The 59219-nt window shown below is 45.7% G+C and overlaps 10 protein-coding genes across 13 annotated transcripts in view; 5 read left to right on the top strand and 5 right to left on the bottom strand.

Annotated features, from left to right (window-relative positions):
- The first annotated feature begins 1219 nt into the window (after positions 1-1219).
- LOC133896784 (NF-X1-type zinc finger protein NFXL2) lies at positions 1220-7078 on the top strand. The gene is made up of 13 exons (XM_062337420.1): positions 1220-2502; positions 2938-3051; positions 3133-3188; positions 3449-3515; positions 3837-3929; positions 4166-4251; positions 4371-4533; positions 4698-4898; positions 5037-5227; positions 5362-5443; positions 6115-6321; positions 6452-6538; positions 6607-7078. Exons 1-13 carry the CDS (start codon positions 1312-1314, stop codon positions 6772-6774), a joined length of 2706 nt encoding a protein of 901 aa, XP_062193404.1. The 5' UTR covers positions 1220-1311; the 3' UTR covers positions 6775-7078.
- A 1994-nt stretch (positions 7079-9072) lies between these two features.
- On the top strand, positions 9073-10126 carry LOC133896792 (protein THYLAKOID ASSEMBLY 8, chloroplastic-like). The gene has a single exon (XM_062337432.1). It carries the CDS (start codon positions 9224-9226, stop codon positions 9989-9991), a length of 768 nt encoding a protein of 255 aa, XP_062193416.1. The 5' UTR covers positions 9073-9223; the 3' UTR covers positions 9992-10126.
- A 421-nt stretch (positions 10127-10547) lies between these two features.
- On the bottom strand, positions 10548-18425 carry LOC133896768 (importin subunit alpha-2-like). The gene is made up of 11 exons (XM_062337387.1): positions 17817-18425; positions 16546-16768; positions 15922-16075; positions 15405-15507; positions 15064-15248; positions 14298-14377; positions 13644-13794; positions 11625-11706; positions 11456-11514; positions 11052-11357; positions 10548-10977 (listed from the first exon to the last, which is right to left on the bottom strand). Exons 1-11 carry the CDS (start codon positions 17899-17901, stop codon positions 10816-10818), a joined length of 1590 nt encoding a protein of 529 aa, XP_062193371.1. The 5' UTR covers positions 17902-18425; the 3' UTR covers positions 10548-10815.
- A 331-nt stretch (positions 18426-18756) lies between these two features.
- Positions 18757-21738, bottom strand: LOC133896775 (cell number regulator 8). 2 transcript variants are annotated; one of them, XM_062337407.1, is made up of 4 exons: positions 21504-21738; positions 21290-21464; positions 19514-19716; positions 18757-19255 (listed from the first exon to the last, which is right to left on the bottom strand). In XM_062337407.1, the coding sequence occupies exons 1-4, from the start codon at positions 21543-21545 to the stop codon at positions 19019-19021; spliced, it is 657 nt and encodes a 218-aa protein (XP_062193391.1). In that variant the 5' UTR covers positions 21546-21738; the 3' UTR covers positions 18757-19018. The 2 variants fall into 2 exon arrangements, with proteins under 2 accessions (XP_062193391.1, XP_062193383.1); XM_062337399.1 differs by having other exon boundaries at positions 21290-21738.
- A 1720-nt stretch (positions 21739-23458) lies between these two features.
- Positions 23459-27035, bottom strand: LOC133902149 (probable glucuronosyltransferase Os01g0157700). Its single transcript, XM_062343751.1, is given in 5 exon segments — positions 23459-23614; positions 24793-24971; positions 24974-25080; positions 25244-25772; positions 26957-27035. Coding segments are annotated over 5 exon segments (1050 nt in total).
- A 7935-nt stretch (positions 27036-34970) lies between these two features.
- LOC133909804 (protein REVEILLE 3-like) lies at positions 34971-37601 on the top strand. Its single transcript, XM_062352355.1, has 8 exons — positions 34971-35758; positions 35888-35945; positions 36031-36292; positions 36449-36544; positions 36631-36756; positions 36882-37003; positions 37092-37151; positions 37263-37601. The coding sequence occupies exons 1-8, from the start codon at positions 35475-35477 to the stop codon at positions 37314-37316; spliced, it is 1062 nt and encodes a 353-aa protein (XP_062208339.1). The 5' UTR covers positions 34971-35474; the 3' UTR covers positions 37317-37601.
- A 3068-nt stretch (positions 37602-40669) lies between these two features.
- On the bottom strand, positions 40670-41776 carry LOC133896759 (glycine-rich protein A3-like). The gene is made up of 3 exons (XM_062337376.1): positions 41625-41776; positions 41157-41417; positions 40670-41020 (listed from the first exon to the last, which is right to left on the bottom strand). The coding sequence occupies exons 2-3, from the start codon at positions 41386-41388 to the stop codon at positions 40911-40913; spliced, it is 342 nt and encodes a 113-aa protein (XP_062193360.1). The 5' UTR covers positions 41389-41417; positions 41625-41776; the 3' UTR covers positions 40670-40910.
- Positions 41777-42628: 852 nt separating this feature from the next.
- Positions 42629-46079, top strand: LOC133896747 (serine/arginine-rich splicing factor RS2Z33-like). Of its 2 annotated transcripts, XM_062337356.1 has the most exons (7): positions 42629-42706; positions 43265-43379; positions 44453-44492; positions 44615-44710; positions 44825-45018; positions 45099-45176; positions 45472-46079. In XM_062337356.1, exons 2-7 carry the CDS (start codon positions 43270-43272, stop codon positions 45872-45874), a joined length of 921 nt encoding a protein of 306 aa, XP_062193340.1. In that variant the 5' UTR covers positions 42629-42706; positions 43265-43269; the 3' UTR covers positions 45875-46079. The 2 variants fall into 2 exon arrangements, with proteins under 2 accessions (XP_062193340.1, XP_062193348.1); XM_062337364.1 differs by lacking the exon at positions 45099-45176 and having other exon boundaries at positions 42658-42706.
- A 334-nt stretch (positions 46080-46413) lies between these two features.
- LOC133896738 (receptor-like protein kinase HERK 1) lies at positions 46414-49876 on the bottom strand. The gene is made up of 2 exons (XM_062337345.1): positions 49610-49876; positions 46414-49287 (listed from the first exon to the last, which is right to left on the bottom strand). Exon 2 carries the CDS (start codon positions 49242-49244, stop codon positions 46644-46646), a length of 2601 nt encoding a protein of 866 aa, XP_062193329.1. The 5' UTR covers positions 49245-49287; positions 49610-49876; the 3' UTR covers positions 46414-46643.
- A 3580-nt stretch (positions 49877-53456) lies between these two features.
- LOC133896722 (uncharacterized) overlaps positions 53457-59219 on the top strand; it is a 7631-nt gene continuing 1868 nt past the window's right edge. The window contains exons 1-12 of one of the 2 annotated variants that reach the window (XM_062337325.1): positions 53457-53759; positions 53898-54107; positions 54253-54348; positions 54508-54560; positions 55283-55379; positions 55784-55857; positions 56204-56321; positions 56676-56786; positions 57335-57411; positions 58062-58128; positions 58474-58539; positions 59049-59156. In XM_062337325.1, coding sequence (XP_062193309.1) covers positions 53607-53759; positions 53898-54107; positions 54253-54348; positions 54508-54560; positions 55283-55379; positions 55784-55857; positions 56204-56321; positions 56676-56786; positions 57335-57411; positions 58062-58128; positions 58474-58539; positions 59049-59156 — 1230 coding nt within the window. In that variant the 5' untranslated portion in view covers positions 53457-53606. The remainder of the gene's footprint in view (positions 53760-53897; positions 54108-54252; positions 54349-54507; positions 54561-55282; positions 55380-55783; positions 55858-56203; positions 56322-56675; positions 56787-57334; positions 57412-58061; positions 58129-58473; positions 58540-59048; positions 59157-59219) is intronic. The other variant, XM_062337334.1, reaches the window with a different exon arrangement.

Below are 59219 nucleotides of genomic sequence, written 5' to 3'. Positions count from 1 at the left end.
GACTCCTATCACCTGTTGGAAGAGTGACAGACCACATGTTGACCTTCCAACAGGACACAGGTTTAAAAATATAATATTACGTTTCAATACTCTCAAAATTCAAAAAACTATTGAAATAGTCATAAAAAATTCTAAAAACATTATATAGCGTATAGGATGGTATCATTTAGCTTAAAAAAATTAGGTAAAAATATGATTTATGCAATTAGAAACAAAAAGTTAAATTTCAGGATATTTTTTGTTTCTTATTGCACAAATAATTGTTTGAGTTGATTTTTTTAGCTAGATAATAATATCTTCCACACTACATAATTTTTTTAGAATTTTTCATGACTATTTCGATAGTATTTTGAATTTTGAGAGTATTGGTATGTAATATTTTTTTTATTTTTAATCCCGTCACCCGTTGGAAGTACGATAGTAGTGTAGATTTGTAATTTTCAAAATGGACCCGTGTATTTGCAATTTTTTTATTTTAAATATATAAAAAATAAAAAAGTTCATCTTACCTCGGCCCAGAGCGCATTGAAATCCAACTGCGAATCACAGCAAACATTTTTGGGCTGTAGATCAGCTGTAGGTGGCTAAAGTTTAGCGAGTTTTTTTTTTTACATTTAATTTTTTAAGTTAGAAAATGTAAAAAAAAAAAACTCAAAGTTTAGCAAACCGGTAACTAAATATGGTCAAATGAGCCATTTAGACCGGCCCGGCATGGACCCGGTTCGGCACGGCCCGAACGGCCCATCTACTGTAACGGGTCGTGCCGTACCGGCCCACGTGTCTCCCCTCAGCTTACGGCACGGTTCGTCGGTGACCGTACCGGGCCGATCCAGACACGATTTCGATCCGATGGCCCGACGTGACGAAATAGATAAAAAATAAAAAAATAGCTACAAAATTAAATATATATATATATATATATAATAGAAAATAACCAGACATTTACGTGCCGACCTGGGCTGGGCCGTGCCCGTACCGGCCCGACTCAGCCGGGTCGTGCCGTGCCGACCCGTCGTGCCACGCGCTCAGCCGAAACACGACCCTTTAACCTCGTACCATACCGATCCGATCCGTCTCAACTCGAATCATACCTACAATACCATATCTCAAACCGAACTAATAGACATAACCCATTTAGACGTCTTCACCGGTAACCTGGCGAGCCCAAAGGCCAATAGTCCCAACAGAGCACGAAATATCCGGCCCAGTTTATAAATCCGAGAAATCTCGTGTATCTACCTGCAAAAGGCACCCTCACATATCTCGCGCGCACCACCACCGACGTCTCCGGCGACCACAGCGCCGCCGGCCATGCCGTCCTCCTACGCCGCCGCCGCTGCCGGAACCTCTTCCCGAAAGCCGAATCGCATTGTCACCGCCGCCGTAGGCGCCGCACGTCCGGCACCGGCGCCTGCGCCCACGGCGGCAAACCCTAGCGCCGTCTCCGACTCCGACCCCTCTTCCTACTCCTCCTCCTCCGCGGACGAGGCCGATCTCACCGCCTGCGACTCGGCGACCGCCTCCGTCGTCTCCTCCTACCTCTCCGTCGCCGGCGACGGGGCCGACCTCTCGAAGGTCGGCATTTTCCTCTCCTCCGCCGCTCGCCGCCGATCGCAGCCGTGCATGATCTGCTTCGACCCTATCCGCCCCTCGGACCCAGTCTGGTCCTGCCGCTCCTGCTTTGCCATACTCCACCTCCCCTGCATCCAGTCATGGGCCCATCAGTCATCCACCGCCGCGCCCTGCCCAACCTGGGGCTGCCCCAAGTGCCGCTTCACCTACCCCAAATCCCAGACCCCCACCTCCTACCTCTGCTTCTGCTCCAAGACTGTAGACCCGGCTCCAGACCCCTGGATCCTCCCCCACTCTTGTGGCGACGTCTGCGGTCGCCGCCTCAATGCAAATCCCGACTCTGGCTGTGAGCACGCCTGCCTCCTGCTGTGCCACCCAGGGCCATGCCCACCATGCCCGGCCGTTGTCCCTAATGCACGGTGCTTTTGTGGGGCGCTCCGGGAGCCCCGGCGCTGTGCACATCAGCGTTATTCTTGTGCGGGGAAATGTAATAAACGTCTTAGCTGTGGACTCCACCGGTGTCCGGTGGATTGCCATGACGGGCCCTGCCCGCCATGTGTAGTGCGGGGGAATCACAAATGTGAGTGTGGCGAGACAATGGAGGAGAGGTTGTGCTCAGAAAGAGTTTTCCAGTGCAAGAGGGAGTGTGGTGGGATGTTGGATTGCAGGAAGCATAGCTGTGAGAGAGGGTGCCATGGCGGGAAGTGTGGGGAATGCCCGCTCCGAGGTCGGCGCACTTGTCCATGTGGGAAGAAAGATTATCCAAGGTTGGAGTGTGATGCAGAGGCTGCCACATGTGGATCAACTTGCGAGAAGGTGCTTGGGTGTGGGCGACACAAGTGCCCTGAGCGGTGCCATCGTGGTCCTTGTGATGAGACTTGCCGGCTTGTGATCACAAAGTCCTGCCGTTGTGGGTGTCTGAAGAAAGAGGTACATATCTTGTACAGAATGTTTGCTATGTATCAAACCATCTAAGCAGATAAGTTGAATAAACGAATTGCCTGGTTGTCTAAAAGGCAAAAGTCAATTTAGACACTACATTGGATGTAATGATTGAATTCCGAAGCTTTGTAGATAATTTACACAGTTCTTTTTAGCTCACTTGACCTACATTAGATATTTGGAGGCCTCTGTGCTTCAGAGCTTTGAGTTATTGAGTTTTGAACCTTATATGCAAACAACCTAACAGAGTAATAATAAATAGTGAGTAATCATTTTCCATTCTTTTTAATTTGGATCAGTAGTAACTGTGCATCATCATTCTTTGTCTAATATTGAATAACTTGTTAGGTATATACTTCTTTGCTATTGATTAATAGGATGCAAATTCTTAAGTTTTCCTGTTCATGTGATGCACTGCATCAGGTGCCGTGCTACCAAGAATTGACATGTGAAAGAAAATGTCAGCGTTTGCGTAACTGTGGCCGCCATGCTTGTAAACGACGTTGCTGTGCTGGGGATTGTCCTCCCTGCTCAGAGGTACATCTTTTTTTTCCCCCTCTTTTTGCCATGATATTAGATGCCTATCAAACACTAAAAGAGAGATATATCCGTTTATAGATTTGTGATAGGAAGCTCAGATGTGGCAACCATAAATGCCATTCTCCATGCCACAGGTATTTTCTGAACTCCGAATCAAAGATACACCTTTGCTTACGTTGTATATGTTCCCATTTCAAACCATATGCTTGCAACACACGTGCCAAAATGTCGAATGTGCCGTGCATGATAGATCTCCAAATACGAAGGGTATTTTTCTTCCAGACAGTTGGGTTTGCTTTTGAATGTTTCTTAATTAAAAAAATGGATGCTTCTTAATGTCCAAGTGTCTTTGGTTTTTGTGGTAACGTCTTTCTTCTTTCTTGTTGTTTGGCAGAGGTGCCTGTTCACCTTGTCCTCTGATGAAGATCATTTCATGCGCTTGTGGGAAAACATTTTTTGAGGTGGAATTCGGTAGACTCTTAATTCTGTTGTTCATTTCCCGTTATGAGTTATGTTTTGTGCTGTATGCTTCATTAGACAGGATTTTTTTAAAAGATAATCACCATGTAGCATAAGTACTTCCTTTTCATTTCCTATGACTATGTGCGCCTTTGCTAAAATTTGTTTATTGATCATACACTATAAGCTACTCATTTTAAGAAAAAAGAAAAGGAAAGAAAAGTGTCTCCTAGCTCAACGTCTGTAAATTGCTTGTGTGTTAAATAGTTTTACCATTGTTACTAAGTTTATTTCCAAGATTAGTATTTATAACCCTATTACAGGTTCCTTGTGGGACTGAAAAGAATCAGAAACCACCCAAATGCTCAAAGAAATGCAATATAGCTCGCCTTTGCAGGCACAAGTTTGAATGCCGGGTAATTTGCTCTGTATCTTTCTTTTTACACTGTCATTGAGCATTAGTACTTAATAATTTTCTTGGTTTATAATCATTATATATGCACATCTATTTCATGTGATATAGTTTAATCCATCTTTCGGTTGTTTGTCACTGTCTTTGTAAGAAATTTATCTTGTTGACAGTAGGTTCAATAGCTTTTGTTGTTATAAACAGGTTCTCAGAATTTACATGATATTTAATTCCTTCTTTTAGCCCCACAAATGCCACTATGGAGCCTGTCCACCTTGCAAACTGACCTGTGGAGAAGAACTTTCTTGTGGCCACAGGTGTAAAGAAAGGTATGTGTTTCAACTATAATGAATATGCCATTGATTCGGTGTTGGTAATTTGTATTTTGTAGTCTACCTAGGAATACAAGTACCTCTGAATGTTTTAACTATCTTCACACGCAACCCAGGTGTCATGGCCCTATTCCTCCTCCAAACCCTGAGTTCACACTAAAACCAACAAAAAAGAAAATGGAAAAAAACATAGAATGTACTCCTGGAACACCGTGCCCACCATGCAAAGAGGTGGTTTTGGTGCCATGCTTTGGACAGCATCTTGGCCAAGAACGTTCTGTAAGTTTTCAGCAACATTGCAAATTGCAATCTTTTGGTCGATTTATCGTCCCCTCCCCTCTCCCTCTGGTGTTTGGCGCACAAGTGTGCATGCATGCATCACACCGCGTGTACTTGCAAACCAGATTACAGAAAACATACACTAAATTTCCTTTCTCTCGCAGATGCTTTGTTCCAAATGGAGGCCATTTCCCTGTCAAAATTTATGTGGAAATCCTCTCCGTTGTGGCAACCATTATTGTACAAAGTCCTGCCATGTGCTAGAGGTCCCATTGAATCAGCCTGAAGGAGATACTATAGTATCTCTCAGTAGAGAGAACGTACTCACTGAGCCTTGTGAAGAATGCGATCTTCCTTGTCAAAGGGTCAGTATTTGTTTTTCCTTTTTCCCTTACAAAAACCTCAGTTTAGTTCTTTTTACAAAGTTTAATATGAAGAAGCTACCGGGATTTCATAAACTTTTAAGCTTGGTGCAGGATATTTACTCTTAATATTTCTTTCAGGTTAGAGAGCCTCCTTGTTCACATCCTTGCCCTTTGCCCTGCCATTTGAGCGATTGTCCACCTTGCAAAGTCCTTGTTAAAAGACCATGCCATTGTGGTGCTATGGTACATGCTTTTGAGTGTGTGTATTTTAACAACTTAAATGCTAAGGAGCAGCTTAAAGTAAGGTCATGCGGTGGCCCATGTCATAGGTCAGTTACCGAATCTCTTGGCTCCTAGCTGTTTCTGTTCTGAATGTTGATGTACTTTTCTAGTGTTAATTATTACCCAAACTTCCGTAATTAATTTATATTGCATTGAGTATTTGAGCATGCCACTCAAACAGGAAATTACCAAATTGCCTCCATCTGTGCTCAGAAGTATGCCACCCTGGTCAGTGCCCGTCAGTTGATCAATGCATGAAAAAGGTATGCTCTGAGGCTCTCAACATAGATATTAACGTTGTTTAGTGTGAAATTACTCTTTAATGTATAGCACTACAATGTTTACCTGTTGAAATGGGTAACGTGTTGTTATGACTGGCAAGGTCTATAGCCGGCGCAACAAAGGTGGCTAGCGGCGCAAGCATAAATGCATTAGCTAGATATCAGGTTAAGATTTAATGTAATTTGGCTAGCAGTAAGAGATAGAGTTGATTAGTTTAAATTAGAGTTAAGGGTTAGAGATAGAATCAGTTTAAATTAGATGTTTAGATAGAGATAAGAGACATCTTGTGGGTCGGCTGGGATTATCTCCAGACGGCTATATATAGGAGAGGACTCTGGCCGAACAGAAGGCAATAAAGATTAATCTTCCTCCCTCTCTCTACCCTCTCGGCAGGCCTCTCTCCCTTCCCTCTGTTCTGATCTATTCCTGCCGAAACCCCCTGCTGCTCTCTGCTCCTCCGTGCCCCTCTCTACAGCGGGCTGCTGTGGTTATCCGGTAACCACAGCACCTCCTCGCAAGTCTCTCAAGCCCCTGGCGGCTGCAATGCATTCCTTAGTAGAAAGTTCAACTACAATTTGATTTTGTAATAACTGATTGTGTTTTGTTAATCGTATTTCTTCCACTACCTGTGCGATGTCTTATATCTATCAAGGTCAATGTCCGTTGTGCTTGCAACACTCTGAAAAAAGAGTGGATATGTCAAGATGTCCTCAAGGAATATCGTAAGTCTGGTCGTGATCCAAAAGAAGTACCTAAAAGTCAGTTTGGAGTTGGCTTAATTGCCTGTGGTGGAGATTGCATGAAAAAGGTAAAGGTGCCAGATTCAGAGTTGCATCTCCGGAAAAGTCAGGAAAGCAAGGTACTAGATCTTACCATCATAGCCAAACCTTTTGCGTTTTCATTCTGTTCTTAGCAAATGTTTTACTACCAAGCTATCGAGTTTATAATTATTGGTGGATTGATGCTCATTTCCTGTACTTTCCACGTAGAACCCTGCTGTGGAAGTGGCAAATGTGCCCAAACGCAGGAAGCGGCGTGACCGCGGACAAGAAGTTGTTCAGGCTTCCAAATTCCAGGTGTGTATAATAGAAATGTGCTGCTCCGTTGAAATATGTTATCCTTATAAGAAATTTGTATTTTGCAGGAAGTCAAGACTTATGTGTTGAGGGTGCTACTGATTATTTTGCTATTGATAATCGTTGCTGCTGGATTGTACCTGCTGTGGAAGGGTGTATTCCGGCTTTCTGATTGGATGAACGAAATGGAAGCGCAGAGGGCCAGACAAGGACATCCGAGGGTTGCGGTGTTGTAAAAATAGGATTATGAGTTCTTTTGCGCCCAATTATCTGTGTCGGAGATGTAGATCAATAAATAGCGCTTAGGGATTCAGTTTTGGGGGATTGGAATCATGATAGGGAAAGATGTTGTTTTATTTCTTGTATCATTATAAAGTAACTTTTTTTTTTTGCACGTGTATTGTTGTAAAGGAACATATGCTGTCTTGTAATATAGCCAACTGCATTTCTATACTTCCTATGCCAGCGCACTGCTGCCGGCAGATTGTAATAATCATTTCAAACACTTGAGAAATAGCAAAAGTGATAAGGATTTGCTGTGGCTGCTTTCTTTGGGCCTTTGGTCTACGACGGATATTTTTGACAAGAAAAATACACGCCGTGACAAACATACTGAATTCTAAATAAGGGTGGTAACAGGTTGGGTCGGAGTCCGGTGGAGTAAGAGTGTATTTGAATCGAAACTTGAAACTTGACTCGGATCAGAAAATTAAATCGGGTGCAAATTGACCTTTGGCCCCGGCAGGGATCTGAGACTCGACGGGGGCCGAGAGGCATGCGGCTAAGAGGCGGAGCGACGTCCAAGGCGTTGGCGTCCGGGCAGTCCTTCGACTTGTACTTTTTTGCGCTCGTCGGTGCTTGTGCGGGCGCCACCACATGTCACCAAGCTGCTGCTGCGCGCCATCGAGCAGATCTAGGAGAGGGAGTCACGTCGAGCCTAGGGGTTCCTTGGCAGCTAATACATTGGGAGCAATTTAGTAGAATGGTGCAGGATAGATTTTCTGTTATAGGGGTCCATGAGGCTGTAGCTAAGTTCCAACACCTCAAGCAAGAGGGGATTTTTGCTCAATATATAGACAAATTTGAAGAATGCATAGTATGTTTGAAGAGAGAGCACCCTTACGTACAGGAAACATTTTTTCTTGAGCAGTTTTGTGGGAGGGTTAAAGAATTACATACAACATCAAGTTACATGTCATCAACCAGGAAATCTTTTGAAGGCTTTTTGGTATGCAAAATATCTTGAGCAGGTAGATTATTATAAAAGGAACCCTCCTCTCAGTAAATCAGGCAGTGGCCCAAATTGGCAGAACACACCACACCATCTGGAGCTAGAGACAGGCCAAATTTTCAGGAAAAGAATCCAAGGAAAAATTGGAAGTGCTGGTACTGTCATGAGCCTTGGGACCCTCAGCATAAGTGCAGAGTCAAAGAGAGGTTACATGCTATTTTGTGTGTGGGTGATCAGGAGAATGCTTCTTTAGAGGGTAGTGAAGACAACAATGAGCGGGGGAAATATAAGACTGCTCCAAATAGTCCAATGGTAACTGAAGAGCCCAAGGTAACATAAGACATAGAGCATCTTATGTTGATATCTTCACATGTTATTGCTGGAACTCTGGGTCCAAATACATTTTCTGTGATTGCTTATGTTAATGGCATCAAGGCGGTGGCTCTGATTGATAGTGGGAGTCAACTTCTTTTCTGAATGCTGAGTTTGCTATTAACTTGAATTACCCCCTGTAAAATGTGCCATCCAAAAAGGTTAATGTATCAAGTGGAGAAGAGTTACATACTGACACTATAGTAGAAATGATACCGTATATGATTCATGATACTACTTTCAAGGGCTCTTTCAAATTATTGAACCTAGGTTGCTATGAAATGATCCTAGGGGCAGATTGGATTTTTGCACACAACCCTATTGTATTGGACTTGCAACAGAGATACATGACTACCACAAAAGATGGAACTTTGGTGAAATTTGAAGATTACACTATGCCTGGTAAGAATTTTCTAATTCATGCCAGTAAATTAGAACAGATGATCTGTAAAGGTGCTGTTGGGTGTATTATCCAAGTTAATCATATACATTCTGAAAGCAATGGTACTGAACAAGATGTTCCTGCTGGGACAGCGGCGGCCTCGATGAGCCAGTAGAAGAGGGCGCGCCCCGCGGCTGCGTCGACGGTGACGTAGCCGGAGTACATGGAGAAGTTGACCGGCGGCTGGCCCGGTAGGCTGGTGATGCGGAGCAGGACAGCGCGAGGATGGCGGCCAGGAGCACGGCGGCCGCCATTGGCGCTCACGAGGAGTCAGTGGGAGAAGCTGAATAGCTGATTGGTGAGCAAGTGTGGATGATTGTGCGAGTGGGAGTGAGCCAATGGAAGTGGAACGGAACAGCAGTGGAGGAATTGGGGAGACGTGCAAGGCATGGACTGGCTGTTGCAATTTCTAATTCTACGAGTAGTTGGATCGTGTGGCCCGGACCCTTGTTCGTCAGCTACTTCAGCTGTAAATGTGTAAATGACTCCTTTTTTTTTTTTTCCTGCTCGACGGCAGAACAAGATCACGTAGCGCGAGCCGCGAATTTGAGACTGATCAGACGGCTTCCAACCCGTCGTCAGAATCCGCAGCAGAAGCTATCCCCCAGCCGCCCTCCCCTTCGTCGCTTCCACTCCTCCCATGGCGTCTCTCCTCTTCGTCCCGCGCCCCACCCCAAGCCCACGCCCGACGCTCGGACCCGTCACCAGGCTTGGCTTCATCACCTGCGGCCCGCGCGACAACCGCGGCCCGCTCCAGCGCGGCCGCTCCCTCTCCACGGAGGCCATCCTCGCCATCCAGTCCCTGAAGCGCCTCACATCCGCAGACCGCTCCCCGGCCGCGGCTTCAGCCGCCGCCGCCTCCGCCCTCGGCCGCCTCCTCAAGGCCGATCTCGTCGCCGCCATGGCCGAGCTCCAGCGCCAGGGCCACTGGTCCCTCGCCCTCGCCGCGCTCCACGTGGCCCGCGCCGAGCCCTGGTACCGCCCCGACCCGGCGCTCTACGCCACCTTCGTCTCCTCCGCGCCGGCCTCCGACGACGCCGCCGGCGACGCCGTGGACGCGCTCGTGGAGGCGTTCCTGGAGGAGAAGGCGCGGGGCGGCGGGTTCAAGGAGGGGGAGGAGGACGTGTACAAGCTGACGCGGCTGGTGCGCGCGCTGGTGGCCAAGGGGAGGGGCCGCGCGGCGTGGAGGGTGTACGAGGCCGCGGTCAGGACGGGAGGCATCGAGGTGGATGAGTACGTGTACAGGGTGATGGCGAGGGGGATGAGGCGGCTGGGCCTCGACGAGGAGGCGGCGGAGGTGGAAGCGGACTTCGCCGAGTGGGAGGTCACGGTCTCACCGCCGGCCAGGGACGTGCTCGACGAAATGCGCGCGAGAGAAAAGAGCAAGACGGCTGCCTCCGCCTCTTAGCGTGTGATTAGTTTTAGCTCAGCTTAAGACTCAAGGTGACTGTTGCGATGGAAATTATAATCGCAACGAGTTGGAGCATCTAGATTACACGAAACGACTGGATTTTTAATAATAAAGCTTCTACTATCGAGCTAAGTTTAGACATGTGTTTGCCCTGGTTATTCACCGGGCAAAGCTAAGCTATTTCCCTCTCAATTCTCCTATAGATAGATCAGTTATTCCGCTTTGTTGCTTTTTTTTCCTTTGTTCTTTCCTTCCTTGGTTTTCTTTGTTTCTTGTTCTTTGTACCTTTTTTCCTATTAATTTTAAATCTGTAGGGGTGTAAACTCCTCCAGTTCTAAAAAAAAAGACTCAAGGTGACTAGTGATTTTTCCTAGTAAGTTAAGTGTTCTGCTACTGTAACTATGGTGGTAAGTCTTTCAGAATTCAGAAATCACATGAGCACTTACAGCGAAAGTTTGAGCAGTTGATAATTAGAATCGCAGCATATGTGCCCTTTCAACTAGCTATTGCAACAATTTGTTCAAATTTCAAATTACTTTGGCAAATGGCCGCAAGACAAGGGAAGCATCAGGTCTATTTATTCACCACTTCTCGTATCGTACAACATGTCAAAGCTTATCGACAGTTCCTTTGCACTATCCATAGCTCACAGTCAGTCCACACTTAACAATTTCACATATTGCAACTACTACATCCTTTGCATCAGTATCAAGGGCTAAATTACATGGCAACCATGCTGATTTACACATCCTTCAGTTCCATGATTGCGGGAATGCGTAGCCCCTGTGAGTTCACCCAGATGTATGACTGGCAGCAATAACTCAATCCAGGCCGTACTCTTCGCCGAAGTACTTGTCAACCAGCCCATTGGCCATGTTCCTCATCAGTTCGTTCTCATGGAACTGAAACCTCTCCATAGCCTCGATGCCATCCTCCCTCTCCACGAGCTTTGGGCCTTGTCCGTTGGGGTATCCCCTCATCACCTGCAAAATGTGTCAGGGTTCTTAATATAATATAAGAGCAACTTCAAAAAACAAAAGATTTATGATTTTCTCACCAGTTCCAGGAACTGAAGACCAAGTCTTGCACTCTCTATATCAACAGATCTCACCAAATTTATAAATCCTGGAAGGGCTCCACCATTTATGATAGCGACCAAGTGCTCGACAGTTATGTTTGGGGGTTCAGCACTTCCTGCTGGGACAACACACAAATTGCCCAGGGTGTATGCTGCTTCTCTACGAATGTCAAATTGTGCAGTCATGAGAAGCTGTATCAGCAAAGGTGTCGCCTCACTAGCAAAAATCAATTTCTTGTGCTCGAAACTGCCTGCTGCTATATTCGACATGGCCCATGATGCCTCCTATTTATGCAATCCACAAATTTGATAAGATATGAAGATAATCATATATGTTTTTGTAGACCAAATAAAGTAAATTCAACCATCAAATGAAAGCAGACCTTTTTGAGAACCCTATTGTCACTTTTCAAACACTTTATAAGACTTGTTACAGCTTGATCTGAGAACAATATGTAGTTAGTAAGACAAAACTGTTAACTGATGATAAGCATTATGACAAAAGAGCTATGGTGCTCGGATACAATTAGCTGAAAAGGATTATGAACTAACCTGTGATACTGTTTCCAACAGTTAGAACTGAATCAACCATGTATGCATCACCGGCTACAAGATTTCCCAGACCACGTAGTACCTAATTTGAAGTAGAAGTGTCAGTGCTATGAAATCACATATACTGGATACATCTTAACCACTAGCTGCGTAATTTTACAATAAGTTAAAAGGAAAAATTACCATTAACAAAACAATAAACATTAACTGCAATTACGTAAGTCTTAAAGTCATTATCGGCATAATTATTCAACACATCCTAACAAACAGATGCCACTCTCTCGAACATAGATTAGTTTGCTGGGCAATAGTAAACACCTACTTCGATGAAGGTGTTATGATCCTAGCAAGGATAAACATCCGTTAGGAGGATAGCCAGGTAACGTCGGCTACTAGGAGAGGGATTAGATCATAGATTGGGAAGACTTAGATTAATTCTTCTTTTGCTTGGATTTATTCTGAATATTGCTTCTCCTTATATAGGGTGGGTAATTACAATCCTAAACCAACTCCAAATCCGAACTTACCAAACTTATCTTCTACTAAATTGGAAACCAAATCAAACTTATCTCCTAACCAAATCAAATCCAACTCGTACCAAACTTATCTCCTAATTAAATAGGGAAAATTAGTTTTGCGACACCGAAAGATCACAAGTTTAGAAATATACCATTGAACAGTTCCGGTACACTTTAATACCACCGAAAGAGCGCACCGTTTAGAAATTTACCACTCCGGCCACTTATGTCACTGTTTTTCTAATTTTTCATTTTTTATTTTCCAAACTGGTAAGGAAACATAGACTCAAATACCCCTGCTGCTCTCCTCATTCCTCACATAGCCGCTGCCACAATGAAGCATGGCTCGCGGACCTCCACCGTCGCGACATGCTCTTCTCATCACTCGTCAGCCTCATTCCCCACCGCTCTTTGACCCCTCCCCTCCACTCACCTATCTTGTAGCTCGCAGACCTCCTCCCTCCGGCCGTCCCTTCTTGACCTCCACCGCCACTCACCATTGGATCCAAGCGCCAGGATATTGGACATTGCAGCCAGCGTCGTGCTCGTGAAGGTGCTAGAGCACGAGGTGGAGGGGGAGGGGGAGGGGGAGCTGGGAGTCGTGTGCGCTACGAAGCAAGGTGTCGAGCAAGGTGAGGAAGTCAAGCGTGTGGAGGTTGCCGTCGATGTATCCCTTGACAAGGTCAAATAGGACGGGGCTCCGCCACACGTCGCGCTTGCTTGGTAGCACAATGTGGACCACCTCCTGGTTCATGTCCAGGAGACAGCCGATGACCTCGTGGAGGGAGCCCATCGACAATGACAGCACCTCCACCCTCGACGCCACCACCAAGATGGCGCGGCTAACGTGCCACCGCAGCATCGCATCAAAGGTCCATAGCTCCATATGAACCCGACTCCACCTTCTATTTCTCCTCCAAGAACAACATTGGAGCAAACACTCAGTACAGGGAGCAACGACCAAGAGCAACAGCTTCTTAAAGAAGAATCAAGAACCGACGAACGGGAGTGAATAGGGCTGTCCCAAATCATGTTGCTGCACTATGGAGATGGACAACTGTCAAGGAACGAGGTGTGAAGTGAGGAAGGAGGGGCAAAAATGTCACTATTGACGCCGTTTGTGCTTAAAATGGATGGAATGGTAAATTTCTAAACGGTGCAATCTTTCAATGGTATTAAAGTGTACCGTAATGGTTCGGTGGTATATTTCTAAACTCATGATTCTTTAGGTGTCACATAACCAATTTTCCCAATTAAATAGCAAGCACGATACAACCATGGCTTTCCCGCCCATAACAGAAGGGGGTTGCTCCAAGAACTAGTAGGATTTAGTTCAGATTAAAACTAAATCCTAGGGATTTTGATCCAAATTCACCAATTTAGGCATGCCCAAAGGACTTGACGATAAACAATGTCCACATGGTAGGTACATTTCAGGAAAAGCGCCATAATTGTGTATAAACAAAAGGAACAATATGTGATACAGAAACGCAGATGATACCGGAATGAGCAACTGCAAGTTCTCAGATACTAGGAGGCGTCCAATTAGCAACTTTGGGACAGAACTTCTCACTATCAGACTGATAGCCTTTTCCGAAAGTGCTGAAAGATAGACCACTACCCATGCCACCTCAGTTGCTAGCTCTTCGTCCCTGAAGGATCCAAAACCAACTCATCGGTAGCAATAATGGGCAAAATCAAGCATGGCAATTTCATATATTTTAGTTAGTTCATGTTCACCATGCCATATATACATCTAAGAAAAACCTTGAGCATAATACAAGGGCCAAGATTATAAATGCACGGAGAACAATTGTGCCATTTGTCCAATAGATACAAGATGGCATATGGTTCTTACAATCGAAAAGATCAAGAGACTGAAAGCAAGAACCACCACTACAATATGGCCAAGTCAAAGGAAGATATAGATCACAAACCAGTGAATCTAAATGAAGAACCCCTAATCAAGCTAAAAAAATGTTCTGTTGAGAGTGAATAACAAGGAACAAATGACCAATCATTTTCAAAATGATTAAGCAACTAAAATCAGAACAATCATATCGCTACATGACTTTTAGAAGCTCAATAAATTGAAGAGTGGAACAATAAATAGAAGTAACACAAAATGAAAAGATGTCCATAAAGTGACACATACGCCTTCTCCAAGTTCTGTACAGTTGCATTTAGAACACCGTCAATGCTAATAAGTTCATTCGCAGCCTTGGGATCAGGCCCCTGGGTTATAAGAGAAACAAATGTTTTAGTAAACTGATGCTCAGTCAGTAGTTACATCTTACATGTATATATGCCAAGTCGATTAGGTGTGTATATGCCAAGATAATTGGGTGATGTTTGGCAGGGTTTCATTTCCAGATTCTGGACAAATCCTGGAACCCAAAGAAAACCACATGGTAATCCTGTGTTTTCCAAAAGGTAACTTTTTTCTTTTTTCTTTTATTTTCTCAACTTGTAATGATCACTCATCCTTTAAACAGCATTAGTTCTTGAATCATTTTGAAATAACATCTAAAATCACCCAAAAAAGACAGTATTACAAATCCTAGTACCCATGGGGAATTTCAATAACCAGGCAGTTACCATGAGGATTTGGAAACCTGCTGTCTGGGGGGATTTAGCTTCTAGGGACCACATAAGCTAGGCATTTCAATAAATGTCTTGGAAAGAGGCTTATTTTCTAAATAAAAATATAGATTGATATTTTGTTAAGGGAAAATATGGCTCCAACTTTTAAAAGAAACAACAACAATATGCACTCTTTGTGCAAGGGCTTGAGTTTATCTCAACTTTAAGCCTCTGCTTAAGCCCTCCTAATTCCAAAATATGCTCTTGATAAATGAACATTTGCAACATAAAAAATTTGAGATTCATAAAATAAGAGCAAAACAGTTCATCAATACAACCTTGATGAGATTTGACAATGCCCAAGCAGCGGTTCTTGTTGTAGAACCCTTGTTTGATAGCATTAAACGGGCAAGAGGCCACAAAGCACCTTGAGCGAGTAATTTGCTTCTCAGTTCTGCTCCTTCACCAGCAACATTACCAATGGCCCATGCACATTGCTCGGCGACAAGTGTGGAGCTCTTCTCTAACCAACATATGTAGATTATGATTTTTAATATAACAACGAACTGCAGAGGGAAGTCAACCTACTCATTGTACTTGAGAATTTTGCATTTTAAAGGACTAGAGACAAAAATGAAATCAAAATGAACATTATTAACTAACAAAACAGAAAACTAACCACCAAGGTGAGCAATGAGCAATGGGAGAGCAGGCAGTAAGGATTTAGTTTCCTCCGGGTCACCCGCTGCAATGTTTGTAAGGCACCAAGCTGCCTCTAGCAACTGCAATAAAAGCATGAATTATCTTGATAGGAGAAAAGATTAAATGAGGAAAGCAACACAAGTACCGTGTGAATGATCAACACATCCAACTCTATAACAGTAAACAGATAGCTTGGAAGTTATACAACAACAACAACAACAACAAAGCCTTTGTCCCAAGCAAGTTGGGGTAGGCTAGAAATGAAACCCACAAGATACAACTAAAAAGATGATGATAAAAACAATAATAAATAAAGACACTAGTAATAGTAAAAAAGTAAAAGTAATAATGGTACAAGGAGATTGGTGCATAAGTTATGGTTCTAGCACGTGGATTGCTATAGCATGGAAGTTATCGTGAAGATAAAATGGAAAGCTTTAATCAGTTTTATTGTACTATTAGAACTATGGAACGATAAGTGGAGCATGCTCAACCTGTTCATCTGATGATCCAAAGGACAGATACTGCACTAACAGAGGAACCGCTCCAGCTTTAATTGCTGCATCAACTGGAGGTACTTCAGACTGTGACAACAAATGCCTTAAAGCACGAAGCACCTCAGTCTTCCTCTTCTGAGCCCCTTTCCCCCTAAGAGCCGCCAAGCAATTACACTTCAGAATCTGAGTACTTTTATTAGGTGTTTTCATATTCCTATAGTCAAACTCAGGAGTGTTTCAACCAAGATTAGCCCTTACAATTTGCCAATGCCTATTTTCCAAGAGGAAAATTACTAAAAATCAAATAAAGAGAAGCAGGATCCCAAACAAAGTAAGGTGCCATTGGTTCAATTCATGTCTGTAGATCATAACAATGGCAGTGTAGGATTTTGGATAATAGAGTGAGATGTTTAAGAGATTCTGCAAATTCTTTTCCAATACACCATAACCAAACATTATATGATGAATTATCGCATAATAAACAGTAAGAATAACAGACGGCGCTGGCTTCCATTTGATTGTAAGATAGGAGACCAGTCTATAATATTCAGGCAATGAAAGAATGCACCGCAAACGAGGGCTTATATTAACAGAAAAGGAATTTCAACAGAGGGCACATACTGGCTTGACAAAGCAGATTTCAATTCTTCAACAGCTTGAGCCGTCTTTGCCTCAAGACCTGCTTTCTCCTCGTCAATAACCATATCACCCTCTTCCACTGCAGCATCATCGGTACCGGAAAGCGGAGCTCGGCATACACGCTTTGCACGCATCAAGGCTTCTCTTCTTTCCTTCCCTATCGCACCAGCTTGTTCACGCCGCCGGCTAGCTGCTGCACTGTGCACTGCAACCAGACACACAATCAATGAAAGGCTGATAGGAAATAATGACTAGCAGCATGCTCCAAAACAAGTATGACGCATCAAAGTACATGTTTTCTGCATATGCTGTGATGAGTCCTCTTTTCCCATAAATGTTTTGTTTAGGATATCACAGAGTTAACCTGTATACTACACCATGCTTTTCCTCGTCATCAAACAAACAGCTACAGTAGCTTGGTTAATCACATATGGACACCTTAAAGAAGTACAAAAGTGATGAGCGCTGAGCAATGTCAAGTGGCGATAGACATGATATTATTTTTTTAACAGGATAGGAAGGATTCTGCCGTTTTGATTAATACAGCAGAGCGTAAAAAACGTGTTTAGGGGTTTAGGCAAAAAGGCTGGATACATAAAAGAAGGCGGAGACATTGCCCATAAATAATAAGCTCTACTCTTTCGTAATGATGCTCACTAGACGTTTTACCCCAGCAAGACACCTTGCCCGGGCTCCCTCCTTCATCTTGGCTAAAAGAGTATGGACTGGCGACTCTTTGCGTTGGAAGGACATCATGTTAAAATAGAACTTAACTAACAGCTTACCCAAATAACTAGAAATATAAGGCGACAATCCTTTTAGCCAAGGCACTAAGCAGCTAGGTACCCAAAGCATAAGTGAATTTTAACTTACAGGAGGTAGGTATATGTACACCCTAATTTTCAGCCACACATGTCAAATTGTTGGTCATGTCAATTCTCCAGGTTTCGTCCACTAGAGAATAGCCCCTCAATTGGTTCCATACCAACTAACGTTGCTAGGCATAATAAGAGAAGTCCCAGTTCTAATCAGCACGGGCGAACACTTCTCGAAACTTGGTAGAGACGAGGTCCTTCGCGAAGAAGGCCATAGCACTTTGGGCAAGTCGCTCCTCGTCCCGAGAGCAAAAGAACCGCCACGCGCGCTGGAGGAGGGCGGTTAGGGCTTGTGCCACGGCCGTGCGCACCGAGTGTTCGACGGAATGACAAAGCCACGCCAGCGAGAGGAGACGCGACGGAAGCACGAGGGCGCACCTGAGGACTTTATGGCGTCTCGGTGGTGGCGGTGGTGGTGCGGGGAACCGGAGGACGGCGAGGCGGAGGCGCTGCCGTCGGCCATCTCTTAGCTCCGGCGGCGGAGCTGGACGGCTGCGTCTTCGAGTTTTCCTGCGAGGCTTTGGAATCAAACGGGCCGGGACCCGGGAGTAAACGGGAAGCACGATTTGGGTCGCGGACGGCGTGCACGATCCAGTCAGGCCCATTAAAACTTCGTACCGTCGGACGAGATTGACGATCCAGTTAGGCCCGTCGAAACCGCGGCAGCATTCTTCGGTTTCTTACGGCCGTAGCACGCTGCACACGGTTGCGCATCCTGTGGTGGCGATGTGAAAGCTAGTCTCGTCTTGCATGCTTGCTGCCTTCTGCAGTTCTACTGTGCCTTCATCCTCTCTCTTCTCTGGTCACCGTAGAAGCTCGTCTTGCATCTCCTCCAGTGGTCAGCGGCCCCCGGCGTCGGCAGGCAAACCAAACCATCCTGACAAGAAGGCAAGAAGCGATGCCTCTCGCTGCTGTGTTTCAAAACCAGTGGCGGGGCTATCAAGTATCATGGGTGCACAAGGTATACACCTAAAATTTTTGGCAAAAAAATTAGTATATATCTGTTGACAACAAGCCCAATAACCCAAGTGGTTAAGCCCAAGACATGGCGACAGCTCAAATGGTCCGAGCAGGCAGCCCAGCTAACATCCAGAGCTCCACCTGTCACCAGACCACAGCTCATACCGGATAAAGCATAGGGGTATGGGTGATGGGTATGCCGGGCTTCTAACCGAATGCTAGTCATTTCTGTTTGCAGGATTCAGTTCAGATTGCCCTTTTGTTTTCCAACTGATTCACAGTTGCGGTTAACCTGCTGGGATGTATGTCCCAGCTCAACAAATATTTTGCAATGGGGCCATAACAACGAAGGCAAATATACAATGAAAATAAACTTCACAAGTTCACATTGAGATCCGATGGTGGATTGCGAACAACAAACACACACAGGTGATACACTGTAATTAAGAATCCACACAGCAGTCGGGAAAAAGCACGTAAGACCCCACTGTCCCAACATGATCTCATTCGCAAACTCGTATTTACGGACGTACTGACAAGATAGCAAAGGACAACAGCAGCACACCGAGATATAGCACAGATCCAGCTAGGGGCTAGGGCAGGGCAGGAGCTGGAACGGTTCACATGCCACGTCCCATGGTCTGCTCCATGGGTGGCATCATGACGAGGACGGAGTTGTTGAAGCCGGGGTGAGGGACCCTGCGGCGCAGCTCTCGCCCCTCCTGGCAGAGGGCGCAAGGGTGACAGACATAATGAGTCGCAAGGTCGCAGGCAACCTCTAGGTGCTCGCGCCTCTCCTCATCCTCGACGAGACCACGGCAGCACCCACATTGCCTGGTGAATGCCTCAAAGCTACCCTGAACAGAGAAGCATTCAAAGAACCGTGTGAGCATATTGCTTGAAACGGCATTAGAAAAAAGTCTAAGTCCAAACATAAATAGAGAGCTGAAATGTCATACAAAGCCAAGATCCACACAGCCTGTTGTACAATATGCAAGTCTCAGTTCAGAATACTACTTCAGAACTTTCAAGGGTGACAAGTTACAGGGGGATATCGACACTGACTAACGGGAAATCATATAAAACCGTAAACACGGACAGCCAGAAAAACTTGCCTCAAGATTGTAACGTCGACGAATAGCTGTACGAGTGGGATGAGAGAACCATGGGGCTAGGCAGTTCCACCCAAAGAGAGAGTTCCCAAGCATATAAAGGCCAGTGTAAGGCAAGCAGCTGTTTGCAAAAGTGCCTTGTCCTGCTGCAAGCCTCTCAACATTACTACCATACAGCACACATGGTGCTATGCTTCCAATAAGACCTGATAACATCCAAATAATATTTAGTCAGTTCTTGATTGAAGTTCCATATTAACTAAAAGAGGTTAACTCAAAACATTCTCCATGAAAAATGTCGAAGTACAGGAATGCATAATCCCCACCCCCGGCATTTCAGAGGCTGTCATTATGTGAAGCGTATATACTATGAGCGAGTATAACATTCGACTGATCATTTCACTGAACAAGCCCAGAAGTCATCAATTCATGTTAAGTGTTGGCAATAATGCTGCTGCTACCATGTCGCCAGCTCCTTCTTATTCCCACGGCTTAGATCATGTAGGTTTAGGAAGTTAGTTATGAGCACGACGTGCTGTTGTACATGCATAAGTACACCTGTGATCATACAATTCATGTGTTCAATCTCACACTAATTCATGGTGTCAGAGCACAACCTTCAGTAAGACATAATATAAGACATAATACGTAAATCTGAAAGTGAATAGATTTAGTGGACAACCTTTTCATGAAATCATCTGCATACAAACATGACTAATATGCATCAAAGCTACAGCAAGAATCCAGTCATACAGTATCAAGCCAAGCTAGAAGAAACAGAGTAAAATCTAAATGGTAGGTGGTTGAAGGGGTAAAATGTCATGGATCTGACATGGATCAAACAAAGCAGACACAATCGATCAACTATTATAGGAGCAAATCAGCTATTGTTGGCTGGTTAGGATGGCACTCTCAAGAGACAATCTAGCTCGTCCCCTAATTGCACAAGTCAATTTGGACAGCACTGTCAATAGACAACTTAGCTCGTCCCTTAATTCACAAGCCAATTAGGACAGCACTGTCAATAGAAAATTTAGTTTGTCCCTTAATATTGCACAAGTCAATAATTGGAGCTAAGATGTGAAATTCGTCTAGAGCCATTTGGAACTGCCAAATTATGAGTATCAAATCAGAGGTAGTGCAAAGTTATTTGCAGGCTCCTAAAAAATTGCACAAGGCACAACTAAGTCACGGGAAGTCAGCTTAGTCCTGAAACGAATCATACAATACTCATGGCAACTTTACAGGAACAATTTGCCAGCTAGAAAGTATCATTTCAACAAGAAGAGGCGTCACATTGCTAAGAGCTATATGATATCATGAATTCATGATTCATGAAAAAGATATATATATAAATCCTCTTCTTTTTTTTTCTTTTTTTTTTGCCCTTGTTGTGTCATGCATGATTCCACAATTGCATTGATAAGCAAAGCATTTAAAATTGGTAGTTGTTCACAGCAACACAATTCAAATTAAATGTTGCCATAGCATCCCAATGTCCATCCACCAACGAAATTAAGCCTAAAATTTCATCCAAGAAGTGAATAGATTTTGCAACCATTGCACACAAAATATATCATCAAGCAGTTCTCTCTTGGCCACAATACTAAACCATCCCTAAATGGCCTAATCATATCCGCTAAAATCGAGCTCGGTCGAGGTAATAAAACCACCCATTCGTCCCCAGATCCCCAAACGCAAAACCACGCATATTCCTAGAAAATTAAGCACAACCCGAACCAAGAGGATCTGATTCTGAGGTCAGGGAGGAGCACGTACACACTTCGAGGTCGCTGCTGCAGAACTCGTCGTTGCGGCCGAGGCAGGACAGGATCCCCGAGTCCCAGCTCTCCCGCGGGACGCCGCCCGCGTAGGATGCAACCGGCTCGCCCATCACGACCGGGAACCCGTCAGCGCAGCCCTTCGCAGCCTCGGGAGCCGGAGCCGTGGGGAGCTTCTCGCAATCGCCTGCGGCGATGCCGGCCGTGGGGAGGAGGGGGCTGGACTCCTCGTGGTTGTCGGCGGCGGCGCCCATGGCGAGAGGCGGAAGGAGATGTGAGCTACCAAACACGGGGTGAGGCGAGGGAGGGGGGAGGAGACTCGGCGTGGAGAAATGGGGAAGCGGGTAGCCTAAAATAAGGCGGAGGAAGCGCGTGGAGACTGCAGACGATGGCGTCTTCTTCCTTCGCTGTTAAGAGAGCGGCGAGAGAACGAGGGGGGAGGCGTGTTCCGCGAACCCGTCTTCTCTCCCGGGAAGCGGCGGTGCCGTCTTTGGGCGCTTGTCTTGCTTGGATCACCTGACGGTCGTGAAGTTGACAAGTGGGCCCGTGCCATTTGCTCATTCTTTAACTCGCATACAGGGACCGCTTTGGAAGGAGGCCCAGCTCAACTAGGGTTCTTCCTTGCCAGGTCCTCCGTGGCATTCGTACTCCTTCCCCGGTGCGATGTCGTCACGCTAACTCCCTTCTAGCAACCGCTGGAACCTTAGCTCTGGCACCCATAGCACCTATTTGTATACCATCGCTATTCATCGCCTCTCTACCCAATTCGCCGGATTGGCTGGTAGTTGAGATGGTAAGCTCTACCCTCCTCTCGCTTCATGTGCCTTATTTCACTTGCGTCCCTCTTTCTCCTCACGAAGTTCTTTGTCCCTCGCCTCATCTCACGACGACCTTTCCCGCATCTTCCTTCGCCCCTCTAGATATAAAGTTTAAACATCCATAATTGGACATCCCTATTGGGTAATTGTCTGAGTACCGAATGGTAGAGCAGCCCCTTTTGTCAGTTGTCACAAGGGTCATAATGCAAACAAGCATGCAGTGTTGGGGATACATAGTTTCAGAGTAAGGGCCTGTTTGGTAGAGCTCTCCTTGATTCAAATTCTCTGCGAGGAGTGATTCTCTAGAGGAAATAATTCTGTGGCTAAAAATGATTCTCTAAAATAAAATATATAAATGAAATGATTCTTTGTGGGAAATGAATCAGGAAAAACTGCTTTTTTCAGCTCCTAACTTCTAGTTCATTTCAGAGAATCACTACTACGGATTTCACTCAGATAGCTAAAAGCTGCTGTTTGGCAGAACTCTCCCTGATTCCAGCCGGAAAGCTGCTCTGAGAGCTCTGCCCAACATACACTAAGCATATCGGTGTCCTTTCATGAGTTTTCATTCCCGAGCTAAATAAACATAACTCTCAATTAAAATATTCCCTGGCAGATTAAGTCTCTACTTGGAACATTTTTGTGTTTTCCACTTTACCCAAAAAAAAAGTCTACTCCTTTATTAAATATATGGGAGCCTTGCAATTTTCTATCAGATTTACTTCTTCGTCCCAACATACTGAATTAAATTTATACACCTGATCAGTCATTCTTGCATTTGTAGGAGTGCCTCTGCTTTGTGAATCAACAATTTTTCATTGTTACCTTGTAATTTGAGACGTGTGTTGTTCCATGCCTTCATAAAGCGCCCTCTGTTTTCGTTGATGCTTCCAGGGAAACTGCCAACGCTGAGAAGGTCAAAGAGGCGCACAAGGTCATGGTCACCAATCATCCGGATGCAGGTGGAAGTCATTACCTTGCATCAAAGATCAATGAGGCGAAGGATGTTATGATGGGAAAACAAAAGGAGGTGGATCGGCCTTTTGATTGGAATGCACTGCTCTTCCAATAGAAGGATAAGTTTTGTACCTCCAGACTCAGCATTAGAAGATGGACAGAAATCTTAATGTGTTATCAAAATCTCTGAACAAAGAATATTGGACCTGATTGGAGTAGATTATTCACTGTTTAATAATACTCATGGCTCAATTGTGCTCACTTCTATGGAGTAGCTGATTTACATGATGAAGGTGTCGTTTGTCAATTATATTTTGATGGTTACATTGCAACATGCTTCTTCCATAACGGTCTCGTGTCATGGGATCGTTTTCCTCTCTTTTTATTAGGCTCTACTGCCGTCGAGTCTCCCGCTCCTCAATGTTTGGAGTGAATCTCGGCATGTCAAGGTTCCACAACATTATCTGAGAATCGGAGCAATCAGAAGGGATGCCCTTGAGCTTGTTTTCATCTTCGCTCACCATCTGTCGTACAAACTGGATGAAGTTATGAGCAAGGTTCACAAATTTGTTTTGGCAACAAAAACCACTCGCCAGCGGTTACCAAAAAATTACGGTTACCGTGATAACAGTACAAAATTCGGTGAGAATTCGTTTAAAATTCACTAGATCAAATTTGAAATTCGGCGAGAATTTAGTTTGAATCGACCAAACGGTAACTGATCGGTTTGCTACGGTTACCGACCGCATTTAGCGGTTTATCGACCGATTTTTCCGTATTTTTCGAATTATCAGTAACCGTTCGGTTTTAGGGATTTATTGAGCTGTTTTCTCGAAATTCAGTGAAATTCAACCAAAAAAAACCAGAAAAAGGCTAACCTTGTAAAATCAATAACTAATTTATCTGAGCTTAAATCAAGTGAAACAAATTTTTTTATTTCCTTGTAACATGATATACATGATAAAAGTATTTATACTTATAAAAAAAATTGAATATTTTTTTAGAAAATGTATTTGCAAAACCAAGTTAAATGCATAGTTTACTCTCTGCTAATCCAAAAATCATTAAACCAATTTTCTTAGTCTTCTTACATGATCCTATATCTTTTTAAAATACATGAACTCATGAAATAGTTATTGTTACATACATGATTGTGTAAATATGTTGCAACTAGATTAATTCATAACTAACCCATCACACCTCCAAAATTAGTGAAACCACTTTTATTAGTTTACATATAATATGCTTTATGTAGAAAAAATAATGGTAGATATGAAAAAGTTAATTAAAATGATGTTTCTTAATATATTTATTTTATTCTTGTGAACTTTGTAAAAATTATGAAGAAATTAATAAAACTGTAAATGAAGTGAAATCAATTTTAAAGATCCTCTTAAGATACGTCCTATATATAAAAAAATATGTGTTTGCATGTTAAATTTTTCCTTAACATAAGTTAATAAATGAGTTGCGTGTTTCAACTTTTTTTTTTCAAATTTCCTCCTTATAGAATATGATGCAAACAATATTATTTTTTAAAATTTTTTAACAGAAGATCTTAGAATTGTTTCTGATTTTTAGGATTTTTTTGAATTTTTTGAATTCAAATTGTTTTAATTGTCCCTTCTATTATCGGTGCGGAATGATAAGCTCGATTACCGCGATTTTTGAGCGGTAAACTCGGTTACCACGATTTTTGAGTGGTAACCGACGTATTTGTGAACCTCTGAGTAGCCCCTGCTGACGCGTTCCTCCTCATGAGTGATCTTTCAGAATCCCACAGCATTGAGCTCCTGAACCCAAATCCGGAGATGTTTATTTTTGGAGGCTCAGAGCTGGAATTTTTGTTGTTTGCACTGGTACCTACTGCACTCATGGCGGTTCTTTGTGTTCCATTAGTGCTTGATCCTGTGTGTACCAGCCTGTGATTTGTGACGAGTTGCAGGTTGGTCCCTCTACTGTTACCCTTTGCTCTGCTGGTGAGACTGTTGCTACTGACCATGCTGCATAACCTCTGGATCAAGAATTGACAAGAGACGTTATTATGCTGCATTTTTATCATTTGTGTGCTTGGTGCTACTGCAACACATAGTAGATTTGCCCAAGATATATTCTATTCTGTTGGAAAAATTAACAAGAAAGAAAGTTACTGTAAAACTCCTGAAAGAAGCGCACACCGTGTTTGCCTGAGCTCTTGAAAGAAACGCAGGTCGTAGACGCCGGAACAGTCGGCGAAGTGGACGACCCCGTGCAGCCGGTGCCGCTCGATGTGGCTCAGCACCACGTTTCTCTGGTGGTCCGCCTCGTCGCCGCCAGCGTCGGTGAAGTTCCCGGCATCGTAGGTGAGGTGCCGGAACATGACTCCGGTGCCACGCAGCACCTGGACCGCCCTCGCCGTCGCCGTCCTGTTCTCCGCTCCGACCACGATCCAGAGCAGCGGCGGCGCGACGTGACGCAGCGTGTGCGCGAGCCTCACCAGCGACGCGTCCTGCGCCATGCCGTCGTCCGGCTTCGTAACGGTGACGATCAGCAGGAGGCCGATGTCGGGGAGAGGCGGCGGAGCCGGAGCCACTCGCTGAGCGTTGCCGGACAGGCTAAAAAGCGAGGCGCGGATGTTAGCAGCCGACGGGGCGGCGGTGACGACCAGCGGCGCAATGGCGGCGAGCGCGCCGACGGTGAAGGAGAGGGAGAAGTGACAGGGCGGCTCTACAGTTTCGAGGGCGCGAACTCAGCACTGCCCTTAATGCTAACTATTCTTTTCACTTGGATAGTTTATAAACTATTTATTATATAAGGTGACATAAATAAATATTGCTAACATAAACCAAATAGTAACTAATAAGAGTTAACTTCCAATATATTCTTAATTCTTGATGAATAATATCAATACTATAATAGAAAAACTAAAAGAACAGCAAAATAAAACTAGTATAATTACCTCAAATAAGAATCAAACTTCAACGACTCCATTGACAATGCTTCACAGAAGAGAAGACGACAAATATCCAATGTCTCTCATAAAAACAACTCATTCAGGCATTTCTTGATACAAAATCATTAAGGACAATATTGAGATTAATGTTGTCAAAGCCATTTTTCTCAATGCAACACATAGCCAAGTCATTCAATCTTTCATGTGTCATAGTTGATTTTAAATAGTTTTTTCAGTAATTTTAATTTTGAGAAACTTCTTTCAGCTAAGGCTACAGTCACGAATACAATTAAGAGTATCCGATAGGTAACAGAGATATTTGGATAGCAATCTACAGTTGTAACGAACTGAAGAATCTCAGGTGCTAACATCAAACCATCTGGCAAAGTTACTTGTAACAATTTTAATTCAAGAGAAAAAAACATTTAACTCAACATCAGCAGACACCTTGGCTAGTGCTCAAGGTTTTCCTATCAAGAAAAAAAATAAAGTAAAAACATTACATGAAAAGGCCCACTAGTCCTTCGACTTGTTCAGAGAAGTCACTTTGAGTTGTTGGAGAACAGCACATACATAATTGCCTAGTTTTAGCTATTAACTTGAAAACTGTAGTTGTTTCGATTGAGAGCTGATTGATAATCGCCGGGTTTAATCACTTTTTGACTGGAACGACATCCTACCGAAAAGCGTAGATTTAAGAGCACCGAATACATAAAGCAGAAAATTACTCACAATCTGCAATGGAGTTGGACGCTACAGATTATTAGTTTTCACGAACAGTGCATAAGATTCTTGAGCCATCGGGATGCAGATCGAGCATCGAGCAGAGGGCAGGCATACCGCACATACGTGGACGTGCGGTGAGTTTTGCGTTCTGGATCTAACTCCTGAGGCAGAGTACCTTTAGGCTAAACCCCTTCCCAACTTAGGCCCTAGACGGTCACACCCCTGCCCTGACCCAGAGCCGGGCCTGAGAAGTGCACGGCGGCTTTGATCCACGGTTGCACCCTCTTCTTGGACCTCTCTCCCGGTTCCATCTCCAGCTACACTGCCTGCTAGTTTCTCTGCTCTTGAACTCTGCTCGACTAAGCCGATAAAGCAGTACGCGCGCGCAGACGCGGGGGCGCAGGCTGACAACAATTGGAACCAAACTAACTGTTGACCTGTTGAGTATATCATCTCTACTTCTTCAACAATTTGCCTATTGATTGCTGTATGGTTGTTTGGTCACCGAATTCGACTACCTAACTTTATCTGATTCTTTAGCTTCTCTCCTGAAATGTCCGTTCCCGAATGCAAGCCACTTCGTCAATAGATGGCATTGCAAGATTACAACTTAATTTGATGCCCTGTTGCGCTGTGCAAATGCGCATTGCAGCTTTTCCCCTGGAATGTTACTTCCGATTTTGTGTGAAATTTCTGTTCACGAGTCAAAGTCTTTCTGAATAATACTGACCATTTGTTGTTCCTGGCTACTGGAAACCATATTGCAGGTTTACAACCAATAGGCACGAACAGTTGTTTCATACTCTCTTGTCTCTCCACTGCAATCTTGTGTTGACTGATAAGCAGGTGTATGGGATACTAAACATGTGCGTTCTGTTTTCATCCTGACTGACCAACGAAGTTCTACTGCTCTTACTGTAATATTTTAGTTTCAGCGTGAACATACTCTTTAGTAGTTCTAGTTACTGTGACAAACGGTTTGTTATAGAACTATGCCTATTGTTGGTCATCTAGTTCGGTCATCAAGCATTATCTGATTCATTAGCCGTTGTATCTGGCTTCTCTCGTGAAATGTTGCTAGTCAGTTGTGTGAAATTTCCGTTCCAGAATTCAAGTCACTTCTGAATAAAATTGCATAGCAGGATTGCAGCTTAATTTGACGCCCTGAGCATTGCATGCTTATCTACTGAAATTTTACTACCGAGTTGCGTGAAATCCCAATCCGGCAATCCCGTAACCCAAACGCCCCTCTGTTCTTACGTGAAACGCAACACTGACATTTCAGCACAAAATATTGCAAGTAGTAAGGAAGATCCTGCGTGAAGAACAGGATAAAGAAGAAATTGATCACTGCAATGCTCCATGTCGATTCTGAATCTTGAGTGGTACTTAGGATGATCATGGCTATGTTTAGTATTCTGAATCTGCACTGACACTTAACATGATCAACTCAACAGCTATCCAGGCAACACAAGAAAAACCAATAACTAGTAATCCAATCAGAACATTTGCACCAGATATAACTAGCTATTCGACCAGAACAGCTGATCACATGAACGGAAAAAGGCATGCATGCATGCATCCACTAGGTATAGAAAAATCATAGGATCTAGGCAACAGCATGCAGAAATCATCAGTTCGATCACAATTTCAGCATACATCGTCGTATGGAGGCACGGCAAGACTCCAAGAGCAGGCAAGAACACGTAAGAACACAGGACACATGTTGTATGGCAAATGCAAGCGACCGATCAACTCATCAACTTGCGATCAAGCAAACGAAGTCATGCAGAATTCATAGACCCCTCAGTTGACGCCGCCTAACGCACCAACCAGAGGGCTGTGATGGCCAGCGCGGCGCTCACCTTCGCGAGATTCAGCGCGGCCTCGAGGAACATGTGGGCGACGACGTGCTCGCAGTCGAGTAAGCCGTCCACGCCAGGGAGACCCGGGCCGTTGAGCAGGTTCAAGGCCGTCAACAGGTGACCGCAGCAGCTCTCCACGGAGTTGCACGCGTCCTCAGCGCAATCCCTGGCGCTCTGGTACAGGCTCAGAGCGAGCCGCACGTCGAGGTCACCGTCGGGGATGTACTGGATGGAGGGCAGCGGGGTCATCGGGTTGAAAGCGGCGCCGCGGAGCGCGAAGATCTCGACTCCCGCCATCGCCGACGCGGCGAGGGCGAGGTCTTTGGACGCGTACGGCACCATGCTGCGCACGACCTCGACACGGGCGCGCACGGCCTGCGCGTCGGCGACGTGCATCGGCAATGCAAGATGCGGTACCGCGTCAGCGAGCACCCCGCGGGCGCGGACGCAGCGAACTACCACCTCGTCCGCCCCCTCCTGGACCAGCACCTTCCATTCCTCCATTGCCATCTCTCTCTCTCTCTCTCTCTCTCTCTCTCTCTCTCTCCGCCGTGTGGGTGTTGGACTGTTTGTTTCTGGAGCGCGGCGCGGCGTGCTCTGAAATAGCCAGCCTGGCGAGGTGGACCCCGCGGCCGTAACGAACTATTTACCTCGCGCCGAAGTGAAAATTTGAAGAACTCCGCGGTAGAATAGCAGGGCACACGTTGTCAGGGAGAGAGACAGACGGTGAATTCTTGCAGCTTCTCGCGCAGGACACTGTAACAAGCCGCATTTCTCACCGGACCACCCCACCCTATAAATTTCCCCTCTTCTTCTACACCCACACGGGCACGCGCTCGCACACCTCCATACGCGTGCGCGCACGGCACGCGCTCGCAACCCGAGACAGGGAGCGAAGGGGTGAGAGAGGAGAGCTCGAGCGGCGGCAATGGAAGAGTGGAGGGCGCTGGCGCTGACGGTGCCGGCAAGCCTCTTGCAGGTCGCCGGCAGCACCAGGGTCGGGCTGCTCAGGACCATCGACTCCGCCCAAGGGAAGCTCGCTGCGTGCATCTTCGTGTTGCGCACGCTTCGGATGGGCATTGCTATCAACGCCAATGACGTCCAAGTGGCGCCGCTCCGCGGAGTCAGGGCCAGAACAATTCTCGACAACGCCCGCCGCGAGCTCGTTGGCGTCCGCGAGCTTCACGACATGGCCGTCCACGTCTTCGTCCTCTACGGCACGCGCCTCGGCCTCCACAACGACCCGCTGTGGCAGAGATGGGAAGACCGCAGCGCCGACGCCTTCAATCACGCCTCCGAGGCGCTGCAGCGTCTGCGCTCCGCCGACTCGCATGCCCGGGCGAGCAGGGACGCCGTCCGCATGGCCCAGTCGTTTCCTGACCTGTCCCCCGGCCAGAACGCGTGGTTGTCGGCGGCCCTGAACCTCTCGCGCCGCGCCATCCGGGCTGCGACCATGGCGACGGTCGCGGCGCGCCGGATGCGCCGCGCTGTTGCCCAGGAGTTCTTCGACGCCTTGATGGTTCTGAATCTCTAGGCGCGTGGCGTCTCGAAGCCTGCAATTGCGCAAGGGCGCAACAAACTCGGTAGGTCTCTGTTCATCCTGACCCTACAGGCCATGCGTTTTCGCAGTTCCATCCGATCGAATAATGTTGCTGAGCGTCTGAGCTCTCCGCCCGTCTGTAGATGAACATGTGATCGCGTTGCTAAGTGATGCACGACGCGAAATAATCGGAGTCAAAATGACTATTGACCCGTTAGACAGATCATCCCTGCTTCTTCAACAATTTTGCCTAAACTGATCTGATTCGTTAGATTCTCTCCTGGAATGTTAACTGCTACTCGGTTGTATACTCGTGCAGCATGTTTATTCCTGAATGCAATCCGTTCCTGATGAACACTGGCCCGTTGTCAATTTGATGGCGCAGCGCATCGCATGCATGATTCTTCCCTGAAATGTCACTTCCGGCATGTGAAAATACTGAAATTTTGTTTCCAGATGAAGCTCATTTTCTGAATGATACTGAATTGTCCCTTGAATTGGGGTGGTTTATACTTTGTATAGTTTCATAATCTCTCCATCAATCTTCTGTGACTGATAAGTGGTTGAATATATCATTGCATGGGGCATTCTGGCTGTCTTATCCTGATTGGCTAATCAAGTTGTACTGTGTCTCGAACTCATCAGTGAGTAATGAATTCCGGAACTACTCCATGGTCGATCATTTGAACTCGTTGTTGTTGCTGTTACTTCGAGATATGCTTCAAATGATGGACTACTTTTTGGTGAATGCATTGCAATTTGCATGCATTGCTGGTTGATCCGAGAGATGTTCTTACTTGTCTTGCTACTGCGGTACTGCCTCAATGCATCAGACATGAGTTGCAGCATAGAAGTCAGGTTCATGTTATTGTTCTTAGATAATGAATAGCCAGTAGCTCCAAATAAGGTAGATATCAACATTTCATATCTTCTTGTTTCAGTTTTTTCAATCAAGAAAATGTTCATCTATTCCAGAATTCTGGAGGCGTGTGTATATATATATATATATGTATATATATATATATATATATATATATATATATATATATGTATATATGGATCAGACCTATAAATGTGTCGATTTAGCATGTTGCTGTGGCATTCTGCTGAGATTGCAGTGAGCTGCCGAGATAGTCAGTTGCTTTCCTAGCTTGTGAGATGATAATAACTTGGATTAAGCTCTGCATGCAACAAGCCGGCTGGAAGACAGGAACTATGCGCCTCATTTGTTTGTTTTAGGAGTAACAACATTTTATAGAGATGAAGCTGTGATCAGTTTTCAAGCACTGTCACATTTTCAGAATGCACAACACATGAAATGATCAGTTCCTGCGTTTTGTCTGTCCTCAACACACGAAATGGTCGATCAAGTCCCAGAATGCTCTACACATGAAATGTGTGGGATTCAGCCAAAAGTTAAGATCCTAAATCCACAATCCAGCGTGCCTGTTGCTACTGACAAAACCTCGTGCAGCAAATCATCAACTGATCCAGCGTGCCTGTTGCTACTGATAAAGCCTTGTTGCCTATATATACTTGCATGACCACAGTGGTTGTCCTGTTTAGTTCTATTGAGAAATTTCGATATTGTCAGAAAACGATGCATGATAGCTGTCGGTGATATAGGAACCAGGTGCCCTGAGTCCCGAGGCCAGGACAGCAGAATACCACGTGGCGTCTTCCCTCGGGGACTATCTCTCCGAGGGTCGAGAAGAGCCAGTTCCGGGAGGGGTGCTCGGGCCATGACCAGTGGTCCCCGAGTACCTAAAGTTCCTCGAGGATTCGAGAAGGGCCAGTTCCGGGAGGGGTGCTCGGGCCATGACCAGTGGTCCCCGAGTACCTAAAGTTCCTCGAGGATTCGAGAAGGGCCAGTTCCGAGAGGGGTGCTCGGGGCCATGAACAGTAGTTCCCGAGTACCCGGAGTTTCCCGAGGACCCAAGAAGAGTCAGTTCCGGGAGGGGTGCTCGAGGCTATTAACAGTGGTCCCTGAGTACCCGGAATTCCCCGAGAACTCGAGAATAGACATATCCAGGAGATGGCGCTCGGGGCTATGAACAGTAGTCCCCAAGCATCCAGAATTCCTCGAGGACCTTAGAAGCCGCTTGCCGGTGGACTCCACAAGGGATCAACGGTGAGGTGTCAATTGGTGAGAGACCCGATATTGCATTTAAGGGGGAGCGTGACCTGTCACTTTCAACCGCTCCCCCTCACGCCTGTCGTACTGAGTACGTCAGGCCCTGCCATCACCTGACAGGAAGGTGTGAGGACATTTAATGCGACGGATCCCATCGTACGTCACCCTGCGGGGCTCATAAGGGAAATGGCTTGAAGATATCGTCGTTGGGCTCGAGGCGTATCACCGCCCCCCTGCGATGTCAGACCTACTCTGATCGAGCGGGCATACGGGGCTATTCGGCGGCTGCCCGGTGGGCCCCTGCACCTGCTAAAGCTGGGCGTAATGGGCGACAGGACCAGTCGAAGGCGCATTTTCAACCCCTGTAACATCAAACTGCAGCCCCATGATGGTTGCTTTTTATTTATGGCTCATGTGAACTCGAGCCTCCCCCGATAGGATAAAAAGGGGTACACTCCGTAGAAGAACAAGTCTTAGAGGTCTAACAAGTCTGAGAAGCTTTCCGAGAAGTCAAGCCGGAAGCTCGAAGCGAGACCGAAGCTCTAGACTTAGATAAAAAATCTTGTAACACAGAGATCCAGAGAAATGCATTCCAAGAGCATTAATAGCATACACACTGGAGTAGGGTATTACGCTCTGTGCGGTCTGAACCTGTCTAAAATCCCTTGAGCATTTACTATCACTAGCCGACGATCATCCGTCCCGCCTAGATCTCACATATTTGCATTAAATCCACGTACGAGGTAGATCCAAAATCAGCCCTCGGCCGAATCTCAAAGGAGATCCCTCAGGATCCCGCTTGCGATGTTCAACTACCGACAATAGCATAATAATATAGTCCAACCAAATAAAATCTGATATCAACAGGGCAGTTTGTTGTCGTATAACCTATAGTTGGGAGCTTGGGATGTTAGCTTGGTGCTTTATATGTTTCATTCAAGCATGCTATTCTAGATTAACATGCAGTACTGGAGTGATGAATTTCTCTTTTGTTTGTTCTTCATGCAGAACTTTCATATATGGCAGAAATGTTGATGTTTCAAAATGGTATCAGTTCTAGATTCGTTGGTCTGTAAACGTGAGGAATAAAAACCAGTATGAATCAAATGGGTGGGCCCCTTTTGGGCCAATATTAGCCACGAAGAGGCCGTTTTACATCAGTCGGAGTCTGTAGATACCGAAATGGGCTAGGCATTAGCCAGTAAGTTATATCAAACCTGGAGTCCAACTCAACAAAATCTGGGCCGTCCGTCACTGCACGAATGTCCCGAAGATGAGAATTTCTTTTTGAAATAATAGTATTTTATTGAAATACAAAAAAATTATTCAAAATGCAAAGCTGTAGAAATATGTACCAGTCAGCACTTCAATTATTAACTAGGATGTTAGCGGCAACTAAAATGACGACATCCCATTTGGTACACACATTGAGGTGAGACGAGCTCCTATTGACGCTGATAGGGCTTGTCTGTCGACGGGTCATATGTCATATGGATAATATTTAAAGAAAAAATTAATCTGTTTAAATGCCAAAAAATAACTAAAAATTAAATTTCAGATCCAGTACTTTTTTAGAACTGAATTCCTACCCACTTTTTGGCATATAACACGGACTCAAACGAAAAATATATTTAACTATAAAGTTGTGGGTATTTCCATAGATACAATTTTTTATAAAGATCATCTCTATCCGAGATAGGTACAATGTGGATAGGCTGTCTGCTTGCGACAAAGGACTAGTCGGCATTCCAATTGGGAAATTATCGAATAGGGTTTTATCGGTAATTGGAATGCCGACTGACACTTATTTATACAATTTTCTGTTTTCAATTATATTTTTTGTAATTTTCAAATAAAAAAATATTATTTTAAAAAATGAATGTGAATGGCTAAATCGTGCCCCATCGGGAAAAAGGGTGACGAGATCATCTGAAAAACACCACATCATTCCATTTCTCAGAAGAAAATGCAACATAATTCAATCTAAATGTTCCAAAGTAGTAAAAAAAAATCGATCTTCTCGTTTTTGGATCTTGACTAGTTTTCTGAGTACATGTTTAAGCTTAGTAACCTGATTTTTTTCTGATACTTTTTAATGTAACCAAAAGTCTATATTCTGAAAATATAAAGTAATCACGGCGCTGAAAAAAAAGGAATTGTGGTGCAGGAAAATTAATACGATCTCTCTGAGATAATGGTACCAAACTAGATCCATAAAATAACTTATCCAGAGTAACTGAACTCCAAACCAAACTTGAAAAGAACTGCTCAGGAACATGTCCAGCAATAGCACCAGGAATTAACATGTGAGTGTTCGGGTTGTCTTCTTCCCCGAGCTGTTTTTTCCCAAGAGATAAGCGTGTGTACTGAACTCATGTTTCAGTTTCAGTCATGCATGGTTCTCACAAGGAACATATGCGCTTTTGTCGGCAGGATTTGGCTCACGTATAAAACGTGCTGTTCCATCCACGTTGACGTGTCGTGCCGTGCCACAAGTTGGTCAAGTGACGTGTGTGTTGCATATTTGCATCACTTCGAAATTCCCTTTTCTGGAATAGCTTTATGTATCCGAAATAAACGGTGCAATCTGAAACCTAAACGATCACCCAGCGCTTGGAAATAAAAAGGCTCGATTACCTGCATCATCAGAAAGATGAGAAGCAGTACTCGTTGATCGCCGCACGTCGGCACACGAATTGAAAGCGGTACACATATGGTTCAGACAAATTTGTTTATTTTTTGCAAAGTTTATGGGTTCCGAGTAGAGCTTTATTTGACGGCTTGAAATCTACATTTTCTTTTCGGACTCCGACGTGGCAGGCAGTGTTCTCGAAAGAAAATCCGACGTGGCAGGCTAAGGCGTACCCAACCCCACCAACCTGACAAGTTCCGAACCGAGCCCGCTTTACCCGCGCGGCGAGAGCCTACCGACTTTCCAGAACAGGAAAGAGCCCGAGCGATAAGCGTTGCCGTATTCGTTCGTCCCGCACATGTTCCTCTAGCCCCCCCACGAGGACACGTCTCCCTCCGAAGCAGCACGAGCCGCTTGCAGCTGCCACAAGCAACAATGGCTACGGCACGGAGCCTTGCCTCTTCCATGCAAGTGCCAACTGTACTGTACCACGCGCTCTGGATCGATCTCGCTCGCGTTTAGGCCGGCCTCGCCTAAATCTTAGGCTCTGCTTCCCGCGCCACACCGTCATTTCTGCTCATGGCTGAGCTGCCGCCGATCCGTGTAAGGCGACCGGCGGCGGAGCTAGCTGTCCCAGCTCCAAATGGATCCTTCCTTTCTTGCGTCCCTAGCTCCACGGCGTGTGCGCGTATATATACTGCGCGTGCTTGTGCGAATCGCATCTGGGTGTCAGTCGAGGAGAGGTTGATGGACCGGGGCAACGAGATGCCGGGGAAGAAGGCGAGGAAGCCGTACACCATCACCAAGCCCCGGGAGCGGTGGAGCACGGAGGAGCACGAGCGATTCCTCGACGCGCTGCTCATGTGAGAGCCAGGAGCATTCCCTGCGCTGCTCAGGATTCAGGACTTGTCTTTGGATAAGTCTGAATCTTTTTGACAGAAGTGAGTCGTTCAAGTTCTGAGGAGGGGTGAGCTGACCATGGGGGTTTTCAGGTTTGGCCGCGATTGGAAGAAGATCGAGGAGCATTTGGGCACCAAGACCACCATACAGGTAACTGAAACCTGATCAAGGGGCGTGTGACGTTACTTGAAATGCTGGTGCTAACTGCTAGCACTGTAACAATGCGTATCTGCAGATTCGTAGCCATGCCCAGAAGTACTTCCTCAAGGTTCAGAAGCTCGGGCTGGCCGCCGGGCTGCCACCGCAGTACCCGCGGCGCAGGTTCGTCATGCAGCAGCAGCAGCTGCAGAGCTCACCGGCCGGGAGCAGCGCGGCTGCCATGCCAATACTGCAAGGGCAACCTCAGTGCGTGCAGGTCGCCATGCCGAGTGCACCCGACGCTGTCGTTCATGGCTCCATCGGTTGGAATTGCCCTGGAGTTCTTGCTGAAACCAGTGGCAAGTACCTCTGCCCAACCTCCAATAGAACCTGCACACTTTCTGAATTTACAGCTTCGCGTCGTGATCATGTGATTTATTTTTTTTTATTTTTTTGAAACGATGATCATGTGATTTCTGAATATGTTCTTACATTGACTCGTGGTACTTTTTCAGACATTCAAAGCTTGGACTGGCCAGGCACTTCTGGAGCTGCAGCATGGGTGAACAGAGATGCACAAGGCCAGATTGCAACACCTGCATCGTTTCCCTGTAATTTTCCCTGTCAAATTTTCCTTTCTGGTCACATACTTGCAGCGAAAAAAATGTCATGAGAATAACTCTTTTCGATGATTTAGGTGACAGTTCATTCATCGGGGCACCAACCTTCAGCAATACAAGCATGGAATGGGCTGGCAGCACAAGTGAAGCATTAGCAGTCGGCGTTGTGCAGGATGAAACTATTCAGCTTCCGTTGTCTCCAGGTACTAACTCCTTCCCAATACCAAATTCTTTCTCTGATAGATCAGCTAAAAAAGCCTAGGATGTAAGATGAAGCAACATGAGTGATTCTGAAATAACTGTAATTTGAACCTTTTTTTTTCTGCAGATGATCTGCATTTTGCGCAAGTATACAGGTTCATCGGCGACATATTCGACCCTAACACGCCATGCCCAATTGAAGTCCATTTGCAGAGACTGAAGGATATGGACGATATCACCGTCAAGACGGTGAGTAGTTAATTCAGTACTAATTTCTTTCTCGCATCTTTTAATTCACAACATTCTCTCCTACTAAAGCTAAGATTACCTCCTGCAGATCTTGCTGGTGCTAAGAAATCTCGAGACCAACCTGTCAGCCCTTCAGTTTGAGCCTATCGTAAGTAGAATTCTCTGGTTCTCGTCTCTGTTCATCCTGCATCTTCTGAAACTGAGATTACCCCAAACTATGTGTCGTAATTCCACTCTGTTTGTTCTGAACTTTCAACAGAGAAGATTGCTGTCGACGTATGATCCGACAAGAGGGCTGTTTGGGCAATTGTAGCGTGTAGGAACAGTCTGAAAACTGCAGCTAACACACTGATGGACGTTCAGGTGTTCCCTGAATGGCTGAAAAAAGTATTTGAACGCACAGAAATGGTCAGACACCGAGATGCCTGCCTGGTTGTTTGGTTGACACATAGTACATTACTACATTCTAATGATTCTTTTGATAATCTGGATATAGCTTAATGATTGTTTGTAAAATAGTCTACCTATAACATGTATCAGATAGTTCAGTACAGAACTCTGCAATTTGCATGTTGGTTCAGGTAGTAACATTCATGAACCTGTACAACACCTTTTTTTAGTTTAAACAAAATAAATCCTAAATTATGAAATCTTGTTTGGCAATGGTCAATGCCTGAACATGTGCCAAAACGATGCTGATTTTGAGAGTATTACCCACATGGAACATGTGCGGCGAAGTTGGCATTCTCCAGCCCCGTGCAACATGTGCTGTATTACTCCATTGAGGCGATCAGAATAACTCACGCGGCAAGATCGGCAACTCTCTTGCCGATTCTAGTTCCAAAAAAAAAGCGGCAAGAAGGCTTTCTGCTGGAAGAGAACTACTAGAACTTGTGTCAGGTGTTTCTGCGAAAAAGCCATCTGCTGTAGCTTCCCTGATCAGGTATTCAGGTACACGCAAACGAAGCCGTGAAAAGATTTGCAGCACCAAGATTGGGCCCCGAGTTCGGCAAAGATTGAATTCTGGGCCTAATTTGGTGGGCCGATTTGGTCACCGAAATAGTAATACCCAACTCCTCCCGGGACTTATCGAGTTCAGTTAGATTAGTGAGAGAAATTCAGAAGAACACAGGACAGACAAGTCAAATCTAGATGTAGCACGCATCGCAAGAGACTATCGCTACACAAACTGTACTACACTGGGCTTGTATATACGACTGGTATACAATACATGCATGGTTCGTTGCTAGGCCGGGCAACGTCATGGGTTGGGGGCGGTGCAGCAAGAATGCATTCGATCCGAAACTTAAATAAAAAATCCGACTCATACCCGATGCACCTAATAGGTGCAAAAATATCCTCAGCTCCGAAGCTAATGGAGATCTGCAGTGCCAGAGTGCTATCTCGGTGGGAGATGAGGGTGTCGAGGTGGGCGCGAAGGCGAGCGACGGCCCAGAGCCAACGCGGGCGTGGCCGGCAACGACCAAGCCCAAGCGGGTGCGCGGGCTAGGCTGAGCCTTTTCAGGCGCCTGTGGACGCTGGCGGGCAAAAATCTATACTCATCCTGACCCGACCGATCTCCGACCCACGATCCTTATGGGCGTGTTTGGTTGCCTGTACGAGGTTTTATAGAGTTGCACCGTATATTCTGGATGAGGGGAAGCAGGCTAAGGGGATCCGTATTCTGAAAAAGAAGTGTGTTTGGTTGGCTGCAGCTGTGGATGCAAGCTGAGCTGAGATTCTGTTTGGTTGGCTGTACATGAGGCTGTATGAGCGGGTGCAAAGTGCTGAGATTGTGATTGGTTGCCCGCATGAGTGGAGTATGGTGACCTTGCACCTGAGGAGCGGTGTGCTTACCCCCCTAAAGCTGTTGTGTGTATGTTGTGTAGGTTGTGTAGGTCAGATTTGAATGTGGCTTAAATTTTTAGAAATTTTGAAGTGTTGTTTAGGTAATGTACTTGAATGAGGTAAGTTTGGATGAAGTGTTATAGGCTGTCTGTGCTTGGCTCGAATTTTGTTAAGTCCTCTAGATGATGAGCATATTATGTGTATTATCTCTCGTAGACCGCATTTAGGCATAAGGCTAATGTGCTATATAGAATAAGACAGTACATATGTTGAGTTAATTCGTAACAGACAAGAATCAAGTTGAACGAAAGGTGGCCAACTAATTTGATTTACCCGGCGACGCACCCCCCGGAGCCGGCGGTGTGGACCCCCAGGACCCCCGCGGCACCGCGCTACACTGGCGACGACGCCCCCGGAGCAGCGCTCCCCCGGCGGCCGCCCTCAGCCCGTGCCGCTTTGCTCCCCCGACGGCCGCGCTCACTCCGCTGCGATGTGGATCCAGACCGGACTGGCGAACTTACCATTGCTACGATTGGATTCGGTTGTGGGAGAAGGCGCAGCGGAAGGTATGCGACTGCGGTAATGGGAGCCTCGTCTGACTGGTGGACCTTCCGTGCTGGCGCTGCATCCGCTCGGCCTGGCCTGGGAGCGATGGTCCATCCGAGCGTACGTCCTGTTGGAATGTGGCCCATTTAAAGCCCATTCATGAGAATGCAAAGCAAGAAGGTTTAGTCCCGTATTGCCAGGCAAGGGGATGTAGACCAACTTAAATACTTGAGTTCTATGGCCTATTTGAAATAGAGAAAATGAGAAAGAGAGAGTATACTTTGCTATATTCACACGCACGCGCGCGCGCGTATTCGCGTATTTTTCGCGTGAATATCCGCGTGACTTGTAACTTGTGACTTGCGACGCGCGGCCGTGGCGTGGCAGCACAAAATTGCAAGCCCTTTTGCTGCTCTCCCTTTTTAATTGTGATCAATGCCATAATCAACTGTTTTAATCGCGATCAATGCCTTAACTCTGAGGGTTATTGTTCAGTTATGGAGGCTGCAATTGTGGGAATTTTATGAGAGAAAACGGCTCTAAGAGGGCAGTCATTTCCCTATAAATCCTGCAGACGTCCAGGCTTTTGGGGACAGATCTCTCTGCTCCTCATTTTCTTCTCCACCCATCCAGATCACTGTCCTGTGTGCTGTGCTACTGGATCTCGCCGGTCCTTCTCCTTACCGTGCACAAGGTCGGAGGGTGAGCGGTATCTCTGAGCCTCTGCCGTCGTGAAGCTCGCACGAGGGACGGCAATAAGGTTTCTGGGCAGCGCACCTGCGCGACCGCTCTGCACTGCTTCATCTTCGATCTGCACGGCAGCAAATCGACACATCGTCAACTTCATCCCTTCATTAACCTAACTGTGAGTTCTTGATGAAACTGATGGATTTTTGGTACTTTTGCTTGCTGCTAGGGTTAGAAGTATGTTCAAATGTTATAGATCGTGAAATATGCCTTTGTATAAAATCTGGAATTAGATTTTTGCGCATATTACCAACACGTCCGATGCAGGTATTTTTGCACGAGTGGATGCACGCTGCACACACTATCCTGGAAACCAAACATTCGTCTCTCTCTGCAATATACGCTGAGGAAGCATCAGCCAACGCAAGCACCGACGGATGCAACCATCCGAACACGCCCTATAGGATCAAAACTGCACTCATTTTGCCCCGTCGGGTGTAAAACCCATAGGAATCTGACCTACACCGACCCATTGTCAACTCTATTCGTTGTCTGGCACACACAAGCCGAGCATCTTACGTGGACTTACATACATTACTACTTTCTTATGAGCACGCACACGTCTCACTTTATTTCGTAGGGGTAATACGCCACGGTAGATACGTATTAATCACCGGCTACGTACAAGCACACGTACGTACAACGACCTGCCTGGCTGCTTACACTTTATTTAGGTATAAGTACAAATGGAGCGCGCATGCATGGCTAGCTAAGGCAGATATACTATACTATACGTACGTACGTAGAGGCAGCGCGAGCGAGCGCTTCACTTCCACTTCCTGATGAACTTGCCGCCGGACATGCCGCCCTTGTGCTTGCCGCCGTGGTGGCCGCCGCCGCCGTGGCTGGTGTGGTACGCCCCCATGTTCATATGCCCTGGCGCACGCAAAATTCACAAAAAAAAAAGCTCATTAGAAAAACCTCTCCGTTTCAAATGTCACAGATTTTACAAACAGGGATAGCCAGCGGTTGCCGACGTGTAGTACGTGCTGTGTTGTACCGTTGCACGTACCGTGCTGCGCCGAGTGCGCAGGGTAGGCGGCCGGCGGGTAGCCGTGCGCCGGGTAGCCGTGCGATGGAGGGTACGCGCCGGCGGCAGGAGGAGGGTACCCGTGGCCGTAGCCGTGCTCGTAGCCATATCCTTGTCCGTGGCCCTGGCCCTGGCCCTTCCCGCCGTGGACGAGGTTGGAGACGAACCCCTTCACACCGCCGTTGTGGCCGTGCATGTCGTGCCCGCCGCCCATGGTCGATTCAGTCCCTGTTCAGTTTATGCCTGGACACGGAAAAGAAACGTGAATAACAAGTCTGTCACAAGAATCTAACCGTGCTTCTTACAACTTCGTAGCTATATACAAATTTAGCATGGCTGCACGCACGATAAACTTGAAGTCGATCGGGTGCCAATTGAAACATTGGTGCATGGATCAGTCCTAACATGATCGAAACCAGGGGGCTGCATGATTTGTGTATGATAACTTACGAGTGCCAGACGCGCGTTACGCTTGACCTGTGTGATGAACACTATCGATCGATCGGTGCTGCGCCCAAATGCGGTGTGCCAGCGCCCGGATTTATACCTGCGCAGCCGCGGCTTCTGCGCCTCCTCCGCCCCCTTTCGAGGTGTGGCGAATCTATTCTGCACACGTACCGCTCCCCTGCGATATTCTTCCAGGAGCTTCAGGCTGATAAGATCGTGTGTATTGGATTCCATTTCTCTTGCCAAAACCGAAAGGTCAGATGCTTGCCGTATTTGACGGTTAACATTTGTGCATGCCACGGCCACAAAACCGCACACCTGGCACGTGTGATCACCGTGCATTTTTATTGTAATTTCGAGCAGATCACTGTGCATGTCTGCCTGCTGCACCTCCTGTGCTTTCATCATCGGAAGAGCAGGATCCGGCCCGTTTCTAGGATTTCCAAAGTCCAGGATCAGGAAATGCAACAGCCCGAAAAAAAGAGTATTTGGACCGTAAGTGGATCCGATTGTGGGCTAGGAAGGCCTATCCTGGGAAAAAAGAAAAAGAAAAAGAAATCTGTTTTACCAAGAGGTTTATCCCCTGTTGCTCTCGGAATGGATCCAGGGCAACGTAGGATATAATTGTGATAAGAAATGACATAAAAAACCATTCGTGTTTTATATAATAGTGATAAGAATTCAATCCTAAGATGCCAAACAGACCCTAAAAGGTTTCACTTATGTATCGGTAAATGGGCCGCCAAAGTTGATAGGCCAATTTGGGCCTAAGAGGTCAACGGGCCTCCAAATTACTCGGCCTAGGGATGAACGGGCCTCTTTCAATCTCTCTATCATCAGGCCTCATTCAGACAACACCTGGTGGGCTTCCAAACCGACACGGAGTGGTAGATCAAGTGGACCACACCTCCCGCCCTGGCCGTCGATGCCTCAACCGGTGCATCCCTGCCGTCCAACCTGTATCGCCCTCCTATATAAAATTCTTGCCGCCGCCGCCGCCGCCGCCACGTCCCGACTCGTAGCAAACTCGGGCTTGACGGCTTGTCTCCTCCCCGTGGCTAGGGTTTCCTCTGCTTCGTTCGCAGGTGCCCCGAATCCCGATCTGATCTCGTTTTCCTCGATTTCGTTCTTAGTTCGTTCGGCGGATTGATTTACTCTGTAGTATATCGTCGGTTTTGTGGTTTTTTTTTTTAGTTTGTGCTGATTCCTCGTCTCCTGTGCATGTAATTTGGGATGCGGTGGAAATGTTAAGGCGACTAGACTGTACTTGTTAGGTTTGCGATTCGTTTGTTTATGTGATTCAGTTCGTAATTTTATTTTGTTTGAATCTGAGGAAATAGCGAAGGCCGTCTCGATTCGGTGCAATTTTGTTTGCAATGCGCGAAAGGGGATCTGGAATCGTAGTAGGTCCTAGGGTCTATTTGTTTCAGATTTTGTGATCGTATGTAGCACTACAATTGGCCTTTGTCCATGTCAGTATAGTGCAAGAAGAAATTGTGATTTTGAGTACATTGTGGGATGCTTTGGTGTTGATGGGTGCTAGTCGTATTAAGTTTATGCTAGGTTACGTGCAGTTATATCATATGTACTTGTTGTACTTTCCTGCTTCTTTGCTTGATGGTTTTGGTTACGTGCAGGTTCAGTCAAGATGCCTCGCTACGATGATCGTTACGGTGGTAACACAAGGCTCTACGTGGGTCGTCTCTCCTCTCGTACCAGAACACGTGACCTTGAAGACCTTTTTGGCAGATATGGGAGGTTAGCACGTTGAGTCTAAATCTGAAGTGTCTCATGTACTCGATGTGGAGCATATTTCTTTCGACGAGTCAAGACTGCTTTTGCTTTGTGTTGTTATATGTTTCGACCAAGTTGTGGAACTAGTTATACTATTTAGCTAGTGCAAAAAAGACATGCTTTTCAAACTTAACCTAAACATTTGTGCAATTGTGATGATAAGTATCCATTGGATAGCAGATGGCCCTTGGCATTGGATAACGGAAGACCCTCGGCTTATCGCATAAGCTATTTCCATAAAAAGTATGAATAATTTAGAAACTGTTTGGATTGCGGGAGCTTCACAGGAAGTAGCAGAAGGCCTGTGAAATTACCTTGGAAACTGTTTATTCTGTCAGGCTGGATCCTTAGTTTAAGGAAGCAACTTTGTTTTTCTTTCATGGTATTAGTACAATACATATCCTTCCCATATGATTGAATTGATACCTATTGGACATGTTCCTGCATAGTATAATACATATTAAGTTACAGGTTCATAGCATGGTCAATTGTGTAACCATTTTCTTTTGGTTTCATCCGTTGCACATGAATTTTAGGTTTGTGATAACTTAATGTGAAAAATACTTTTGTTCTTTGCTTCCCTCTTTTGGAAAATATGGAACAAATCTTTAGAGGTGCCTCTTCAGTTTCTCTTTGTTACCTGTCGACATTGGCATCCACATGGTTCCTTGGGGCATCGACTTCTGATGCAATATGTCTAAGCCTGCAGTGTGCTTTTATGCTCGGCATTGTTTCCCCCCATTGTTTCTGTTACCATTAGCTGTCCACACGCCCTTCATGGTTTAACTTGGATGATCTTGTTGAAGGTTTTGGGGGCTTACCCAACCTCGGTGTCCATGGTGGGAGGGTGCCCTTGGTGGAATTGCTGGCAGTTCTCCCAAAGTTTCTAGCAGACTTTGGCGATTCTTTTGAAAAAAATATATTGCCTGTTTTGTGGAAATCGCAGTCATGACTGGTGTTTAGTTCCTTCTGGTCGGTGATGCATTTCTCTACTTGCTTCTTGATGGTGTTACTGTTTCTGGAAACCATTTCCGCAGAGTGCGTTACGTGGATATGAAGCATGAATTTGCATTTGTTGTAAGTAAACATTCTTGCTCAACTTCTTTATTTTTGCTCATGAGTTATCTTGTCAACTAGATAGATCATTTGCATTTTTCACATATGAGGCTACCTTTTTTGTTTGCCGTATCACATGGCAGGAGTATAGTGATCCCCGGGATGCTGACGACGCAAGGTACAACCTTGATGGACGGGAGTTTGATGGAAGCCGCATGACTGTTGAATTTGCTAGAGGGGTAATCTAATCTTTTTTCATCAATTTTCCTTTATTTTTTTCTTTTGCTGACATTCTTTGATGCTACTACATTATTATTTTACTCCATCTAAATACAATTTTCATTCCGATTTAGGTTCCACGTGGCTCAGGAGGATCCCGTGATATGGGCAGGGGACCTCCTCCTGGTTCTGGTCGCTGCTTTAACTGTGGGATTGATGGGCACTGGGCCCGTGACTGCAAAGCTGGTGACTGGAAAAACAGGTGCTATCGTTGTGGAGATAGAGGCCATATAGAAAGGGACTGTCAGAACAGCCCTAAGAATCTAAGGTATTTCCTGTGAGGTTTCTTCTTTGTTACAGCTAGATCATATCTGGAAGTAAGTTGTCTTTAACTCTTTATAAAAACAGGCGTGAAAGAAGTTACTCAAGATCCCCATCCCCTCGTCGTGGAAGGGGTCGTGATAGGAGTTACAGCAGGAGCTACAGGTATATTTATCATTCCTTAATTTGACATTTTGGTTTGGCATATCCAATTGGCTGCCATTAATACTTGGGTACATCTTACTAAAATGCTGACAATGCTCGAAATATCTTTTGAGTGATTTGATATGAAATAAAAGTACATGCTGATTTGGCATAAATTTCTAGTTCTCACTTTTAATATATAACATAATTCTTAATTTGATTAATCTTGTGCTTTGGTTGTTTCTCCCCCTCCCCTCATGTTCATGTTTGTGTAATTCATACCAAGCACTGATGGTGTATTGTTTCCTTTACATAGCCGCTCACGATCTCCAAGGAGGGATAGCCGAGACGAAAGGCGATCGATAAGTCCTCGTGACAGCCGCAGCCCTAGGAGGAGCCCTCGTGACAGCCGCAGCCCTAGGAGCCCTCGCGACAGCCGCAGCCCTAAGAGGAGCCCTCGCGGCAGCCCTAGGAGGAGCCCTTCACCATCCAAGGCGAGGAACCGCAGCCCCACCCCTAATGGCAGCAGGAGCCCTGCACCAAGGGAACGCAATGGCTCGGATCACAGCATGAGCCCAAGGAGAGCTGACAGCCGTAGCCCGGCAGACCACGAGCGCAGTGGCATCAGTCCAGCTGCCAACGGTCGTAGCCCTAGCCCGGGAGACTACAAAGACAATGGCAATCACCGCACTTCGCCCAGAGGAAGTGCATCCCCCTGAATGAGTTTTGGGGATGGAGTTTTCCTATGTTCATGAGCCATTCCAAACATTTTTATGATTACATCTGATCTCTGTGAGTTTTATTGGATAAGTACTCGTTTGGTGTTGATGCTTTGGATAGACTATACTATCTGTTTGTTGTACTTTAAAGTGCACATGGATCCATTGCTCTGTATTCTATAAAGTGCAGACCTTTGCGAAGATTGATTATCGGCGTTAATGTGGGATTGCAGGAGCCTGTATAACCTTTCTATTCTATCACAGAATTATCACACCTGTTTCAAGAAGGTAGGGAAAAGGGTTTCTCGGCTGGTTGACCCTTGTGGCCTTGTCTATGTTTAAACTTAGCAGGTCCGGTAACAAAATAGGTATGGGAATCCTGAATTTCTGATACAAAATCTTGGAATGACTCAGTTCGAGGGAGTGGGAGGGTTACCCCCAACCCCATGCTGAGGCTCGATGACTAATCATCTCGTCCTCACAAAGGTCTGGTTTGTTTACCATGTCTCTTGATAGGTCATATATTTCCACAACTGTGATTCTGGAATGTAGAATTCTCAGGCTATTCAGTATTCAGTTATCGCAACCTGATAATGGTTGCCAATATAACACATGCCTTTTGATCTGGCGACTAAGGAGAAAGTGAACTGAAAATGGTTGCCAATGGTAACACATGCCTTTTGATCTGGCGACTAAGGTGAAAGTGAACTGAAAATGCATATGCAGCCTGATTTCCTTATTACCTACAGAAGCCAACATTCTCCAAGCGTCACCTTCCGCGCACATTGACCATCTGCCAGAAGATACCTCGCATGGACACATCAGTGTAGTCGCCGTTGGCCACACTGTCTCCCTCCTCCCGTCCGGTTTCACCTTCAGTCGAGCTTCTCTGACGAGTATACGAGGGCGGCGTCAGCTCATTCACCATGTTCAAGCTGTTCACATCGGAGAAGTCAAAGGCGTTGTCGTCCTGCAGCCGCACCACGAACTTCAGGCTCCACACGACGTCTTCCATAGCCGGCCGATCAGCGCCGCGGTCCGCGAGGCACCTGGCCACCGTCTCGCCGTACTTGCTCAGGGCTCTAGGCTTCACCATCCCGGCTATGCGGCGGTCGACGATCTTGTCCATCTCGCCCCTGCGCTGCCAGTGCAAGCCCCACTCCACCAGGTTAACCATAGGCCTTGGGAGCCTCGGGTCCACGACCGGGCGCGCGCACAGCGCCTCGAGCAGGACGACGCCGAACGAGTACACGTCGGACTTGGTTGTGAGCTTCCTCGTGCGGACGTACTCCGGGTCGACGTACCCGAAGCTGCCCTTCACCGCCGTGCTGACGTGCGTCTCGTCGAGCTCCGGCCCGGCCTTGGACAGGCCGAAGTCGGCGACCTTGGCAGCGAGGCCGCCGTCCAGCAGGATGTTGGACGACTTGACGTCGCGGTGAATCACCGGCTTGGCCACGGCCGTGTGCAGGTAGAGGAGCCCCGTCGCCGCGCCCACGCAGGCCTCCAGCCGCTGCGGCCAGCTGAGAGAGCGCTCCGCCGTGGCTGAGCCGCCGTACAGGCGGCTCCTTAGCGAGCCATGCTCCATGTACTCGTACAGCAGGATCATCTCGTCGCCCTCGTCGCAGTAGCCGATGAGGGATACGAGGTGCCGGTAGCGCAGGCCGGACAGCAGCTCGATCTCCGCGCGGAACTCCCGCGCGCCCTGCCGCGACTCCGGGCTCGCGCGCTTCACGGCGACCTTGGTGCCGCCCGGGAGCACGGCACGGTACACCTTCCCGAAGCCGCCTTCCCCGACGACCAGGCTCTCGTCGAAGTTGTTCGTCGCTTCCTGCAGCATGACGAACGGGAAACGGTAGCTCGGGACCGAAGAGGCAGCAGGGCTCGCTTCTGCCATGTTGGTGGCAGTGGTGAAGCTGGGTGATCCTGTTCCGGTGGCGTTCGGCCCTCCGCTGAGAAAGCTGAATCGGTTGAGGAGCGGCATCCATGATGTCGACTGCTGGCTCTGCGACGGTGTAGGCAACACCTTTTCCTCTTTCTTCCTAAGGACAACGACAAGAACAACGGCAATGGACACGACGGCGAAGGCTCCACAGACTGAGCCCAAAACGACGGCCAAATGCTGCTTCTTTGATCCGGCCGTTGGCTCGACGACGGCAACGGAACCGGTGCTGAAGTGCATCTTCATGATCTCAATCCCGTTCAGAATGGGGCTTGGTAATGTACTGTTCATCTTCATCGTCGACGATGAGCCAACGTAGATCGTGATCTTGCCGGATGGATCGCTGGAACCCAAGATGAAATCCATGTAGTACGGGAAGGCCAAGGCACCACTCTCTATCTTTGAAAGATCAAGATCTTCAACCACGATGTACCTATCCACGTACACATCGATGTGGAGAAGGTGAGGTGCTCTGCTCACGATGTCACACAAGTGGAATCGGATCAGGTAGCTCGCCGGCTGCTCGTCGACGTCGAACTGCCACGTCATCTGTTTCGACGTATCCCACCAGTTTGACACGATGACCAACTCCCTGGCCGTGTCATATACCACGTCCGGCGCGTCTTCACGTGTCGCCTCGCCGGCGAGGTAGTTCAGTCTTCCGTTGTAGACCACGTCTCGTGTTCTGGCAGAACCGACCAAGAAGCGCTGATCGGTCGCCCACTCTCGCCAGAGCGTGTCGTCGTCGGCAGCGACCGCGGGGCCGCCCACGTTGACCCTGTACGCCGTTTGCAGCGGCAGCACGGCAGGGTTGAGCTGCTGCGCCCCCGCTGAGTCCGACTCCTCTGCTCGGTCAGTGATGAGGTCGTCGGGGACCGAGACGACCTCGACGGCGTTGACAAAGGCGACGTTCCCGGCCAGCGGCACGAACGTGATGATGAGCGTGTCACGGGCGACGTTCAGCAAGAACTCGTCGCACACCGGCGACGACGCGTTTTTCCTCGCCGTCGTGAAGCTGTCGATGAGGACGGCGTCCTGCGTCGACACCTTGAAGCTCGCGGCGGCGAGGTCGTAGCTTTGGCACACGAAGGGGAAGAAGTGGAGGCGGACGAAGTGGCGGCCGGGGCGGCTGATCTTGAACGAGTACGACGACGGCGCCGTGAACACCCTAGCGCTCTGGTACACCGCGGCGTCGTCGAAGCCTGACACCGAACTCGGCGAGGCCTTCACGGTGGCGCTTTGAGGCGCAGTCAGGGTGACCGAGCCGGAGTCGTCGGCGACGAAGACCCTCTGGCCGACTGGCGTATCGACAGAGGAGCCGCAACTGATGAGGTAGTTGTCTGCAGGAGTGTATGCAGTGCTGAAGCGGCATAAGATTGAGATGATCCCCACAACGCTCAGAGCTAACTGGAGGTTAACCATGGCGGCCATGGCAGATTAAACGTCCGATGACAAGCTTGAGGCTGAGGGGTACCTAATGATCAAATCATGGAGTTTGTGTTTAGTCAATAGATTCACATGAGATTGATCATAGACAGATAGCAACAACCAGACAGGCACTCGGGCTGCTAGCAATCAGATAGTCAGATTTCTCTATCTGTTTTCAGTAAAAGCATGCAACACAAATATGATGAGTTCAATCAGCAGCTCGAGAAAAGCTTAACACGATTTCAACCAAAAGTTCAAAACACAAAGAAAATCTATACGTAGCATTGAACATGCATGAGTTTAGGCAGTGTGTTCTTCCAGTCAGTTTAATTGCGTAAAAAGAAGAATAATTGGCGCAAAAGAAGTACCTTGAGAAGTTTCTGATTCGGTGGATGTACACCGCTGCAAAAAAATTCACAGGCTTTACAGGCATGCTAGCATGCAAGACGCCATCAGCGCTGGAGAAACTCAATCTAACGGACAAAGAACTCACTGAATTAAATCGTTCTCTGTCCTCTCTTGGAGAACAGCTACACAGCAGAAGAGAACACCCTTCTAGGCTTATCGGTTATCAGAAGCTTACACACAGGCAAGTAGAAGAAACACAACGGCGAGTGCTGTGTTTTCTGAATGAAGGGGGGGGGGGGGGGGGAATGCATTGTTGAACCCAACGAATTCAGCAGTCAGTCCTCCATGACTGACTGGATATATACAAGACTTCCTGCTATGTTACTATCACTCAACTCTTTTCTCTTCCCGGGATTTTTCTTGTGGAGATGCCGTGCTGTCTTCCCGGGATTGGTTGGCCTGCGTATCAAGCTCGGATATGTTACCAGAAGAACACGACAATGGTCAGAGAAAGACCTGTAATTTGTTTTGCTCAGCAGCCGGGGACATGCACGCGAGAAGAAATCGTGATCAAAAGCGACCGACTTGGAAGCCTCCCCCTGTGCAAAAGAAAACTGTTTTACTGAGGAAGGAGTAGAAAACTGCTGTCAAACTGGCACAGGTATGAAAAAATGTTAGCATAACACTACACCAATAGTAACTATGGCGCGCAGCAGGGGCAAGGAAGCTAGGAGCCTTGATGCCATGATAGGTTGTCATAGCAACGGTTTTGTAATCAGATGGCTCTTTAGTTATATTCTTAGTATAATGACACATAACTCCGAAAGAAAAAACTTACAGATATTTGCTTAGGAAATTTTCAATAGGATTTTATATATTTTATTTTAACCTACTAGTATTAGAGTTTCACTTAGCCTGGTTCAGAGGGGAAAAAATCTCAACTTTTTTTGGGGCAAGAATAGAACTTGGGCCCAAGCTGGAGTGTTGTTTCCGCCCCCGATATACTTTCAGCCCACAAATCGCAGAAGGCCTAGTGTGCATTTGATCCAAGACAGGCGGCCGGGCTTTAGCCCAAGGCCTCACCGCAAGCTTTAGCTTTCTGGATAATGAAAACTCCATTTACTTTTCTTTTAGTTATATAAATTATTTCTGCAAATATTTTGAGGGAAAACCTGAATTTAATTTTTAGCTGTAATTATTTAGCCGTTCTATGAAAAAAGTATACCTATAAAATAAGGTGCAAATTAATTAACCTAAGGGTACTCATCAATCATCCTTAATTTAATTAATAACACTAGTTTTCTAAAAAAGTACTTAATTTAAAAAATAATATTATTAGTTGAACTAAAAAGGATTGATTAGTAAATTAGTTTAATTAATTTACACCCCTACTATAAAAGAACCACTACACTATCATGTGACTTGCAAGCCATAAGAAGATTAGTAAGGGGTTGTTTGGTTCTGGACTCTAAGACCATTCCTAATCATATTTTCTTCATTTTGTTCCCTTCCCGATTCTCTTCCCCGTTCTCATTCCTTTTATTTTCTTTTATCTCCAACAACTTCCTTTCGAAGGGAATTGTGAAGGGAAAGGAGAGAGAATCCCGGCCTAAAGAGAATAACCTTGAGAATCCCGTCGTGAAGGGAACCGTGAAGAAAAACCGTGTAGCGTTGAAGGGAACGAGAATCCGTTCACGACGGGAATCTCGCCCGCGAAGGGAAGCCCTTGAAAATGGACTAAGAAGCTAAGCTAAAATTTGATCATGCCTAGATAATTTGGACTATGTTTGGAGCAAGGCTAAAATTTAATTGTGCTCCAAAAAAATCTGGCTGACTAAATTTTTCTATAGCAAAAATAGATAAGATTTTGACACTAAAATAGTTGCCCCGATTTTTGGTTGGCTAAAATTTTGGCTCCATCTGAAACCAAACACTACTCTATTTACTCCGATTTTAACATGATTTTAATTTTTACATGACTAAATTTTAACTTAGCTTTTTAAAGTCAAGAACCAAATAACCCCTAAAGCTACACTCAATCGCGTGACCCCAGCCCTTTTCATGTGTGACCCAAGCAATGTCCCTACCCATCTAAACAGATAACAGAACTGCATTGCTTGCGTCTAACTGAAACAAAAAACTATGCCTTTTTTATTGCATAAAATAGGAAAAATATATAAAAAGGATAAAGAAAAAGAAAGGGAAGGAAAAAAAAGGCTATTTTTTTATGCCATTAGAAAGTTGTCTAATCCCGGATATACCACAAGAAACCGGCTGTTCCCGGACGTATCACCATTCTTAAATTTTATCCCCGAAAATACCATTTTTGACTAACTACCGCTAGTCAAAGCCGTGAAGTGCATTTAAAAAGACCAATATGCCCCTCCTAATTCCAACTTCAGCAGCCAGATGCTCCCCCACATCCGACAACCTCGGCATGCATTCTCCTTTCTCTATGCCGCCGCCTTATCGTCGCCAACTATTATGCTGTCGCGCCATAGGACACGATTGCACGATTCTCGGCAATTAGGGCCACTACCGTTGTCATCGACGGCGTCGACAACCTCATCAACCACTACCTCTGCCCCAAAATCTCCGGCGAGCCCCACAACGCTTCCAGCTTCATGCACGACGTCGCTGTCTACACCGACCACCCTTACATGCTCGTGCGCAACTGCACGCCTGCGCTTGGCAACAACAACCTCGTTGGCAACAAACGACATCGTGGTTCGATCGGCCGAGGGTACCAATAGCTTCAGCACGCGATAGCGAAAGATTATGGGCAAGTCTCGACCAATGGGGCTACCCGGAGCATGGCTGGTGGCGAGAGGCCCGGCGTGATGGTGCTCGGCCTGTGCGGGCGGCCGTGTTGGCATCGGGCCAAAGCCAAGATGTCGTGTGGGAAAGGTGGAGGATGACCCTGCGAAGCTCACTGTGGGTTCGGTTGGTCGGGGGAAGCTTCGTAGTAGTGCGTCGACAGTGAGCGGCAGCGAAGGCTTGCCGGCACTGAGGAAGAAGGTGGCACACAGCTTGATTTGGTAGGGGAAATGACGAGAATAGCTCGGAGACTCTTCAAGCGAATTCCCTCTGCGCTCCTTCAGGTTCGGCCCGGGCGGATCTGGGCTTGGCTAGATGGATTTAAGCTCGAGCATGTCGGATCTGGCGACAGTGCTCAGTTGTAGTGGAGGAGGAAAGGGAGCTTAGGCGTGGGGAAAATGGAGGGGAGGGAGACAATCAACCAGGTGCTGTACTGTCATGCACTACTCAAATCAGCGATGCGGGTAGCACTATGAACAACAATGTCATATTCCTATACATGATCTCCTATGATGGCCACGCGCTAAGCACTCATCGCGCCACGTGCCTCACGAACGCGCCTGTGTCCGTCGCCCGCGCCCGCTCCTCGATCGTCGCCGCGAACCCTGCACAGTCACGAACCAGTACGATCACCACGTTCGGTAGCGTGTGGAGCTCTGCTTGCACAAGGAACTCCTTCATGCGCTGCGTTAGGGCAATCTGCCAGTTGCTACATGTTGAGGAACACGTGCGGTTATCTCGAAGTTGGTGCCATAGCAGTAGCACGCCGCCTTCTTGAATGTGTCGGTGCTGCTCGTCATTGTGGAAAGGTCGGGCTCTACGGTGGCTAAGCCCTCCCTCCCTCTCTCTTGGTTAGTGTCAAACTGGTGAACGAGGAAGAAGAATAGTTAAGGATAAGAACAATATTTTTAAGTTTGATTAACAGTTCAACCTAATAGGTATGACGGCAGTGATATTTCTGATTATTAATTTTAAAAATCATGGCAGCTAAGTTTTCAATGGCATATGAGATATGAGTAGTTTATAGTGGCATGGAAGTAATTGTTCAAAAAAAGAGAAAGCCGGAAGCACACGACCTGTAGTTGAGGTGTTGAGCTCTGAAGAAGGCGCCTCAGGGAAGAGGAGAAAACGCCGCGACCCGCCGCCCCGCCCCGCCCCGCACCCACCTACTACGACCCTCGTTGTCGTCGTGATCCCGCGATGTCGTCGTGGCTGCGGAGCGCGGTGAGCAAGGCCGTCGAGGCGGGTGGCCGCAGCGGCGTGGCCCGCACCGTCCTGGGCTACGCCGACGCCGTCGCCCACCACGCCGGCCAGGCCGTCGCCGAGGGCGCAAAGATCATCAACGACCGCATGGTGAGCGGCATCCCCTTCCTCCTCCGCCCCTCTCCGCAAAACCGTTTCAATTTGGCCCCGAAACGTGCCCAATTTCAGTATCGAGGAGGTACAAATTGGGAAATGGGCCAAGCGTGAGGTTTTTCATGGGATTTGCAGGGAACACAGAACTACAAAAGCGTCAAGCAAACAGCGAGGCGCTTGGAAGAGGCAGCGGTTTCATCACGCGGGGATGAGAGAGTTCAGGTGCTAAGGCGCTGGCTCAGGGCCCTTCAGGAGGTCGAGGCTGAACTACACGGTTTGGATGGGACTCTCGGACAGAATGTCTCTTCAAGTGAGCCGAACTCCTCAAAAGCATCATCGGCAAGAGTGCGCATCTTCTTATCAGATTTCATGTTCTTGGACTCTGTCTAATTATTTGGGGAACATATTAGCTTTGTGTGGCCATTTATTGGCGTGATGTTTGTCTGCTGTTCTTGGTTTTATGTGTTATAATGTTGACACTTCTGCGCAGGTTTTGTTTTATGACGCTGATATTGGAGGGGCTCCTATGAACTTTCGAGATGTATTCCTCTATAGCCAAGCGCTTGAGGGTATTACATTGTCCATGGTGAGTTAGTTCAACCATGCTATCCTCGCTGTCAAGATACCATCTACTTCGGATGACTAAGTAACTCGTTTTTAACCAACTAGAAAGTACTTCCAGTAATATGTAGCTGTTGTTTCTCTAACCACTGATACAAGAGTGGCTAATCTTTTCCTTGCCCAGATTCTTGAAGCTCCTAAGGAAGAAGAGGTCTCCCTTCTTCTAGAAATTTTCGGGTGAGCTTATGCCCTACATGATCCACCAATACCAGTATGTTTGGTGGTTAAGGTTGCTTCGTTTTCCAACAAAGATCCAAAAAATTTTCATCTCAGTCGTGAGTTACATTAAGTGGATGTCTGAGTACACTAATAAATTATTCTGAGCTTGAGTACTTGATCTCTTTTGGGCTTTAACAATGCTTAAACGTGCCTATTTTCTTTAGTAATTTCCATAATAAAAGCATATAATTAACTGCACTTGGCCTGGATAGAACAGGGAAAAGAGGATCAACATTCTATTGTTGACTGGTCTGGATGAAATAACATTTGTACTTAACCTTTTATGTTAACAATTGGTTTCATGGGTTTCTATACAAGTACAATAATGTCTGCTGATTCTCCATATGTGGATATAACATTATTATTTGATTCTTTCCTTTTGATAGTGCATACTCTTACTGAAAATGTGCTGTTAAGATTTTACTTTAGGCTCTATGAAGGCTCGTATGAATATGATTCTATGTGTTTGCTTCCCTGAGAAAATAGTTCTGTCAGCCCATAATTCATCTAATTAAGCCATAGAACAATTCAGATTAGTCGCATTTGTCCTTGTGTTCTGAAGAACCAACTCATTTGTTTAGCTCTGCATGATTCTGTTTACTATTCCTTGAACTTGAGCCACATTCTTTTTTTCTTTATGAGCATCGACTCCGTTTTTTACTGACAGTCATTTGTTACAGGATATGTCTTACAAGGGGGAAAGAAGTTAATAATGCTATAGTGAGCAGTATACAAGACCTGGCAAAGTCATTCTCAAATTACCATGATGAAGTCCTGGTACGTTTGCCAGTTGTCTGATGTTCTTATGCCATGCAAATCACAAAGACTAAAAGGCTAAAGTTATCATTTTAGTACTTGGTGCAAATCATTCTGATTATTCACTTGTTGTTACGTGCTTGGTAGTTTACAAGAGTATGATTGTAATTCATATATATATTTCTAGTCTTCTTTCCTGGTGCATTGAGTTTGTTTTTCTATTTTGTGCCACATTTCTTGCTTACTGCTGAAAAGGCATAATTATTTATCCTGTCTTGCTTCTTTCCTTCACAAGCAAGCATTTGGCTAGGGCTTTTATCTTTTTATGGAGAAAGAGTAGAGTATTTTATTTCCCATTTTCAATTTTATAATTTCATAAACTGACTTTTTTTGTCAAATAATATTCCGTCTCTGTACACATATAGGTGAAACGTGAAGAGCTCCTCCAGTTTACGCAAAGTGCCATTTCAGGACTAAAGAAGAATACTGACATTGTGAGGTGACCATTAATCTACTAACTAGCTCTTGAACTCTGATTTTCGTGCTGGTTGTAAATACCATCTGTATTTCATGTGTAGCATGAGATTACGTTTAATTTCTCAACTCTCAAGTGCCAATAAGGAGATTTTTCCAAGTAGGGTGTTATGCCATGTAGTTTTCTAACCTAAATGTCCTCAACCATCGTCAAAGGTTTGGGACTTGAAATTTTAAATTCTAATTTTCCATTTTTCTACACCTGCAACATCTGGAATTCCCGAAAGAGTAACCTGGTGCTATTACCTCGGTTATTGGGCTGTTATTAGCTCTTCTTTTGTTGTTACTCTAACATGTGTATTTCACTTCAGGATAGATGCTGAAGCTGTAGAGTTGTGGAAGAAACTAGATGAAAAGGAGGCATCACGAGTTCAATCAATTGATGATCCTGATAAAGTTACAGAAAAGACTGATGTTGCAATTATTGAGGTGTTGCCTCTTCCATATATATTCTAATTAAGTAATTACTTTGTTTTGCTTGTTTCTGCAATGTAATTTGTCAATTCTTGGTTAGATAGGCATTCTGGATTTAGCAGTAAGCAGACTGTCATTATATCATTATGCACATGTAAGATTGGCTTGAGAACTTTGCAGATGGCTTATTCCTGGAACTAATGCTGTAGATACACCGCCAACCATTGTTTCACTGATCATGTTTAGTCAATTCACTCATCAGTATCATAAATTCCAGTTTGTTTTGACCTGTTGCATCTTTCATAATGTTTTAGGCTCCATAATGCTTTTAGTTTTAAACAAACTAACTGTATTTTCCGCCTAGCCCAGTCATTCAAAGAAGCATTCACCGAAGTCCGATTTTGCTCTAGAATGGAAGAACTTCTATTGAAGAAAAAATCAACTAATGCCGGGGACTCCCTAGAGATCTATTCCCAAAAGGCATGTCTATTTGTGATCTTTATGTATTTCATTTGTGTACTAGATACATCTTTATCTTTTGTAACTACTTATATTCAGTCTTATGAACCGACAAAACATCAGAGGTGCATGGAAACTTGAACAAAGACAAAGTTTTATGCTTGTATTGAGTGACAGTTTAATAGGGATCTCTTCAGTGCTTACAATTTTCTAGTTCTTGGAACTTCATTTCTGGACTATATCCATGGAAGAAGTGAATTGCTGAGTTATGGGAGTCTGTGCTCTCAAATGTTTGTTCTTTCTTACATTTACATTCCGTTGAATAGTTCATGTCATATGCACTATGGCCCATGTTTGTTGGGCATGGTGATCATACATGTTGACTTTCTGATAAATCTTTGCATGGCGTGCTGGTGATTGTGCCAACTTTCATGTTACCCTTTTCTTCATTAGTTTAGACTTTCGGATAATGACTTGCTAGTCACTATGGATGAACTCTGCTTATATACGCACATTTGGTGAAAGGACACGGTTTGCTATACTAACATTATGGACTACAAAAATTGCAGGTTGACAAATTAAAGGTATTGGTGACTTCCCTTGCTAATTCATCCTCCAAGGCCGAGAAGCGTATTTTGGATCACAGGTGTAGCTTCCTTTACTTTTCTATAAGAATCTTTCGATACATTTGTTTGATCTTGTTAGATTCTTGAATCTTCTACAAATCTATGTTCCTTCAAGTTTATGTCTCCTCTATCCCTTTAAGTTTATGTTTCTGGGTGATGAAATCTTACTTCTGACATGTATGACTTTCTTGTGTATATGGATTATTTTTAGGAGTTCATCAACTGAAAAATGAACACCTGTATGAACACTTGTCAAAAGAAAATATTAGAAATCCTGATGTCGTTATGTTCCATATGTCTACACACATATCAGACTGTACGTCTTTACCTATATTCACTATGACAGTAAGATCTGCTGTCCTGTACTTCAGATTTGCATACCAATCCAACTTACACCGAGCTCACAAAATTATGTTCAGAATTGCTGTGTGTTTGACTGTTCGTTTGGAAATTCTGAAGCTTGGTTCTTTGTCATTAAATTGGCAGTTATCAATAACCTAACTTCTCGCATATGTGAAATCTGTTCACTATTGACAACATGAATACATGTCATGTTGATCACTTGTCACTATTGGGGTTATACAATTTTCTAGACATTGTTTGGTACATTTTTGAACTATTACATTCGTACAAAAACTTTGTGATGACCTTTCAAATTTTACTATGTCAGACGCCAGAAAGAAGAGGCTCTTAACTTTCGTGCTAAAAAGGAGAATGAAGTGATTGCAGTTGAAAAGGTAAGAATCCTAGCTCATATGGTGTAACAGAATATGTTTGTATCTCTTATACTATAAGAAGTCGCACGTCACAGAACGTAGAACTCTTATCGTGGTTCCCTTCTAGCATATAATTGTAGCTATGCACGGATGCACCGTTCTAAGCTTCTGTCAGCTTATTTCATTGCACCTTTCTAAGCATGTGCATGTATACCTATATCTTTGCTGCCTAAGTATTTGCACATGTCAAATCGCAGATGGTGCATGTACATTATCATTATAAATGAATGCGCAGATAAGTCCTGCTTTGTGTTAATCTATTGGTGCTATCAACAAATCCCTTTTTCTAATTTATCTCTTATATAGGAGTTGACTGCTGAGATTTCTGAATTGGAGAAGCAAAGGGATGAACTCGAGGCTCAGTTGAAGAAGGTAACTTATACTGATACCTTTGTGATAGATTTCTTTTCTTGTTGGCTTCTACTAGACCTAGGTTTGATAGTATTTAATCAATCTTAAATATGTATTCTGAGTTCTGACATGATATGAAGTGTTTGATCAACTGATGTGTCACCTGGCGGATTGATGAGTTCTTCACCAGTGGCCTGAAGCCATAGTAGCAACGCTCAAGACAGGACGTGCCACAAAAGTCAACTTGCGAGTTTTTAAATTGCATAGGCACATTTAATTATTGTATCAAAATTAAAAGTGTCTGCAAGGGGCAAGTGTTTGAGTGCATGCCTCAGAAAGAAATTATGCAACAGAAAATTCATCTCCACAATAAAACCCCCACTGGCCCTTATCAATCTGGTTCATTACATCTACATGGAGTAACTCATTCTTGCCAAGGGTTTATCTTACAAAGTCCTGTTCTTATTATTTTGAGAAAGCAAGCTTTAATTTTGATCTTGAGATTCTTTCCAATGTTCCATGATGAACAGGTCAACATTTCACTGAATGCTGCTGTTGGTCAGCTCAAGCAAACAAGGGAAGAAAGTGACCAATTTCATGAAGCAAGCAACCAGATGATCTTCACTTTACAAGCAAAGGTGCCTACACTTTTCTGATTTTCCAGTTTCAGTTTTCAATTTTTTATCCCATTCTAATCCCGT

This window comes from Phragmites australis, chromosome 2 (genome assembly GCF_958298935.1).
Source record: "Phragmites australis chromosome 2, lpPhrAust1.1, whole genome shotgun sequence".
NCBI classification, from domain to species: domain Eukaryota; kingdom Viridiplantae; phylum Streptophyta; class Magnoliopsida; order Poales; family Poaceae; genus Phragmites; species Phragmites australis.
This window is presented reverse-complemented; position numbering and strand designations above follow the sequence as displayed.

Bases quoted from the DNA above. Each gene is read 5' to 3' on its own strand.
- LOC133896784 (XM_062337420.1), top strand. From the start codon at position 1,312: ATGCCGTCCTCCTACGCCGCCGCCGCTGCCGGAACCTCTTCCCGAAAG. The intron at 2,503-2,937 runs GTACATATCTTG...GCACTGCATCAG, and splicing joins GTGGGTGTCTGAAGAAAGAG to GTGCCGTGCTACCAAGAATT. The intron at 4,534-4,697 runs GTAAGTTTTCAG...TTTCTCTCGCAG, and splicing joins ATCTTGGCCAAGAACGTTCT to ATGCTTTGTTCCAAATGGAG.
- LOC133896792 (XM_062337432.1), top strand. From the start codon at position 9,224: ATGGCGTCTCTCCTCTTCGTCCCGCGCCCCACCCCAAGCCCACGCCCG.
- LOC133896768 (XM_062337387.1), bottom strand. From the start codon at position 17,901: ATGGCCGACGGCAGCGCCTCCGCCTCGCCGTCCTCCGGTTCCCCGCAC. The intron at 11,707-13,643 runs GTATCATCTGCG...ACTTCAAATTAG, and splicing joins ACTTGCAGTTGCTCATTCCG to GTACTACGTGGTCTGGGAAA. The intron at 10,978-11,051 runs GTGAGAAAATCA...CACATTTTGCAG, and splicing joins GTCTTCAGTTCCTGGAACTG to GTGATGAGGGGATACCCCAA.
- LOC133896775 (XM_062337399.1), bottom strand. From the start codon at position 21,545: ATGGGCGCCGCCGCCGACAACCACGAGGAGTCCAGCCCCCTCCTCCCC. The intron at 19,717-21,289 runs GTACGTGCTCCT...GGATGTTATCAG, and splicing joins CAGCAGCGACCTCGAAGTGT to GTCTTATTGGAAGCATAGCA. The intron at 19,256-19,513 runs GCAAGTTTTTCT...TTCTCTGTTCAG, and splicing joins GTCGACGTTACAATCTTGAG to GGTAGCTTTGAGGCATTCAC.
- LOC133909804 (XM_062352355.1), top strand. From the start codon at position 35,475: ATGGCTGAGCTGCCGCCGATCCGTGTAAGGCGACCGGCGGCGGAGCTA. The intron at 36,293-36,448 runs GCAAGTACCTCT...GTACTTTTTCAG, and splicing joins AGTTCTTGCTGAAACCAGTG to ACATTCAAAGCTTGGACTGG. The intron at 37,152-37,262 runs GTAAGTAGAATT...AACTTTCAACAG, and splicing joins CCCTTCAGTTTGAGCCTATC to AGAAGATTGCTGTCGACGTA.
- LOC133896759 (XM_062337376.1), bottom strand. From the start codon at position 41,388: ATGGGCGGCGGGCACGACATGCACGGCCACAACGGCGGTGTGAAGGGG. The intron at 41,021-41,156 runs GTACGTGCAACG...TGCGTGCGCCAG, and splicing joins TGCGCACTCGGCGCAGCACG to GGCATATGAACATGGGGGCG.
- LOC133896747 (XM_062337356.1), top strand. From the start codon at position 43,270: ATGCCTCGCTACGATGATCGTTACGGTGGTAACACAAGGCTCTACGTG. The intron at 44,493-44,614 runs GTAAGTAAACAT...ATCACATGGCAG, and splicing joins AGCATGAATTTGCATTTGTT to GAGTATAGTGATCCCCGGGA. The intron at 44,711-44,824 runs GTAATCTAATCT...ATTCCGATTTAG, and splicing joins CTGTTGAATTTGCTAGAGGG to GTTCCACGTGGCTCAGGAGG.
- LOC133896738 (XM_062337345.1), bottom strand. From the start codon at position 49,244: ATGGCCGCCATGGTTAACCTCCAGTTAGCTCTGAGCGTTGTGGGGATC.